Below are 70,830 nucleotides of genomic sequence, written 5' to 3'. Positions count from 1 at the left end.
ATTATCAATTACACATCACTTTAATTTCCTCTAAATTTTCAACAAGTCCCTAGGTTAACTAAAATTAATAGCGACACAACTAATTATCCATTATTTCATCAATTTAAACTTATTTGATCTAAATTAAAACCTTTAATTATTATTAGTTCCATACAAATTTATTTTTCCTTGATTTTTCAGCTTAACCATAAAATTAATGACAAATAATTGACACATATTAAATTGCTTATTATTTCTTCAATTCTAATACACCTAAATTATATACTCAATTTTATCAAGTGACAAATTAAATCCACTTCACCTAAATCTTAAACAAACCCTAAAATACAAATTCTACATTAAATACATTAAAGATTTTATACAACAAGTAAAACATTTAAATATATAAACAAATTACAAAACTACAAATAAATTGTGATACATTAACTTTAAACATAAATGAATTAAAAAATAAATGAATGAGCTTGTTTACTTGACAAAGCAAAGCTTGACACGAAATGAAACAGCAGGAGGGAAGCTTAAGGTGTTGCATCGGCACTAGTAAGTAGTGGTGGCCAGATTTGTGGAGGTGGGTGGAGGTTCCAAGTAGATAAAGAGAGGGGGGTGTTTTGGCCGGGAAATTAAAAGAAGAAGAGAAAAATTTATTGAGGTATGAAAGAGTTGGCAGGTTTAATTTTCTTTCAAAATCATTGATGGAATTTCCATAGGTGATTTGACATATTAAAAACATCAATGAATTTTTTTAATTTCATCATAATTTTTGTTGAAAATTATTAATGAAAATTTTTCATTATATTTTCCACCAGCATTTTTTTCTTTTTTTTTTCTAATTTTCTGGTGGTCACAGCAAAGCGTCACATATACAATCATGATGTGTGTTGTGTGTGGCTTTCATGTCTTTTGAAAGAACAAGGAGAAAAATGGCAGCCGCAATCCATTACAGGAGCCTAAAGAAAGAGATGGATAGGGCATGTTGGAAATCATTTGCTAGATGTCAAGATGACGAGATGCAAGTTAAAAGGTGCTCAATTCATGGTGCTTGAGCTTTTGTCGTCTAAAATGGCCACCATTTCCCACTTTGTAATTAGTTCCATGACTTTGTTTCAAATACCGAGAGGTAGGTGCATACGTTCCTCCATGTACCCTAACGTCCAGCTGACCAAGAAAAATATTACTTACATAATATAGGGCAAAGTACACGAGCCCTTTCTTTTAATTTAATTATGCCTTCGTCTTTGTGGGTCGATTTTTGGAAAATTAGTTTTAGATTATTATGGTTCTTCGCCAGCTAACTTGTATGTATTTTGATTAATTTTATCAATTTTAAAATTAATAATTATATAAATCTTTAGTGGACCTAAAATTTTTGTCATTTTTAGTTTTAAGGAATATAGTTCAATTGATTAGATTTTTTAATTTATTTTTTAAAAATTACCGGTTTAAATGTTATAAATTTAAGGTTATTAAAAAATAGTTATATAACTATTAATTTTAAAATTTTAAAAAATTAATCAAAATACAATTAAACTGATCAAACATCCATAGTTAATAAAAATAAAAAATTGCGACCCTTATTTTTAAGGGTTTTAACACCGTTTTCATCGAGTCCTTGACTGGTGAGGATTCACCGAGTGCTTCACGAGGTGCTCCACAGAGTCTTTCATTTAATTATGAGTAGATAAGCCTGCTCTGTTAGCTGTCACTAAACACTTGTTTTAATTTCATAATCATCATTACATTATATAATTTCCAGTGCTGCAAGTTTATGCTCCATAAAATATGCAAATCCCATGTGCTCCCATGTGTGAAGATGCCTTGCTTTGACCATAGTTCAGATGTTGAATTATTATTTTGTATGAGTTTGTTTGATAATTACATACTCCAAACTCCAAAAAACCCAACTTCCTATTATTTTGAATCATTCGTAAGTGTATAAATTCGCTCAGCCATGCACTTAGGAATGGTTAATGTATATTTAATTACTTGTAAGAGTTTTTACTAAATATAAACTATTTAAATATTTATACCCTATTCTTTGAGTTTTGGTATCCAAATGAGTATCAATTATCTTTAATATTATTTATTATGCAACATAAAATAAAATTATATATATAGATATAGTTTAGCTTAAATTAAAATCTTGCATTTTTCAAAAATCATAACAAGAAAGATGACTTACATTTCTAATAATATAATGTATAACCTTGATAAATTAATAAGATTAATTGAATAATATTTTTGTCTGATTCTACTTAAAATTTAAAATTTAAATAATATTTTGATTAATTAATAAATTTTTTAATTTATAAAGGTTAAATGTATACCTTCGGGGCCATAAGAGCCACCGATTTCGCAGGAGACGGCGTTCGAGAGGATAAGTGGATTTGGTGCGAAGAATCCATGTAATCTTTGACCAAACGAAAGAGTGTTCCTAATTCCGACAGAATAGTGTCACTATAATTTGTACAAATTAACCGATGACCACTCCTTTTTTTCTTTTTTTTTAAGTAGTGTTTGGTATTATAGTATAATTATGTTTTTTTGTTTAAAAATATAATAAAATAATATTTTTTTTTAATTTTTTTATTATTAGCCTATCAAAAAAGTTAAAAACAATTAATTTAAAGTTTTTTTAATTTAAAAATCTAAAAACATTCTGTGTGTAATCACAGTTAAATAGTTAAAAAGTTGAAACCGGGGTAACAAGACAATTACAACCCCCCTCCCTCCCGTCTGAAGTGCAGCAGTATATATAGTAATTACGACAACAAAATTCAATCATTGCAGTTCACCCACCACCGAAACCACAGCTAACAATGGAACCTACCAAGTTCAGAGGGAAGCAGCCGATGATAGTGGACATAGAGCAGATGCCTGAGACGCCTCACCGTGGAACCCACCACCGAAGGGCCCACTCCGACACTTCTTTCCGCTTCGACGACCTCCTCATCTTTGATGCTTCTGACTTCGACCTCCCCACTCTCGACGACCTCCCTACTCCCAACACCACCACTCACCCTCCACCTGCCGCTCCCGTGGCTGTTGACTCCATGTCCGATGACTCCACATCCAACGGTCAGAATCAGAAGCCCAAACCCGTCAATCACCTCCGGAGCTTGTCTATGGACTCCGAATTTTTTGATGGCTTGGGTCTCGGGGCTGCCGGCGGTGGAGATGAGAAGTTTGGTGGGAAAGCGGTTGCGGGAGAAAAGAGGGCAGCGGACCACCACAGGCATAGTTATTCCATGGACGGTTCGTTTGAGGCAGAGTCTCTCATGATTGATGGTGTGAAGAAAGCTATGGCTCCTGATAGACTTGCAGAGCTAGCTTTGATTGATCCCAAAAGAGCTAAAAGGTTTGGCCTCTTCTTTTTCTTTGTCTAATTAATCTCTAATGATTAATTTAAGCTGTTTTTAATTTTCTTCTTAAGCTATATCTTATATGTTTTAACCATTGCATTTTTACAGTAGAAACTTTCTAAAGGCTTATGTGATGTTATTAGTTTTGTAATCTCTAAAGGCTTTTCCTTTTGCTGTTCAAATTGTCATTTTGCTCAGTAAAATGAAGAGTGATAAGGATTTCTTAATGAAATGTCTCTGTTTTGTAGGATTCTTGCCAACAGGCAATCTGCAGCTCGGTCGAAAGAGAGGAAAATCAAATACACTGGTGAGCTAGAGAGGAAGGTGCAGACGCTTCAGACTGAAGCAACCACTCTCTCCGCACAGGTCACGATGCTGCAGGTATAAGTGGGTTTTGTTTTTGTTTAATGACTTTATCTAACTTATTTGATAAATGTAATTAGATTTGGTTTCTTTCGCTGAAATTGTGCTTCATTGCCCTATTACGTTATGATTTTTTGTATGGGAATGCATGGACCTGCAATGTTTTGTTTGTTTCGTCTTATACAGTTATTAATCTTCAGAACAATATTTGTGTTTTCAAATATAGATTGTGCATTCATCGGTACCTTAATGTATTTTGACAAATATGTACTATCCTTTGTATTAGACAGGTATATGACTTTTCCTAAAATGATGGGTTTCCTATTTTCAAATTGGCAAATACTTTCCATATCTGTGGATTTCCCGTAAGATGCAATGATATTTATTGAATAGTTCTAGTAAATGTCGCCATATTTCCTGTTCCATTTGCATATGCTTTTTTTAAATTAATTTTATATGATATGGATTTCTTGTTCAAAATTGTGCTAATTTATGCAGAATTGTCTATATCCTTCCAGTCACCTGGTGGCACACTATTTTACAATCTATAGATACCACATTAGTTAGTACTTGCTAAAAACCTAGTCAGGAAAAACACATACGGAAAAATATGGAGGTAAGCTAATGTTAGTGTATATCTTTGTATTTATTGATGCAGAGAGACACTAATGGGTTGACGGTTGAGAATAAGGAGCTGAAACTGCGATTACAGGCTATGGAGCAACAAGCACACCTTAGAGATGGTACGCATTTTGAACAAGAGTGCTTTCTTTTTTGGAGGCATACAGGGGCTATATAAATAAAATAATCACATTTTTCTATTTGTTTGACATTGAAATATACTTGGACATAGACTAAGCACTCCATGTGGTATGCAAACTTATTCCTCTTTCAGCAATCGATTGATGTCATATCCCATAATTGGCCAATCTTAAAGAGAGTGTCGGTGGGTTTGGGTGGTGGTGTGTTTGTAAAGTAGAAGTTGTAGTGTCTCGGCATCATATAACCAAAAGCATTATGTTGATACCACGCTTTGAGATTTTTCTTAAAATGGGAGAAATTTTAAATTTGTTTAGGAGAAATACCTTCTATTATTTCCATATGAACAAATTTATTTTGCTATTGTACGCTGCCAAAATGCTCGTGTTTATTTATTTTAAACACGTTCACTTTCTAATTTCTTATCGGTAGTTTTAGGGGATGAATCTAGGGTAGTGATGAATTGGTGTTTTATGCATTTCCATGGTGTGCAGCTCTGAATGAAGCATTAAGGGAAGAGGTGCAGCGGCTTAAGATAGCAACTGGTCAGATTACAGCTGTCAATGGAAACCCTTTCAATAGAGGTCTGGCTCCTCAATTTCCCTCTCACCAGATCTTACCACCCTTTGGCAACCAGCAAACTCAGCAGCAGCACCAACAGCAGCAGATGCACATGCCGCAGTCATCCACCGCTGGACAGACTCATAACGGGCAGCCCTGCCCTAGCTTCCCAAACTTTAGCCAGAGGGTCTAATGTCACTGGGGAACTTCATCTGCTGGAATTTAATGTTGCAAAATAGAAATTAACTCGACCGAAGTAGGCATCTTGTATATGTAAGCATGTATATTGTTTGCAGGCAAATGTTGTGAAAGAGTACGTGCTCATGGCTCCCGTCACAGCAGGCTATGTTATCCTTAGGACAGATTTTATTCACCACATGTTGCATAGAAATTAGGACACTTCATGAGACAATTGGGTGGATGACTATTGTAATCTTCCATGTGCAGAATAAGTAGCCTTTGGCATTGTAGGACTAAACACCACATATCTTCCTTTGAAATATATTTTTTCCTTGCCTGGTTTCAGCCAGCTACAAGTACACCTTGGTCAGAGATTATCCTCTAATCCATGCACAGTTAGAATGGCAAAAGAGCATGCAATTTTTTAGCCATCAATAAAACCCTTAGGGTTTCTATATTTTATTCCTCTTTAATGGCCTTCAGTTCTCTTTTAGTCTTTTCTTGCTGAAGAAGAAAAGTTTTGGTGGCGGTTGGTGGAAATATTTTGCAGGGTTCTTCGGTACAACTCATTGCAGTTCTTGATGGAGGGTTGTCTTTTTCCAGTTCTTTCTTTTCTCTCATCTCCTGATCACTTGACAGTTAACAATCAAAGAGTCGCGTTAGAGAATGCAAACAATTTAACGTGGGATCTTTATAATATTGTATTTGAGTGTTTATTCGTTTCTGGACACCAAATGAAGCAGTCATGTTGGAGACTAGTAGCTTCATTTTTTCTCCTTTTTTTTTTTTTGTTTTGTGATAGATGAAGACGGTGACAATGACAATGATGTTAAATTAATGCTTGTTTTCGCGGTTGAACATGGTCTGTAAAGTGATCTGCAGACTGTTTTTTGTATGAAAAAGAAATTGTTTTTTTAGTTGAATTTTTTTAAATTTATTTTTTAAAAAAAAGGCATGATTTTGATATGTTAATATAAAAAGAACAAATAGTTTTTTAATTTATTTTTATTTAAAAAAACTTTCAAAAAACCGCAGCTTTTTCAACCTGTAAAAGATAACAAACAAGCAGACTTTTCCAACTTTTCAAAAAACAAATTATTTGCTTGAAAAGTTTTTTAAAAGTCAATATCAAACTCCATTATATAAAAAAGCTTTTCCCAAATTTTAGAGGTTGAACTACATATTTCCTTGAGGAGTTCAAATAATTTATATCTGTTTATATACAATTTAAGGAAGATTTCTTTAAATCACAAATACTTTTCTTAAAGAGTTGTCATTTCTATTTACCCTTGTAACATCAAAAAATTTTTTTTATTTTATAATCTTGTTTTGTGTTAGAATAAAATATCTAGAACACTCTCAAATGTAAATTATATATTTTTGTTAGAGTATCCTGTCATTCGGTAAAAATAAGTACGTATCTTTAATAGTACAAGAGATTTGAAAATCAAAATAACTAGAGATGACTAGAGATTTTGCATATAGGTAGTTGCTGCAGAATTCTTAGTAGTATCTGTGGAATCCTCTCCTGATCTTTTGTGGTTGTTATGTTAGCTAATAATCTAACAGCGAATACTGAGTCAGAAACAAGCAGGCAGCAATTATGGTATAATTTGGAACAACAGAAGAATATCAGGGAGAAATGCATATCAAGACGCTTTCAAAGGATAAGAAATGTGTGACTGACCACCATCACATCTTGTATCCTTCGTTGTTCCACAGAAGGCAACAGCTAGGCAGATAAGCTTTACATTCTCCCATGATTCCTCTTCTTGCTCTAACATGAGCTTATGGTAGTTTTGAAACTCCCAGAGATTCCATAGCTAATGAGTGCCCAGTTTCCGCAGCCTGCTCTTATCACCATGAAGCTCCTGTGATCCTAACAAGTGTTCCATATGAATGGTGATTTTGACATGTGAACAATTTGAGATCAGTAGATAAGAAAACAAGGAAATAAAGAAACATAGTAAAACAGGGAGAACCCTCAAAAACATATCTGAATTCCAAAAAAACAATAACTGTGCTTCTTACATAATGAAACAACTACAATAGAGTGGATTAATTCTCACTCATGATAATACACTTAACTTGTGCAAAGCACAAGCACAATTCTCACACCCTACATCTGCTGCAATACAAGGAGGCTGAACTCCTCCATCCCGATACCAGGTTGAACGTTTTTCAACTAATTCATTCAAGAAATCATCCAGCTTCTCAATTGTGACACTAGGCATAACCACAACATGGGCAATATTTCCTTGGCAAGCGAGCTGCCACCTGCGAACAAATTCCTCATCTAGAGGCCGCTCAAATACAACTGTGCTGCTGAGCTCGTTCAACATAGCACTTATCCCAGCATCATGCAGTCGGTCCTTCAAGTAATGAGCATTTCTGAGACACTTCTGTACTTCTTTCTGGAACCCTTTATATCCTTTTCTGTTAAGCGTGTACCAAAGGAAGATAGGAGCATGGCCGTTGCGGCTTCCCATGATTGTTGCATCCCTTGAAGCAAGGTACTCAACATTGCTCGAGAGAACATCAATGTGCTCCATTCTTGTTATCTGAACACCACATGGCATTGGGCATCCCACAAACTTGTGGCCAGAAACACTAACGCTTCCAATGGGCTTTTTGAAAGTAACCTTTGGTGCCTGTTTACCACCAACAAAAATGAACAATGCAGAGAAAACCAGGACCCCAACATTAGCAACAAAAGTAATTCTACAAGACCCTAATGCAGAAAATTGGAACATGTGACAGCAACATACTTAAAAGCTACAGGGGAGACAACAGGGACACCATGACATCATGATGTCACACTAGCAAAATGAAATGTGGCCGTTTCTTGTTCCCTGCAAGTTGTGGCATAAACATAATGTTTTGCTTCTTCCATTTCCATCAATGATTTCCATAATGTTCAACAACTTTATTTATTAGCATATCAAATATACCGCCAGCAAAGAGAAAGGGCTACAGAATTAAAATGACCATAAATGTAATAAAAGATTTTAAATTGTTCCAAGTGCACTGGGGATGGTGACGCCCCAGAAACATATAAACTAGGTGATTCAGTCCTTTTGTCAAAGTTATTTAAGATGAACTACTAAATTCCTAATACTCTTAAGTGAAGCAGAACAACTGGAGTCATGATGTTCCGAGACTCTTAAGGAATACACAACAAATCACACCTTCCTATGCTCAATCAAATCATCTTCTACCTGGGGTCAATAAAATCACTTACACGTTTGACAAAAGGCATCATGAGTCCAAATAAAGCTCCATCACAGTGAATGTAGAATCGATCTTGCGAAAATCCACTTTCTTCAAGGGTTTGTATCACAAGATCAAGATCATCAACTGCTCCTTTGACAGTTGTGCCTGCAATAAGAATGGTTCGTTAAAACAAATTAATAATGCTCAAGCATGTAGACACAGGCATGTGTCTGCATAAGTGTGTGTGAGTATAGCTAGGCATGTGGGTATGTAAGTAAGAGATGGATACCTATGTTAACGTTAATAATGGCTGGTTTGTCCTTGTTAGCAAGTAGTTTAGCTTTAAAGTCAGCACAGTCAATCTCGCCAGAGATCAGACAATCAACCTTCTCACAATCCATTCTATACATACGAGCAGCTTTGAAAACAGAATAATGCGACTCTCGTGATGCATAAAGAACTCCATCGGGAAACACTTCCCTCCTGAACAATTGAGATGTGTTAGAAATTCACTCTTTTCCAGCACATAATTCAACTCCTTAAACATTCAGAAAGAAACACGACAAAACTACTTACCCAACTAGAATCCCATGAAGATTGCCTTCTGTACCACAATTAGTTATGTAACCCCAGTATTCATTTTTCTCAATCTCCCAAAGACGTGCAAACCAGTCTAGAACACCAACTTCAAACTGTCTTGAATGGACACCGTAGTTACTCTCAATGAATGGGTCGCCAAGATTGTTGATGGAGAAATGTTGCAGCTGCCCCAAAGCACCATAATCGAAGTCCAAATTATAAGGATAACCTATAACAGATTTTTTTAAAAAAATGAATGTTAGAACTCAAAATAATTACATTCCATAGTAGCCACAGAAACAAGCAGGCTCTCCCAGCAACCAGCACCATAGTTAAGGCAATAACAAAAAAAAAACATAATTTTTTTTTTTTTTAAAAAAAAGAATACACTAATATTTATGTCTACAAAGCATAAACATGAAACTAATGTTTTATTAGATCCAGTTTTCCCATACAAAAAAGGAAACAATAAATTAATAGCAAGCAAGATTCTGGAATTGAAACATTAACATAAGCTATTAAAAAGTAACATGGTCATAACAAGTAGTATCACTAATTATGTTACAAAATAAATAAATCAATTAATTACCTAAATGATATTTGGTCCTTTCCATTAAGTTCTTTCGGTAGCGAGCCAAAACGCTAGCCATATACGCTTCTTTGTCTCCGGTAAATTCATCGTTAGCCTCGGGTTCAGTAACTTCGAGGCACGTGGTGTGCACGTTCTTCCCTAACACAATCTCCCTGCCATTTCGCTTATCTCCATTTTCCGCCGCCGCAATCGGAGGCAAAGGCTCCGGTTGAACCACAGCCGAGATATCGAAATCCTCGACCTCAGCCTTCCCGTTAAAGTGAACAGACACTGCATCAACAACTTCCATGGTTTCTACTAGTGCAAAAATAGACGTTCAAAAAAATGAGAGAGGATGATTGAAGTATTAGTTGTTTGCGTTAATGAGGAATGATTCTTATGTAACTGTAGATCTGAGAGAGAGAGAGGTGGCTGTTTGCTTGCTTGGAAGAAGCGAGTTTAATTAAAGAGGAGGAATTAGACAGTGATTAGTCGGTTATTTATAGCGTAGACTTTTGTAGTAGTTTCGTTACTTTCTCCAGAAGAAATAGAAATAAAAATATAAAAAAATGTATTTACTATTTAGTTGTAAAAACAAATATAGTGATTTAAAATAATTATATCTTGAGTATAGTTTTAAAATAAATTTTTATATTTTTTAAAACAAAAGGCATGAAGAGACATGCAAATGTATCTTTAAAATTATTTTAAAATGATTTTTTATATTTTCAAAATATAAAATGCATAGAACATATTTATAATGTTTTTTTTTTTGTTTTTTCTATTATAATACAATAGTCCATCGGTGCTTTAGAATTTTTATTTATTTTTAATGAATAAATAGATGTAGCTCCCCCCCCCCAAAAAAAAAATATATAATATATATATATATATATATATATATAATTTGCTTCCTAGGTTGTCTTGATTTCTTAGTCTTATTTATTTGAAAATATATCTTCCAAATAACACTTTCTTAGTTGTGAGATTAATTTTAAAACATAAAGGCTAGAATTATCTATTCAATTTAATTAAAAACTAATTATGTGTGCCGATGCATCGAATTCAGAACATTTGTGTAGAATTTGAACTTTAGCCAGCAAGAAGAAAATACAATAATGAATTTAAAATAAGAATTTGACTGAGTTTTTTTCTTAAATGATTTTTTATGTTCACGAGGTGGCTATTTGTGTATCATACCACCCATAAAATATTTAAACGTGATGCAAAGTTGCAAACAACTACTCCCCGTATAATTAGGGTCTAAATTAAATTATCCTTGAAGATTTTTGTGTAAGCATTCCTATGAATTATGATAGATTTTTTTTTATGATTTGAAAGAGACTTCAAGCACAAATGGATAGTAATGAGTAAAAAAAATCAAAAAACCAATTAAACTAAGAAAGCCAGAAAAAAATAACCAGAAAAACCAAATTATAAAAAAAAACTGATTAAACCAATTAAAATTTTAAAAAAATTGACTAGTTCGGTTTCAGTTTTATAAGACTAAAACCAGAAAAAAAAAAAAACTGGACTGAACCCAAATTAAAAAAAATAGAAAAAAAACTAAGCCAAATCGAAAAAACCGAGCTAAACTGGAAAAAACCGAGCCTAAATCAATAAAATCAAATCAAATCAATTTAAACCGGTTTTTTTCTAAAAAATAAAATCAAACCGAAACCAGTTGGTTTGAATTGGTTTTGGTTTTTTTAAAAAAAAAAATTGATATGATTACTTTTTTTATATAAAAACCAAACTGAATAAAAAATAATCATCTCTAGATAGCATAACCTATTAAAATTATGTTTGATGTCTCTTATTTAAGTTATTTTTATTTTTTAGCTCAAAAGATTATAGGTATGTTTGGTTAAAATTAAATTTTGACTTAAATAAAAAAAAAATCAAATTTTAATTTAATCACAATTTTTAACTTGCTTATTACGACTTATACCATATTTCTTATTAAAAATAAGTTGTGTGAGTCATTTTTATTGAATATAGTCTTAAATAAAGTTATTATAACTTATTATTATTATTATAAATTATTGATAAAAGACAATTTGTTTAATTATAGTTTAAATTAGAAAGTAAAGAATGTTAGATATTACGTTAACTGTTTTTTTTTAAGTTTTTTTTTTAAATATTAAAATAATTATTTTTAAATTCAACGTATTAAAATAATTTTAAAAATATTAAAAAAATTAAAATTAAATTTTTAACGCAGACGCTGCTACAATCACATCTACAAGTTTTAAAATTACAGACGGTAGGTACCAGGAGCGCGCACATGTCAATGGAAAAACAAGAGCAGTGCTCATGAGTCATGACCTTTATTAACTTAAAAAAAAAAAAAAAATTGAAGAATCTTTTCAGCCATTTGGCCAAGCAGAGAATTGCTCTTGCAATCTTATACGTTAACAATGCATTCTTTTGCCGCTAACTATAACAATAATTAATTCATATATCTTATTTTAATATAAAGCGCAACACAATTAATTTATAAAATAAACAAAATGGAAAGCAATAACTTTAAGATCCTTCATTGCTTTGACTAAAATAAAAGGACACAACTCCAAGCTTAGTGTCGAAAAAATAGTAGTAATAAATAAATAACAAACAAAAACCAGCTAATGCAAGCCACTTTGGCAGATATATTTTTTCGAGGGCTAACGTCTATCTCGTCGTGGAAAGTGGACGCGATCATTGAGACAGCGGGCAGAAGGAGCGATCTCGTTTCGTACTGTGCGACGTCGTTTATTGGTGGATTAGATCGCATCATTGGATTGTTGAGATTCGAGATAGGCCCGCATTGTAGGTGCTGTAGATCGGGGTAGGAATGAGTGCTGATTGGTGAATTAATACGGGATCACGTTCATTGTCGTTTCATTCCAAAAATTCAAAAAAATATCCAATTTCTTAATATTAAGATTGTAATATTTTCAACCACATAATAAGTTTTCCGTATTAAAAGTTTGGGATTGAAAGATTTATTTTCATTAGTTTTAAATTTAAGTTCTGTAATTGCTAATATGATAAATACTGGAAGCTTATATGATCGTTAATTTTAAGACCTGTAAAATTAGTTGAGATACACTCAAACTGGTCCAGACACCCATATTAATTAAAAAAATATATATAATATTCTGGATACGGGCGAATTTAAATTAATATGTTGGATTTGTAACTTATATAATGAGATCATTATAATTTTTATATAAAATAAATTATAAAACTCAATTCTCAATTAATCTAGTTATAAAGTAGGAAATTTTTAAAAAATCAATTTGAAAAAAGCATAAAAACCAACCTAATTCAAATCAAGTTAACCTGTTAAATCTACAACATGAGTCATGAGACTAAAATAACCTCATGAAAATAAATTAAAATAAATTATAAAACCTAATTCTTAATTAATCCAATATTGACGGATGAAATTAAAAAAAAAATAAAGAAATAACACAAAAAAAAAATAATATGAGTCAACTTAGGTTAACATGTTAAACTCATCATTCTGAGTCATAAGATTATTATAACTTTATAGAAATAAAACAAAAAAAATGACTTGGGTCAATCATACACTGCCAAACTTGTGACTCAGCTCATAAGACTAAGATAATTTCATACAAAATAAATTGAAACAAATCATGATGTATAATTTTTAATCAACTCATTATTAAAAAATAAAATTAAAAAAATATATAATTAAAAAAAAAAACACAATAAAACAACCCGTTAACCTTTAAACTCGTCATCTAAGTCATGAAGATGTGATAACTTTATAGAAAATAAACTAAAACAAATCATGAAACCTAATTCCTAATCAATCTAGTGTTGAATGGTGAAATTGAAAAAAAATATTAATAGTAAAAAGAAAAAAAATCTCAAGTCAACCGAGTCAACCTCTCAAACTCGCAACACAGGTCATGAGTTTAGAATAACCATGTAAAAAAAAAAAAACAACAATAAATCATAAAGATAAATCTTTAATAAACCAAATGTTGAAAGATAAAAAAAAAAACATAAATTAAAAAAATACTATTGCAAAAAATAGTGTTTTGGAAGATGATATATGGTAAAACACCATCTCGTTTAGTTTTTTTGTCAATAATTGGTTTGTTCATAGAGGTCCATGGCAGCATGCCACGTTAGAACATTGTTGTTTCTCTCTTGTATCATACAATTAAATTTACTTAAATTATTTTTAACTTTTATATTATTTAAAAAAATATTATAAGTATGTTAGATTTAAAAATAATTATTTACAAATTAAAAATTTATTATAAAATTGAGTCAGATATTAATTTAATTAATAGATAATTTTTAATTTATTTTTTAAATTATAAATTATAAATTATACTTAAACTACATTATTTTTTAAAAAGGGTTATTTTGAATCGTTTTTATAAAATATATTTCTAATTATAAATATACTTAAACTATTTTTTTTTTCACATTTAAAAAAAATTAGGTCTGCAAAAAAAGTGCACGCAATAAAATAGTATCATCACTAAACCCAACTAACTTAACATTTGTGCAGATGCTCAGCCTTCCGTCTTTAACAAATCATTGCCAATCAAATCTCCCAACATTTTGAGCAGCAAGCCCAAAAGCTAGCAGAATATAGTTCTGGGCTTAAAACTGGACCCATCAAACTACCTGGCCCATCACCAACTTTAGTCTTGACTCTTTCAGCAGTCAACAAAAGCATTGCATGTGGCCCTGCCTCCAACTGTACTTTAACAACAAAACAAAACAAAAATCTCTACCATATCCCTTGCCTGTCATCTTTTCTTCTCCCCTCCCTCCCGATTCTCTGCGTCACCGGTTCACCTGAAACCATGGACGCCTCACCAATCAACCGTCTGCCACAAGACGCACTCAACCAGATCTTCTCCTCTCTCCCAATTCGTCAAATCATGATTTGCAGATCTGTCTGCAAGTTCTTCAATCAAATGTTGACCTCACCATCCTTCATGGACCTAATCTCCACTCAAACCCCTCTCCGCTTCCTCGCTCTCCGCCCTCCACACCACCACCACCACCATCAAAGACATAATAGTCACGTCTCTTCTCTACCTTACCTCCACGTGTTCGATCCAGACCAGAATCAATGGCTCAGATTTAGTCTCAGCTTTTTACCTTTCAGGTCACCTCAACCTGTCGCCTCAGCGAGTGGGCTCGTTTACCTCTGGGGTGAATCACCCAACTCGCTCGAGTCAAACAGGTCACTCGTTGTCTGCAACCCCCTGACTCGCCAATTTCAGGTGCTCCCCCAGCTTGGCTCGGCCTGGTCACGACACGGATCTGTCCTGGTTGACTCAGTGAACCACCGAGTCATGGTATTAACCGAACTCGCTGCTTTATATTTCTCAAACACAAATAAAACAAAGTCGTGGTTAACTTTCTCTGCGAATTTACCATCAAAACCCAGAAGCCCTATTTTAATATCGGACTCAGTTTTCGCTTTATGTGATGTTGGGTCTCGATGGAGATCTCAATGGAAGCTCTTTACATGTACGCTGACGAATCTTAACAATAGTTATAACAACTGGGTTTGTTTAGGAAGGCTTGAATGGGGAGATATCTTTGATATTATCAAACGACCACGTTTGGTTCGTGGAAAGGGGAATAAATTGTTGATGATTGGAGTGTTAAAGTCAAATTTTTCTTTGAATCCATCGTGTTCGACGATATTGATATTGAGGTTGGATTTGGCGAGGATGGAGTGGGAGGAGGCAGGACGGATGCCATCGGAGATGTATAAGAGTTTTCAGGAATCGAGTAAGTTTAAGATTTTTGGTGGTGGGGATAGGGTCTGTTTATCTGCGAAGAGAGTGGGGAAGTTGGCTTTGTGGGATGACTGTGATGGTGTGGTTTGGAGGTGGATTGAAGGAGTGCCCGGAGGTGGTGATGGGCTTTGTCGAGGGTTTGTGTTCGAGGCTAGTCTTACTGCATTGTCTTGAACTGTAATGTTTGGTTATTGAATTTGAGTTTAGGTGTATTCGAGTTGGATTTGTATCACTATTGCTGTGTTTGAGAAACTTGTTGGCTTGGTTCTGTTGTACTACTTTGTATTTGGTTTATCAATGAAATGTTAAGAAAATGTTCCAAATGGTTCAGTTGCATATGATATTCTCTGGTTGCCCCGCTTTTACTCTGTTTTTTCAACTGAACTTAGTTTGTGCCTTTAGGCTTGACTCTTGAAGCCCTGCATTAATTCAGATTTTGATATGGATACAGTTCTGAGTAAGAAAATGCTATTATGAGCATTATGCTGACGGGAATGTGCTATTGCATTTATTGGGAATGGGAAAGCAGTTCTTCTGATCTAACTAGTAGCTGTAGCAGTGCTTTCATTTCTTGTTCTTGCTTCCTTACTAATTTCTCCATTATTTTTTCCTGAAGGATGAATAGTGCTTATGGCAGAGCCTTTTGCTGTCTATTTCATTTATCGTGTTCACCTTGTATGTATATGGTTCATTTATTGCTGACAGGATATGATTTGTACTTTCTTTCTTAGGTGAGTGTTTGGGATTCCTGTAACTTCTGTCTTTCGATGTTTTTCACTTTAATTTTTTTTAATGGTTTTGATATGATGTTTTTAAATAAAAAATATTAAAAATATTTTGCACAAATATTTATTATTTATTCTTCAAATATTGGGATTTGCAAAATTGTCGTCGTCATTGTGAGTTACGTTCACTTCATCTTCTATAAGAGGACATCAATAGGCATGCAAATGCCCTATCAGGACTCACTCGTGTTGTGAATTAATAGCGGGTTGCAATTCAGAATCAAATCATCTAAAATCTTGAGTTTTAATGGGTGTAAAGATGGATCGATTAAATGTTTGTTGGAGAAGCTTTCAGCTCGCAAAACTCCCCTTGGTTGATTCATCTGTGTCTTGAGAACTGTACACGTGCTTGATTCAAGGGGAGATGAGGTCCTATTGGAATTGCAATTGCAGCTCTTTTCAACCTCAGATAACCTTAAGGTCCGTAATTTTTGAACGTTTAGCCAATCCCTCAACTACAACCCATAGTAATTGAACACCCATCTCTTGCTTGAGTGTAATTCACACTGATTCACATGTATTGTCGAGCCAAAAATAACCCTTTAAATTTATTTTCTATTTTGAAAGAAAGATTTTTTATATTGAACAAGTGCAACTCATCTGGTTACTTTTGGATTCTGATGGTGGTGGCTATACAAGTAGCCTTTTCTTTTCTTTCTTTGATTATTTACGAACTCAAAGCCTGTACCTACCATCTAATTCTTGACATTTTGTTTAATTGTTTGCATTTATCTCTTTTGCGTTTACTTGATACAAGGATGCACCAGTGGTTTGATTTCTTTCATGGTTTTCAATTATTTGTTTATTCGTACTTTGGTTTGTTCTTTTGCTGCTGAAATGTTACAGAACTATTTATGGAGCATTGAAGCCAGAACACAGTGACTGCTTATTCCAGAAACTGTTGCTTTGGAATATTGATCACCATGATGGAAACAAAGTTCATTCAATTGTTAAAGAAATTAAGTGCTAATCGAGACTTCTGGGATATTTTATACCCTGAGAACTTGCAACTTTCTGGAAACTTATCTTGGATCATTCATCTAGTCCCATCCTTTGTTTTCCAAAGGAGTAGATATTAGAATATACATTCCTCCACTCTTTTCCGAGGAAGAGGGTGATCAGGGGTTATGAAAACAACATATGTTAGAATTATGTAGGGAGATGAGGATGCACAGCTGTATGACCGGCTCGGTACGACACCCTTTATGAAATTTATTATCTATACCAACTGGAATGAGAAATCAATCTCAGAGTACAATACTGAGAAGAGTTGCTTGTTTGTGCAAGTTCCCCTTCGTTATGCTATTTTATTGCGTGCAAATTCAGAATCTCCATTGGTCTTTTTTTCAATGCCCACTTCCTAGAGCATGTCTAGGAATCCAAGAGGAAGCAGTTGTTAAAGGCCTTGATTTCCAACACAAAGACAACCTTGAATTTTCATTTTGCACCCAGTACCCTTTACCAAGGAGACCAGCCAATAGCTTGGCTTGAGAAACATTGGTGGCACTCATGGGGATTGGTTTAAAATTCTTCAGCAAAGAAAAGCTTTCCTCCCACGACATTTTCTCTCCTCTCCCAATCGGAAAACTCCTTACACTATCCATAATCCTAAGCCCCATGGTGTCCTTTTGAAACAGTTCAAACCCCACTCTTCCGTAGCTATATTGTAGAGAATCAGAAAGTGCAGTGTAATGTTGGATCGCCTCGTGAAAAAACTCTACAAAGGACACAGATGAGACTTTAGCAAAATTTAAGAGTTCTTCTTCAACCAAAACCACCAGTTTTGGGGATAGTCTACTCACGCCATTCAAGAAATTCTTCACAACCAAAAGGTTCCTGTCATTCAAGTGAAGCTGATGGATCATGCAGTTTGCTATCAGTGTATGGCCCCCTTCAATCTTGTCAAAGTCCTCTTCTTTCTCCATAGTCATTTGATCAAACCTGAACGTTTGACCTACTGATTCTGCAAACTCGACAAGTCTTCTGCCCGTTTGTTGTACAAGAGCTGCTTTCTCTGGGTCGCCAACAATTGCAGTTATTCTCAGAGAAACATTATTCCTCTGTGCAAGATCTGCCATTAGTGGTGGCCATTGAATTCCATCCATGATGTCAAGATCCAGGATATGAACCTCATTTTCCTCTCTGGTTGCCTCAAGGATCGCTTGGTTTGCAGTGAATTGTGCAAACCTCACATATGGGGAGAGCTCTTTGAGCATCTGGAAGTGAGACATGGTTTCATTCTGTGCATGAACAATCTCATGTAATGCTAATGCTGGAACATCTCTGCATTTGTAGGAGAGCCCTTGAGTGAAATAAAAAACCATATCACTGAACAGATTCTCTTCAGTTTGGCTTAGAAGTAATTCGCTGATTCCTGCGATTATATTTGAAGCAAGATGCCAGTTTGATACTTCAACAGCTGGGCTCCTGTCAACAGAAAATCAGTGAAGGTATTGCTACCATTGCTCTCCTGAAAGCCGACAAAATGCACAGTATCATCTACGGAAGTAACCAAGCTGTCACTTTCATGATTCACAGGACTAGTTGATGTGTGGCTGCCAGTACATCTGTTATCAATACCAGCTTCAACCATGCAATCAGCTTCCATTTGAAGTAAGCTTTCGATAAACTGATCGGTGTCCAGGTTGTCCTTTTCTGTTGGGAAAGCTGGAGCAATTTCGAGGTTGCATTGTAGTTCAGTATTGTAGTAGATAAGAGGAGCTTGCTCATAGTTCATGGCACTAATGGGGATGGCTAAAGACTGAAAACCAAGATCTTCAAAGAGCAGTGAAAAACTTGAGCCGCGAAGACTCCATGTATTTGGATAATGTAGCGTGCCAAGTAGAGATGTCCCGTTTGAAGAAAAGAAAATCAAAGAACATGAAAGCAATAGCTCACATGTCTGTATGTTAATTTTTTATGAGCTAATACCGGTTAGCCTACTAGAGTGGAGAACAGTGTTATTAAACCCGGCCCGGCCCGACGAGTCGACCCGGTGGCTGGACCGGTTCAGGTTTAATAAAAGACCGGCTGTGGCAACAGCCCGGCCAAACCCGGGTGACCTGGCTGGTCGACCCGAGACCCGGGCGACCCGGGCAAACTCGGACGAGACCCGGTTTTTTTTTTTTTTTTAAAAAAAATGTGGAATAAAAAAATTTTTGGTTTAAATATTTCAACTTAAAATGATAACATAAAATGTATATACTCTATGTTCACATGAAAAAAATTATATTTTTTTAATGTGGGATTTGAAATCCATTTGTATATATACTCTATGTTCCCAAGGAAAAAATCATGTTTTTTCAATATGAGATAAAAAACTTTTTGGTTTAAATACTTCAACTTAAAGGGATATCATAGTATCTTTTCAATGTGAGATTTGAAGCCCTTTCATATATATACTCTATGTTCCCATGAGAAAAGTTATGTTTTTTCAATGTGGGATTTGAAACCCATTAATATATATACTTTATGTTCTCGAGGAAAAAATCATGTTTTTTCAATGTGAGATAAAAAACCTTTTGATTTAAATACTTCAACTTAAAAGGATAACATAGTATCTTTTCAATGTGGGATTTGAAGCCCTTTCATATATATACTCTATGTTCCCATGCAAAAAGTTACGTTTTTTCAATGTGAGATTTGAAACCTATTAGTATATATACTCTATGTTCTCAAAGAAAAAGGTTATGTTTTTTCAATGTGGGATAAAAAAAAAATTTAGTTTAAATACTTCAACTTAAAAGCTTAATATAATATCTTTTTAATGTGGAATAAAAAACTTTTTAAAATATTATTTTAAACTTCATTATTTATAATATGTATAATCTATATTTACATAGATTTTTTTTATATGAAATATTAAAACTTTAATTTTTTTTTAATTTTCTCGGGTTAACTCGAGTTAATCTGGATTGATCCATGAAACCCAAAACCCGATTCCTTGACCTGATTAATCTTCAGACCGGGTTTAATAACTATGGTGGAGAACGCTTCCTCTTCATCTTCAACCATCACACACATGGTGTAGACTAGAGAGGGTGGATCCCTTGAAAGATTCCTGAACCCCTTCGTTTTCTTACATGTCGTTTTGCAGAATATTGAATAAAAATTGATCGACATCATCTCGTCTTCGGCGCCGCAAATCTTCCAGCGCTTGCTAACTCAGCCTGTCAGGTTGTGACAGTGTAGGGAGTAGATGCAGTCTGTAAATTACATGTTTTCTTTATAAAGGACAAATTGCGAGGTTGGTATTGATTATGAACAGATTGGTGGGCTCCGTAAATTTTAATTTCTTTTTATTTTTTTAAACTATTATAATATTCTATATTAAAAATAAAATTTAAAAAATAAAAAAATATTATTGCGAAAATACTTATTTTCAGCTTGTGATTCATGCCAGAACACTCAACGGCAAATCATAAGCTAGCGTTCGAAGGAAGGCTCACCGTCCAATGATGAATCACAAGTTTATCGCGAGAATTTATGCTCTTAATTCATCCGCCTTTGCTTCTTAATCACTGCTTATGCAAGTTTTGTCTTCTTATCATGATAATTATTTCGAACAAAGCACTCATCAATGTCCCCATGCCACTCATTGCTGAGTCACATGGGAATCCCCAGCACACGCTCCTAGTGAATTCTTCACGTGCATTGTAAGGGTATTTTTAATGGTAAAAGCTATATAAAATAATTAAATTTTTGATACATCATTTTGATTTAGATTGCTGTAATGTATCCTAAATAAGCATTATACTTAACTTAATCATTTATACTCAAAAAATAAAAATAAAAATAAAAATAGCATAAATACATAATAAATAAAAACCTGTTTGTTTTTACGTTTTAAAAATATTTTTTTAAAAAAATTATTTTTTTATTTATTTTGAATTAATTTTTTTGGGTATTTTTAAATATTTTGATATTTTAAAAGTAAACACAATAATCCAATGGATACGATACATAAACAATTTAAGGGTTATTTATTTATTTATTATGAAACTAGTCATTGTTTAACATGTATTGTAAAAACACATGCGTTATCGGATCGAGATGCGGTGGATCGCATTCTTTATTTGATTAAAGCATGCTATGCACATGCCTAAATATATAGTGATTACGAGAAGCTGCGAAAAGAAATTACAATAAGATGAGGAAACTAAGCACGTTTAGCACGATTAACAAGCAACGTAACCATTAATTTGCTCTTGATTATGCTCTAATTAATTATTTGTCGTTGCTTTCGAGTCTTCCCTGAGTTGTTTTTGTTTCCTCGGGACATTGGCACCGGGAGCTGAAAGAATTGAAGAAACAGAAACCCTAGCATTCTTGAAAAGGTAACAGTGAGAGAAAGCCTCAGGCCAGGCATTTCTCTTCGCTCGTTCATGTGCGGTGGCTGTCCGCGAGTTACACCGAAAGGCTACAGCTCCCCGATAAAAGGAAAGAAACGGATGCCTGTGAGGATTATGACAGCAGTTAAACCAGTAATACGTTAAAAAAACTATTTTAATATAATAATTTAAATTATTAGATAAAATTTAAAATATTTTTTAATAATTTTTTTTTAAATTTAAAATTTATACATACTCACATTTTTTTATATATAATTTTTTTTATTAAATAAATAAAAATAATAAGATTCAAACTTATGAATGCTACTAATATTATATTAAAAAATTATTTTAACATAATAACTTAAATTATTAAATAAAATTTTAAAATATAATTTATATTATTTATTCAAATCGCATTCTGGACTTGCCACTGTTGTGTTGCAAAGAAGTCACCACCTGTGACGTAAAGCTTCTTATCGCTATTCTTTAATGGACTCTTTTGGACACCCACTTTGAACATTCGCTTATTTTCCGAATTTGTGTTCTGGTCTAAAACCACATCTTTTGTGCAGGATTCCTCCAGTTAGATGTGTGTGTAAATTGTGATTGGTTGATGCCCATTTCATGATCAATTCGAATTTCAGGAAAGGGAAATTATTATGCACATATTTTTTTTTTAATTTAATGATGAATACAATTTTCATTTATCAAATTAAAACCAATTCAAGAGGCTGCTATATATATCCTGCTTACGCAAAGTATTTACTCAGACTTGCATTTTGGGGAATAAATGGTTTGGACTACTCCAGTTGGAAACTCAGATCATTCATATTTTTTTAAAAAATTTATTTATTTTTATTAAAAATTAATATTTTTTTATGTTTTAAATTGTTTTAATGCGTTGATTTCAAAAATTATCTTTTAAAAATAAAAAATATATTATTTTAGTGTATTTCAACATAAAAGGCACTTTGAAAAAAATCATGGAGTTTGGATTTTTGAAAATTGTTTCACAAACATGAAATTATCAAATATAAATAGAATTTTTATTATTAGTAAATTATAGTGATATTTATCAATGAAATATTTTCTCACAATGTCTCATAGTATCTACCAATACAAATTCTTTATTAGTGTATATGAGAAAATTATAGTTGGAAATGATTGAATGAAAAAAAAAAAAAAACTTGTTATTGACATTTGTTACATACAATATTACCAATGAAATGAACTTGTTAATATTGGTTCAATAATTTTTAAGTTATAACCTGGCAATCAACCTCCCTCTCCTCTCTTCTTCCATTTTTTATTTTTCTTCCATTATTTCCTATAAAAAAACATTAATCCCAACACATTCTGACAACATCACTAATTTACATTATTTTTTTATTCCTCATGTAAGCAAAACTATATATTTTTCATTGTAACTCATTTTTTAATGTTATTTTATTTATTTTTTTGCATTTTGATGTAGTATATGTAGTTTATTTGTATGTTTACTTATTTCATAGCTTTTTTATTTTTTTTCATAAAAAATTATTATATGAATATATAATTTGTACATGTTAGAGTTTGTTTTAAATTTTAAAAATTATATTAATTTATAATTTGATGAAATTGAGTTTTATTTTGTTACTTAAGTGTTTTATAATGAAATAAATAATATTTTATTAATTTTATTATTAAGTTAGAAAAATTTAAAAGAGTGCAAATACCCAATTTTATTCAAGAAAAAAAAATCAAGATTATACTCCTCCGACTAAGTTTCTGGCCTGAAACAACCCGTGATAAAATGCACAGGTGACATCTCCTAAAACTCTAAAAGTGTATGAACAAATTAAAAAAAAAATAATTAACTAATCTATGCAAACTGGTTCTGGTTTCACATAAGAACCAGTTTGTACCGCACAAATCAACAAATCAACCACTTAGGCGGCGCTTGCTATTTTTTTTTATTTAAAAAAACAGAGAAAATTTTCAAGCACAAAATAATCATGTGTGCCACCCAGCTCACCAATGACTGGACACCACACATGATGATAAAGAGGGAGGTTGGTAAGCAAGAAATAAATGTTTGTAATTGTGACTGTGATTATAATTTAAAATATATATTTTAAAAAAATATATTAAAATAATATTTTTTTTATTTTTAAGAATTATTTTTAATATTAGTATATCAAAATAATATAAAAATAATTTTAATAAAAATAAATTAAAAATTAAAAAATATATATATGATTTATACCGCATTACTAAATAAGTTAAAAAAAAAAAAGGTTAGCAAGGAAAAAAAAGAAGATGACGGATGGAGGGAGGCAAGAGTATTAAAAATAAAAAGAACCTGATGGATTAAAAAAAAAATGTAAACTAAATACTATATGCATGTTCTTGTTATTTGAACGGAGACCTGGACTCCAAATTATCATACAAATTACATAACTTGTCCCAAGTATAACTTCCAATCTAACATTCTATTTTTTGTATTATTCAATTTATTTCTTATTTATTTAATATGTGTTGTCATTATAGTTTTGAAACACGGCCCGACGGGTTGATCCAGGGTTGGAATTGAGCTGGATTTAAAAAAAATAGGAAAAAGGCAAAATCCGAGGTGACCCGGCAATCCGGTTGATTCTGCAAGACCCGGTAAAAAACGATGTTGATTTTTGTTTTTTGTTTTTTTTACCAAAGCGACGTCGTTTTGATTTTTTAAAAAATTAACCTGGGCAACCTGATAACTCGATCAAAAACCCGAAACCCGGGCCTTGGACCGAGCCAGATTTAAAAACTATGGTTGTCATAACTCATTTCTAGGTTAATTCCTAAATTCTCTTTTTTTTTTCTTCCAAAATAAAAATTAAAAAATAAAATAAAGATTGACAACGTGGAGAAAATATGTCGAGGAGAATTCCAAAATAAATAAATAAAAGTCAAGCTGTAATTTTGGAGAAAATTTAAGACCTAATTATACCCCATTATATCAAAAGATTGAAGAAATAATACAAATTTAAGATCAAATTAAATGATTATTGGATGAATCTACATAAGAAATTAAGTCCAATGACATAATTAAATTTTTAATTGGCCAATTTGATTTAATCATGAACCAAATTAAAAGTTTAATGTTTAATAATTAATTTGGGTCTAATTAAAGGATTTAATTAGATGCAAGGACTTAGTTATACTTTTAAAAGGGTCAAATTAATTTTATTAGGAGCTTAATTGGTGAAAAATTAAGTTTTGAAACCCAATTTGAGCTTAATTAAGAAGATTGAAATTTTAAGAGATCAAATTTAATTTTTACCAAGTTAATTGATTGAAATCATAAGCAAAATTGCAATAAAATTAGAGTTTTATGGTCAATTAGAGGTTAAATTAAAAAATTTTACAACCAAGGACCATTTTGCATAAGGCGCTGAACTATAGGGGCCCAATTGATTGAAACCGAGGGTAAAATTGAAGAAACTAAAAATTTAGTAGTCAATTAGGGGCTAAATTACAAAAATCCAATACCAAGAACCACATTGAAAAGGCAAGAAAATTGAGGGTTGGTATTGTAATTCTGCAGGAGCTTAATTTCATTAAATCACAAGTTTAGGGTCAATTAGGGTTGCGATTAACATAAATCAAAAGCTGAAGGACCAAATTAAACTTTGACCAAATCCTTCATTCAAGGGTGAAATGATGTCGTTTTGAAAAAAAGAACCAGACGACGTGTTATTTGGTTACTATTCATTATCTCCTTCATTTTTTACCTAAAAAGCTGCTCAAGTTACTTATTTTGTAGTTGCATTTAATGCCTTTAAACTTCATAACATTTGGTAAAATTTGCACGCAAATGATCACCTGACATTGCTCTTCAACCCGGTACGGTCTAGTTAGGCCAATTGACATCACAACGGCCATAGTGCTGGCCTAAAGGGACCAACTTAGGTAGCTTTTAACTGTTAAATTTGACAATTTATGGTGCCTCCTTTAAACCAACAGTTGGGATCCTTCCTCGCTACATCAAGGGCAAAGAGTTTTCCCCAATAAAGACAAGATTACCCTATTTGATCTTTTATAAATAGGGGTGAATTTCTTGGCCTAAGCATAAATAAAATTGGGTTAAAAAATCTCCAAAAATCAACCTTCTCCCTCGTTTTTACTGTCACCGTAAACTTTCTCTTTTTTCTCTCTCTATCGTGGCCTTTGCTGCCACCACTCTTACCACCGTCTTGTCCACCACCATATCCACCACTGTAGCCAGCATAACAACTAGCTGGCCATCAAGAGCCACCACTGGTCTCTCTCTCTCTTCTCTGCATACACTCATTTCCTTCTTCCTCTCTCTCTCCGCCACTAGCCTCTAACACTGCAACCAATGGCCTCACGTTGTCCTCCCACGCCAGACAACCATCGCTGCCACGCAAAATAGCCTATGCCCTTTCCCTTTCTTCTTCTTCTCCTTCTCTCCACCACTTCCACTATTCATACAGTGGACTTTGGGTTAGATCAGTTTTGACCCAATCCAAATGGTTAGGTCTGGTCCAACCCAAACCTTAAAAAAGATCTGTCGAGCCGAGACCGGCCCTATCCTTGTCATGCCAAGATTGATACGCCCCTTTTTGGTCCGAGTCGGGTCTAGTTAGCTGGGTTGGCCCAACCCATATATATATATGTATGTATGTATGTATGTATGTAGTTTAAAAAAACAAATTTTTTATTTATTTTTATGCATATAATCAAATCTTAAAATTTTCCAAGCATTAAAAGATAAAAAAAAAATTGCATCTTTCTCATGTTTTTAAAAATTCAAAAATAGATATCATAACTAGTTTATGATTATCTGTTAGGGTTTGCTAAAATATCAAAAATGCTTTACCAATTTTTTTTTATTAGGGTCTAGATGGAGATTTTAATATTTGTAAGGTGTAAAACTACACAATAAAGTACACATTCATGTATTATAAAATATAAAAATATAAAATAAATGTGATGCTAAAGTTTAGATTTTAGAATGATTAGTATTAAACCTGATCAAACAGAGACTATCTCACGAAGAGAGATCTATCTTGAACTTTAAACGATACCAACAAATAAAAACTCGACTTAGAAAAAAAATCAAACAACAATGATGCTTGCCTTATATAGGGTGCACTAGGGGTGATGCGTCTTTCCATTGCACAATTAATCCCTTACCTAGACTCTTGCAGACCATATGTTCCTATTAATCATAATATTAGATGATGACTCCTGAACCTTAATCATAATCTTATGATTAAGCCCAAATCCATTTCCTTTCCGAACAACAATACCTCTCAAGAGGCATCCAAAGCTCAACCTCGCACCTGCAACATGTGTTCTAATGATTTTATTAATCCATCAACATTTATTTTCTCATTCTATAACATTTTATTTGTTTTCATTGCCTTGTGTTTGTTTATTTAATTCCTGTAATTCTCTGGTCTATTTTTCCTCATATGACCTTTTAAAATTAATGCTTAACATGTTGTTAATTAGTACTTTTGACATTCACAAATAATTTTACAATAAAAGTTATCTGACACAAAATTTTAAGAGGTTTGCAAAATGATTTTCCCAAAATAATTCCTAGGTGGAACATAATTTTAAGATCCTACCAAACTAGCTGGAGGATTTTAATATGAGCTCGGTATCTAAAGATAATAAAATAATAATGAACGTTATTGATAAACAACTTGAACATTTACAAATGTTTTTGTTGTAAGGTTCATCTGACAATAGAATCTTAGGAAGTTTGCAAGATGATGATGAATATAATTTTAGGATTCGACCAATCTTGCTAGAGGGATCTCGATAAAGATTTGGCATCTTGATGATGAAATTTAAGGAAGTTTGCAAGATGATTTCCTGAAATAATTCCTAAGGTGAAAATGATTTTAAAATCTCACTAAATGCATTGAGAGGTATTAAAAAAATCTTTACTACTGAAGAAAAATAAAAAAATATAAAATATATAAATTTGATGGTAATAATTATTACTAAAGTAAGCTTAATCTTGGAATTATACCAAACATGCTGGGGAATTTCAAAAATCCAAGAAAAATTAATGTATATAACTAGCATAATTTTTTTGTTGAAAATTGACAATGATTTAAGAATACTATTAAAATAGATTGAATAAGTTTGAGTTAAACAAATAATAGCTAATTAATTAAGTATTGATAATTTTTTTTAGTTCACATTATTAATTAATACATGTTGTCATCAATATTTTATTTAAGTTTCATACAAGTAAAGGATGATCATTTTTGGATGTATCGAGTTTCACCCAAAGGGTTACATAAGATGAATTATTGTAATGTGGTTAGGATTTTATTAAATATGCACTATTTAATCCAAAAAAATATTAATGGAGGGGGTAATAGATGTTCATGTAAGATGTGTAAAAATAAAAAAGTTTCTCGGCCCAAATGTTACAATGCATCGTTTACAAAAAAAGGTTTGCATGAAAAAAATACTTGTGTTGAATTGCATATAAAGAACCATATGCTCCTTACAAAACCATGGTATAAAAGATGGTTGAGTCAACTTCTAGTTTTAGTACCGGGCATGAGGTTTTTTTTTTGCAAAGTTGATATCTTTGTTTTCATCAAGTAATGCTAACAAGTTTATTACAAATACACTCCTTCCTTTAAAAAGGTTGTCCGTAGTGAAATCAAACCTAGGGGTCATATTTAAGTTGTTCGTGATGGTAACGATGAAGTAAGTATAGGAGATAATGTTTTTCAGCTTGATGAATTAATTAATCTATATCAATTTGCTTTGTATATCGAGTTAGAAGAAAATTCAATTTTCAATTTCCGAGAATACTTTTTTAATGTTGATGTTAAGGAGTTAAATGATATATTGAGAACCAGTTGACATATAAAAGTTGATGAATATGATTATATCGACGAACAACAATTCAACGAAGAAGATTATTATGGACATGATGATGATGAGATTGAAGTATAAGAAGAAGACAATTCTAATTAATTTGTAAAACATTTATGTGTAATGAAGTTGACTTTAATGTAATATTTCTAGTTGTTCCTTTACAATGACGTTAATGAAACATTTATTTTTGTTATTTTAATAATATACACATAAAAGATGTTATTATGTTGTGGTTTTACTATATTTGCAGGTTGGACAAATATGACAAGGAAAATAAACTATTTTATATTAATGGAATTACCAATGGTTGTAAATTACATATAAAATCACCGATAGACTAATTCTATCGAAAAGTTCTAAAGAGTTGGAGAAAAATTAAACGACCATGTTACTAACTATTACAGTCAGAATCACCGATGGATTAACTCTATTTAAAAGTTCTATAGAGTTTCATATTTAAAAGTTCTATAGAGTTTCATAAATATGACATGATCATGCCATTGAATATTATAGACAGGATCACTAACATAATGAAAATGTAGGGAAAACTGATCAGGGATAAGATTTTAGAGACTTATAGGAAGAATTGGGGTGTCAACGTTCAATTTCATGGGCATGGGGTTATATAGAGGGTTTTCTTAGTTGAATGATGATGGTTGCAACCCTTGAGATGATCGGAGACATTACATTTATTTGCCTGAATATGCTTATTTGATCTTCCAAAATTCTCAAGGAAAAAGATGAATAATAAGTGCACAACATGTCGTCTAAGTTAAACCCTAGAAATTAGGGTTTTTTAATTTAGGATTTGGCTAATTTCAATTTGGTCCCTGTTTTTCCAATTCCTTTTAATTGCACTCTTAATTTTCTCCCAACTTTTAATTGCATGCAATTACACCCTTGTCAAATTCAAATATCAACCCCAAAGTTCAACATCTTTTATAAACGAGTCCATGGTTTTTAATTTGTTCATTCTCATCCTTAATTGACCATTAAAATTTCAATTCATTTCAATTTAGCCTCTAATTTCAGCAATTTATACCCCTGAAATTGTACGCCACTTACAATATGAATATGCAATTAAGTCCTAATTGATATCTAAACTTTATTTGTTTCACAATTAAGCCCATAATTTGACCAATTAAACCTTATAAAAATTGATTTTCCTTGCAATCATGTCTTCAATAAAATTAATTAAGCCTTTTAAAATTCTTATTGAATCCTTAACTATCCAAATTTGTATTTCTTTACCCCAAATAAAAATATTTTCACCAATAGGGCCTTTTGTCAGTTAGAATTTGATTGTTAATTTTGTCAATTTTATACATTTTGGTCATCTAAATTTTCCACTTATCATCTTGGTCCTCTACCACAAACTTGGACAATCTTCTAGATTTTCTTCTTGTATTTTTCCCTTGTATTATTTTTTTGGTTAAAAAGTGGTAAACAACATTGGCTATCAATTTTTCTTTTTAGCAATTTCATCGTTTTATGATGAAATTGAAAGCTAATTGCTTCAAATTTATTAATCAAGGGAAAAATTGAAAGAAAGGGGATTGAAGTGAAAAAAAAAAACAAATAAAATAGGTGGTAGTTTAAAAATTAGCACAAAACGTTCACTTTGATCCTCTAAGTTTTCAAATGATAAATTTCAGTCCATCAACATTTTGAAAGCTTAATTTTGGTCCAAAATTTTATTTTCTTTATTTTTTACTCTCTGGTTTGAGAGAAGGGAAAGAGAGTGGCTGAATTTCAGTTGAAGAGAGAGAATGTCTCAATTAACATTGATTCTAGTCATAAAAATATTAGTTTTAATGTTAATGAGTTTCATTCAATGAAAGAAGTTTCACCTAGATGTTTTTTGTCTGTGCTCTTATTTAAGATAGTAGATGTGAGCTCAATTTCTTTTTTTATTTTCAAGCTGATTTTAAGGTCATATCTACACCGGTACTTGTCGATGACAAGTTCTTTAGGGTGGCAAGTTGATGCAAATAAAGAGCAATCTAATGAGAATGCATGTGAAGAATCTATTGATGAATAACTTGATAAACCCGAAACCAATAGGGGCAGTGCAATGGAGTATGATGGAGGTATAACATGCTGAGGGAGGATAATCCAAGTAGTCAAACCATGAAAGTTCATCAGAGTAGGAAGTCTTTGGTCAATGGTTGAGTCATTAGATTTATATCAATTATTAGTTATATAATTCCATCTCAGTAGTTAATTATGAAGTTTCCTAGTGGCATTTAATGTCAATGTTTATCCTAAAATAACAATTAACAATAGTTAATGTTAACTGATGATGACTGTCTATAAAATGGAAAGAGATTTGTTTTATAAGATTATTAGTGGAGAGATTTCCACTTTTAGGCTGTTAGATGCTATGCTCTTGTTTAGTATTGCGTTTTAAATGATGATCGGGTAAAATTTAAATTTTTTATTTAAATTTTTTAATATTTTTAAATTATTTTGATATGTTGTAATTTTTTAAAAATAAAAATTAATATTATTTTGATATATTTCCGAGTAAAAAAACATTTTAAAAAAGTAATTGTTACCACACTTCCAAACACCATCGTAATCTTAACCTTAACTATGCTGGAGATTAATTGACATTATAATTCTTTTAATTACATAATTTTATTGTTGTTAGTTATATTCCAAGTTCAATGTTCTTCCGATCAATTCCTATTTTCTTTGCATCACACACTCCAAAATGACAAAAACGTTACACCAATTTAACATCTGGCCTTGGCTCGCATGTCTCACGTTTCAATGATGAAAGTTTCGCATCGGAGACGTCTAATCTTGGTTCTAACCAAAAAGCTCGAAAACTTTGTGGCTTATATTGCCTCCCCTCTTTCCTTTCGAAAAAAATAAAATAAAATCCACCTTCTCCCAACTATCCGGCGAGGCTCCGGTGGTGATCAGTTATATCGTGTCACATCACTACTATATCCTCCTTAGAGCGAAGGAGAATTTATTGAACAAGACACAGCAGAAAATGGCCCACTCGTATCTTGCAAAGGAAAGAAATCCATTCATGAGAATAAAATCTTAATCATGTCTTAGAGTAGATTTAAGACATCTTTAAGAATTTCAGTATTTTTTTATTTAATTTTTTTTATCCCTTAAGCATTCTCAAGAACTTACAAACATTTGATTATTTTTTTTAAAGAGTTAATTTGTGGAATAGATAAAAACACATGAGTCATTTTAATCGTTTTTTATAGGCTTATCTATGGTCATAAAACGTCTAATACTGCCCAGATTTTTACTGGTAAATCGGATCCTCATTATTTTTAGGATTATTGTCATAGTTTTTTTTTTTTTTTTTATTGTTAATATGGATATCCAGATTAACTTGCGAGTACCTCGACTAATTATACAAGTCCTAAAATTAATGACCATGTAAATTCTAGTGGTCCTGAGGTTTGTAAGATTTAAACTGGTAATTTCTAAATAACAAACTTAAAACTTGATCAATTGAATTACACCCCTTATAATTACTCTTATAGTCTTAATTCTTGTATTGATTTGATCAAAGACTCAGAAGGTATCATTTTGGAAACACAAGATCTATTAGAATTTTAATTTTCATAACTATACCTGAAAAAAAAAAAACAAGAATGCACTTTTTTTTTAAAATGAACACACCTTTTGAACAAGGTACAGGAAGCGTGGTCCGAACCATAATTTTTAGTTTTTTTTTTAAATTAAAGTTTTAATGTGTTTAGATCGTTTTGATATACTGATATTAAAAATAAATTTTAAAAAATAAAAAATATATTATTTTAATATATTTTCAAACAAAAAATATTTTAAAAAATAATTTTCACCATACCCAAAGACCCACCAAGTTAATTCCCTCAATTAATGATGGATGTGATCTACAGTTCTACACCATTTGCTCATTTAATCGATAAGAAGTGTTCTCTCTATCGTTGGTTAAACAACTCACTTGAAAAAAAAAAAAAAAACCAAATAATAAGGCAATATATAAAGGATAGAGATGCTCACCAACTATGGGATTGTTCCAAACGAAAAAGGGAATCGTCATAATAAAAAGATTAGGGAATAAGATTAAGGACCAAGGAGGAATTGTTTTTGTTATCTAGAACAGTTCCAAGCTAGTAGAGCTAACTTGCAGAAGTGTTATAATTTTTGTTTTTTTTTAATTGTGTTTTAAAAATACATTTTATTTATAAAGATTTTAAATTGATTTTTTTCAGTATTTTTTTAATAATTTGGATATATTGATAATAAAATTAAAAAATATAATAAATTAATATATTTTCAAATAAGAACATACTTTCAAAAAACATTTCCCACTACCATACTAAACATAGAGATGCTCGAATTATTCCCCAAGACGGCTTTAACCGGGAAGACTTTAGTGATGGACGACCGCATTCTTTTTCTACTATTTTTTTTTTTTTGTAGTATATTCCTTTTTAAAAAAGCTTGGATTCCATGGTCGGAATTACATCATTTGAATTATAAATTGTTGAGGGCAGGAGGGGAGACAATTCGGTGACAAAGAAACGAGGCACGTTATAAAATGAATGCAATTGGCATCATGGATGTGACATGTACTCTTTTTCAAAATGCATTTTAATATAAGTTTAGGATAAAAAAATAAAATAAAAAAAATCAACTGGGATTACATGTTAGCAATATTTAAATATCTAGATAGTTGACCAAATATTTTTTGTTTCTTTGAGTGTGATTATGATTTTTTTTTAAATGTTTCTTGTGTTGAAATATATTAAAATAATATATTTTTTAAATTATTTTTAAGATTAACGTATCAAAACAATCTAAAACACATTAAAAATTAACTTTTAACAAAAAAAAACAATTTAAATATTTTTAAAACATGATTTCCATGGTATGATTCAAATACCATCCCTTTCTTTTGTATCTTAATAATTCCATTTTCACCACAATTCTGCCTCCCAAATCGCAAGAGAAATCATCCATTTTTCTTTGTTTTAGAGCTTGTTTAGCAGTGTAATTGTAATTGTTTTTTAAATAATTTTTTGTATTAAAATATATGTTAATGATATTTTTTTATTTTTTAAAAATTATTTTTGATATCAGCACATCAAAATAATTTAAAAATATTAAAAATATATTAATTTGAAGTTAATAAAAAAATAAAAAATTTAAATTTTTTTTAAAATACTTTTAAAATACAAAAATAAATAAACCCTTCTTCCGTATTAAGAATTTAATTTAACCCACCCGTCACTTTACCATAACCTCTCCTGTTTAAAACGCGTATGGCGTGATCCAACCACCTGTTGCTGCCCAGCCCTGCCCCCTGCTCCCCTTTTGGTACGACAATGGCATTTTTGCGATTTACTCGAAAACAGGGACCAGCGCTAAGAACCCGTAAATTCTCCAGATCGTCAAGAGCATTCTAGTAATTCCAAGACTTTATCCGCTTCCCTTGAAGTTTATAAATAAAAAAGTAAATGGTACCCCCACTGAGAAGAAATGAATAAAGAAAAAATCCTGACCCGAAATTCTCCCCCCCCCCCCCTCTCTATCTGCTCAGTGCTCAGCAGTCAGTTCTTCTAGGCGTTGAATTTGAGTCTCATTTTCTGCTACAGCTTCTTTCTCGTAGGACGAAATTGCCCTTGGTTTACCTTCAAAACCCCAAACCTAACCCTATTTCGTGTGTCCTTTCAGATTCTACTATACGTCAAAGATCCTATCCTCTCTCCTCAAAAAATCTCCCCTCTCCATGGAACCAGTAGGAGCAGAGGAAGCTTGCTTATAGTGCAAAAACAGGATAAAAAAAAAAAAAGACAAGCCAAGGGAAGAAAATCGAATGGATTTAACGGAAGGAGTTGGAGAGAGCTCTTCACCGCCGAGAAGCTTTGGTAGTGTTAGCAACTACGATGTGCGGAGCGACGTGTATAATCGCTTCATAGAGAGTGGTCACGAAGAAGCTGTTTCTAATCCTGAGTTGTTTCGCGAACTCCTCGACTCTCACTTCAATCGCTTGCCTGCTAGGTCTTTTTTTTTTTTGAATTTTATTCGCATCATATTTTATCTTCTGTATTTTTATTTTAATTTGCGATAGAGTGTGAATCTTTAATTTATTTCTACAACTTAATTTTTGCTTGTTTGGTATTGTTATTTTCAGTTATGGACTGGATGTTAACATGGATAGAATAGAAGATGTTTTGCTACATCGAAAACTTCTTGCGATGGCGAAGGATCCAGCGAGACGTCCTGTTTACCATATCCGTTTCTTAGAGGTACTGCCCTGTTCTTCATCTTCTTTTGGTTAGTACCACTAGCTTTGGCTGTTGATGCTTTTTATTTGTTGAATCACTTTGTTAGCTAAGCCTTACAATTTCTACGGAACTTTGCTGAAGGAGAATTATCTGAAAATGAAGCGTGATATGAAACATTGGTAAGGTAGCCTATGATAACTGACATTGCTGAAAATATTAATGACATTGTACCAGTCATATGGTAAATTGAGTGCTAGAGTGATTAACTGAGTTTTACTAGGTTTACAGGGATTGAGATCAACCTTGCTTTGTGGGATACTTCGGGTTCTAGTTTCTATGGTCGATATTGTTAATGCGTATAGTTTCAAAACGATGAATTTGAATCTATATTTCTAGTATGGAGTTTCTATATTCCACAGCTCTGATGTTATATTTTTTTGTGATATCATATAAAATTTATTTTACGCCTCAATGCCTTTTGTCTAGTTACACTAATACATCAGCATCCTGGGACCTTTTTTTGTTAGCTATCATTTGGGTTCTTTGGGGTTTAGGGTTAAAAAACACATGAGTGTTTGGACTATAGATCACTTGCGCACAGTGCTCTACAGGTTAATCAGGCTGTTTGACTTTTAGTTTTAGAATTTTTTTGCTGGAATGCTTTATCTTGTAGCAAATATTAAAGGTCACCTTCTAGTACCAAATCCTAAAATTGATTCTGAACTACTAAAGAAACTTATGATATATTTAAAATGACGGTACACTTATGATTTTGTCCCGCTATTTTGTTTCAGTAACGCATCTTACATTCTATGCTCTGTCTGCTTATTTTCTCCTTTTGCTTCTGGGAAGAACCTTTGCACTAAAACAGAGGGCAATGGTGACCAACAGTTTATTGGTATGGCTCCTTTCCCAAGGCCAGCGTGTGACATAGATGATGGAGCTGTGCCATCACAAAAGAGGTATTGCATCCATATAGATCTTATTTTTATGTGCATAGCAATGAGCTTTTAACTTTATTTTTGTTCATTTAGTGAGCATGTAAATGTAATGATTGTACTTTATTGTTGGTTTGTCAATGCATTTTTTTTTATTTGTTATTTATGCCATTTTGGTAAGTAGAATCAGGGATTGTACGATTGAATTTGAACCTTGCTCTAAGCTTGAGGATCTGAATTTGGATGTTAGAAAGAGCTCCAAGGACATGGAGGAGAAGTATCATCCAGAGGATGTATCCAGAAGGTACTTCCTCAATGAAGAATTGTTTCTTTTGTGACTATTTTTTTTTATTTTTTATTTTTTTATCATGAAGAGTGAAACATTATTATTTTTTAACTTAGCTATGAATGGAATTTTTTTTGTAATTGGGGAATTTCAAGAGTTTGCTTTTAGTGCAGGGGGTTCACTCTGTATGTTTAGTGTAATTGCCAATATTTGTATCTGTTTTGGTTTCTATGTTCTTCTTTGGGGTTGGAATGAGAGTGTTTCCCTCATTATCAAGCGTATAATTTAAATGACAAGCCTAAATGGAGCAATGCTCTATGTTATTCCACATTGCATGTCAAATTCAAATAGCTGTTATTTTCTTTTTGATCTTATCCTTTACCGTAACATTCCTAGGTTTTTAAAAAGGAGTACAAGTTTTATACTTTTAATCATGACAAACTTAATTTTCTTTCTTTTTTCTTTGGATGCATTTTTTAAAATTAGTTAGAATAAGATGTCTGTTCTATTTGTAAATGGAAGACAGGATTGTTGTACAGTCATGGATCTGTTTGCTATATTTATGAAATTGAGATTAGCTTGAATTATACCTATATATGTATAAAAAAGATGAAGTGTGCTAGACCACTAATATATTCTTTATATTGCTTTTCTATATTGGAATTAAGTTGGTTGCTTGGAAACTTAATGCAGGCAAGAAGTTTCACATGTCCCAATTCATGAAGTAATATTTTCTACTGTAGATAAGCCCAAGCTTCTTAGTCAGGTTTGTTTGGGAAGCCTCATGCTTTTTTTTTTTTTTTGAATGTTTTATTAATCTTTTGAGTTTTACCAAGTCCGTTTCCATGTTCATAATCCTTTATTAACACGAATGACACAATTTTTTGGCATTCACATGTTTAGAAGTTGAGTTCAAATTTAATCCTATTAAATTGTATTGCATTCATTGTAATGTGTTTGAGTGGATGTAAGATTACCTCAGCATAAGGGGGAAAAGAAAAGAAACCAAGCTTGAAGTTTGCCTTTGGTATTTATTTCTCCATAAGAGTAAAACCAGGCTTGAAGTTAGTTGCATTGTTTTTCCTCTTCTGTATTAAAAAACTAACCATAATTGGACGTGGGTTGTTCAAATACAATGAAAAGAGCATTTCATTGTCATGGTTTTGTTTTCCATTGCAGCTTTTGAAAATGTTATGGGTCCCTTTACTTTATGTTCATCAGCTGTTGGATTCACTGTGTATGCTATGGATAGGACTTCCACTTGTGCAGCCTGTTGGTACATGCTATTAGATGCAGTTTGCCAAGCAAAATCTGCAGCCCGTTGGTATTTGCCATTATCCTTCACTGGGAAGGAAAGCATGACCATAACTCCTTAGATTTACCTGTAGAGCCTTAAGTTATGAAGCTCTCAACACATCTCTTCCGAGATTTTATTGAGCTTTGGTAATGCATCTTAAGGTCTTATTTTCCAATCTAAAGCATATTAATAGAATGGAATTTATAAATTTTGTAAGCTTATGATGTTCAGATATGTGCTTAACTACAAGGTAAAACCCCTGCTAAACTCAGTTGAACCAATAAAACAATAAGGCTTGGTTAAATCTGGTGGTTTGAAATGAGTAATGTGAATTTCTTCTGATGACATGTTTTCTTTTAGCTTTCTGCTTTGCTTTCAGATATAGAGCTTAACATCCGCGAAGCTCATGTGTTTTCAACTACTGATGGCTACTCTCTGGATGTATTTGTGGTGGATGGGTGGCCTACTGAGGTACTTGATACTCATTAAGATATGTGTTTGTATTCCCAATATATTTTGTTTTTGTACTTAGAGATTTAGTATAACTCATTCCTACTGTTGAAGGATCTTAATGATATGGGAGTTATTCTTTTACTCCTGTTGCTCATCTTTAAATTAATCTCTCATGCCTTGCATCATAATAATCACACTGATGAGTTCTGTACTTGTTACCTGAATTTCAAATGAAATGATTAATAAGCTTGAATTTTCTTTATAACTACTATGTTTCCCTTTTTGTTTGGAAAATTTGCAAATTTGTTTCTTAAACAAAACAAACTGTGCTTATCCCCGGACAGTGTGGCCTCATATTATATTAAGGAGCATTGCGATTATATCTCTTTATGACAGGGTTCTGTGCTGAGTCCAAATGTTGCTGACTTTGCAATGTTGTGGCCAGGATACAGATGATTTGTATAAGGCTATGGAAGAAGCAATTGCTAGAAGCGAGGTAATTTGTGTTTCAGTATAATCCTATTGTTTGTTTTTTGGTTCACTGTTTTGCTTTAATCATGCTAACGTCCAGCAGAAGTATTGGTCAATAATGAAAGAATCAGAGAATATATATTTTTATATTTATCAGATCATTTTTTCTAGATTTACTATACCTTTTTAAAGAGTACAAAAAAAAAAAAAAAGGGATCCTGAGAATTGTGTATTCTATTTTCACCTTTTTTGCTGCTTTTGAGTTTACCTGTCATACCTAGCAGAAGAAATCCATGCATACCATGGAAGAGAATTTAGCTGTCTCTGTTAATGGAGGACATATAAAAATGAAAAGCATATGAGAGTTGTGAAGGGTTATAGCCTGTGAACAGAATTTTAGAAAATTTTTCTCATCTAGCTGGGGTAGTTCCAATTCAAGCTGCTTAATTTATAGTTCTCTGCTGTATCTTCTGGAAGAAGAATGGATATTTTGGGTAAGAGTTTGTCTTTTGTGTGCACTTTTCTTTTTCATTCCCCAACTACAAATAATTTGGAGCAATTTGAGTACCCATTGCCCGCCATAGTGCATACATCAGCGAAGCCTCTGTATATTAATTCAGCATATATCTCATCTTTTAATTGCACAGAACTGTTCAGATCGCTTGAAGCATATTCGCTTTCTTGTGACTACTGTCAATTTCAGTGTCAGGTGTGGTTTGTGTGTGTCTCTGTTTAATTTTTGTTCAAGAGATAAAACATATGTTGTGATGAGCTTTGCGGTGCATGATCAATGCATTGTTCAAGCAGGCAATCCTTTATAAACAACTACATTTGGGCCTTGTTTGCTCAGCCTTGTGGTGTCCTATTAAGAAAATGTGGCACCTCTCAATTCTTGGATGCCGACTTCTGATACTTCTTACCACTGCTGATGCATGTAGTTTTAATTTATGACGGAACTAAATGTCTTAGTCTATAACCTGCAATCTGACAGTCGGATGAAGTTGCTGGCTGTCACTAATAATTCATAAATTAGAAGTTCTGTTGATTTACTATATTGAAGGTTAATGCATATTGAGGTTAGAGAAGCTTAGTTTAGTACTTCTCTTTTCATTGCTTGTAGACATTAAAACAACCTAAATTCGTGTCAATGAAGTTTTTAAAATTAAATTCCTTTCTGTCACTCCATGCCTGACTTATTGAGGAGATCTTGCCCCTGTTCTTGACTTTAAGCTTTTGATCGGGACATGTTTATCACTGTTGTCTTCTTTAGACTCTCCCAAGTCTTAAACTTGCTCGACCCTCTTCTAACATGGGCTCCTATTTTCAGCTTCTTTTTTTTTTTTTTTTTTTCTCGCTAAACAAAGAATAAAATGTTCTAACTATTCTCTCTGGAAATACAGGGGTCGTGGTCCAGTTCTTCACATTCTCATTCATCTGTAGGTGAAGCTGCAGCAGCTCAAGCAAAATCTGGAGATTGGGAAATAGATAGAAGGTTATTGAAGATAGGAGAAAGAATTGCATCTGGATCTTGTGGAGATCTGTGAGTTGGGATTTTCAATTTTTCTACTTTTCCTCAACTTCATTTTTGGCTGTCCTCCATTATCGTTCTCATCTGCCAACTTCTGTTAATCTAAAGGTATCGTGGTGTTTACTTTGGTGAAGATGTTGCCATTAAAATTCTTAGATCTGAGCAATTAAACGGCACTCAAGAAGAAGAGTTTGCTCAAGAAGTGACAATTCTAAGGTGAATAGTTTGAAATGAAGTTCACTTCGTACATCTTTAAATTGATTCATGCTAAACTAATCATGCAAAAATGTTTAAGCATTTAACTTCACATTTCAATCATGCCAATTTAATTATCTTCTTCAGAGATTCTTTTAACAAGTTTTATTAATAGAGGAAGTGAAGGTTATTGGAACTTTGTTGTATGAGCTGTCTGCTCTCACATGAACTCCCCATGTATATCTGTCATGTTGGCCTTGATATGCGCAAGGATCCCTGAGAGTATGATCTGAGACTGTAATGAATCTGGGTAATGATATTACTTTTGGTTTTATGTGATGTGCTTGACTGTATGATTTGACTTAAGTGACACTTGAAATATTTATTTCCTGGAAAAACCTGTACTTTCTACCTACTGGTTTGACTCTATAACATAAAAGGCATTTTTTTTTCCTTGGGAAAAGATTTTTGCCAGAATTGACTATCTGCTATAGCTAGCTTTTGGAACCTAAAAATTCTGTATCCTTTGTTAAGGGGTTTGAGATTGTGTTTGTCTACATTAGTCTCTTTTAAACTTTATTTTCATTGTATGCATTCTTTTTTCTCATACAAAGGGCTATTCATATCCTTCTCCTCAAAATGCTTTATTTATTTTTGAATTAAAACAAATTATACTATAAAGCATTGGTTGAATTCAGGGATTTTGAACCCCCTTACCTTTTTTGTCTAATATCTGTCATTTGATTAACCTGAATTAATCTGTCCTTCAAGCAGCCATGAAGTAGACTTTTATTTGATTAACCTGTGTTATGTTTTCTTTATTAATTCGTACCATTTTATATGATTTTAAAAGTGTTGCAGAAAACCATGAAAAAGAGTGATGGTATTCAATTCTCATTGGTGTCCAAAGACATGCCCTTATTTATACATCCATATGGAAGTAAAGAATTCCTCTTATCTTCAGAGTGGAAATCTCTTCCGTTTTTGGTTTAGTAATGATGTCATTTAGCACTGTAATCTGAAAGTCCAGGCATTTAATTGAGCATGGATTTCCTTTCCAATTCCATTTGAGCTGTTAATATTCTGGTTGCTCCACTTTACCATGATTCTAAGCATTTTTATTGTTAATTAGTTTTACATTTGTACCTGAATATGCCCATTTTTCTTGATACAGGGAAGTCCAACATAGAAATGTTGTTCGTTTTGTTGGTGCATGCACTAAATTTCCACATTTGTGCATAGTTACAGGTACTGAACTATACAGGAAGCAAAATCTTTCTTTTCATCGTTCTTTCTTTTCACACTGTTTTATTTTATCAGAATGATCAGACTGCACTTCCCTAAAGAGAACTTAAGGCTTTGCACTTCTATTTAATGTTGTGCTTTTTTGTGGGGCTCTCTCTTTTCAGTAACTGATAAGAATTTCGCTCTCCTCATTTTGTTTTTCAAATTAAAAACTGGAATGGAAACCTCTGGGGCTTATTGTGAGTATCAACGCAAATCAATTTATGACTATTTGTGGCTGATGATCATGAAGATTTATTGGATCATGGAGCATTTGCTTTTGTGGCTTGCTGTAGCATTATTTGTTCCCGTGAAATATTTTTAGATTTTATAGTAGGGTTTTAACTTCCCTAAGTTGTTTTGGCCAGGATTTATTTTTACCATCATTTTGATCAAGTTAATATTTAACACATTGCCTTCTGTACCCATCTCTCTTTGCATTAATCTACCAAAGTTGAAAATCATGCTTGTACATGTGTTAATGCTTTAATATGGCATACAAAATTTCCATTTTCATATTTATTTTGTTAATATGAATTCCAAGTAGGTATAATTGGTTCCTGGCTTCCTTTTTGTAATTTATTTAATTTCTAATGTATTTGATTCTGTACTTGTTTGCTTGCTTGTCTTCTGTTTCATTGAAATCCTCTATAAGGATATGGTGTTCTTGCTTGCAGAGTTTATGCATGGAGGAAGTCTCTATGATTACTTGCATAAGAACCATAATGTATTGAAGCTCCCTCAATTGCTGAAGTTTGCGATTGATGTTTGCAAAGGAATGGAGTATTTGCATCAAAACAACATCATCCATAGAGATTTGAAGACAGCAAATTTGCTCATGGATACTCAAAATGTAAGAGTTTTTATTTTGATTGATTGAAGTGACATTTGTATTTGCTGACCTCATAAGCTTGATAAGTTATTTAAAAATATTCCACATTTTCTGATGCTTCCTTGCTGTTTGGCTGCATGGTTGATGAGCTGGCTTTTCTATCATCATTATGTCTCCTTTCAATGATTTCGAGTTTTTAAGCAATTTTTCTAATCTGTATGTGGCTTCTGTTATAAGCTCTTTTTATGTAAGGATCCATGTCACAGGTCGCTCAATTAATGTATGGAGCATGAAGATCCAACATTGTTTTCTTTTGCTTAGTAGTGGCTTGTTTGGGTTATAAATCATCAATGTGGCTGACTATGAATGTGATAGGCTGTCCTTCCATTTTATACCTGTATTGAACTTGTATTGTTCAGAATAGATTGATGAAGTCTTATGCAAATTCATTAAAAAAAATCTTAATTAAGTTAATAGTCATTTTTGCCTCAAGGTTGTTAAGGTAGCAGATTTTGGGGTTGCTCGGTTCCAGAATCAAGGGGGAGTAATGACAGCAGAGACGGGAACCTACAGATGGATGGCACCTGAGGTTTGTATTTTTTTAGTTCCACTGTGTAGGTATGTGTTTCTTGCTTCTTTACTATAAAGAGGTACTAGCTTCTGTTATCCCAAGTTAAGGATCTTTGTGATGATTCAAATCAACTCCTTGATTGATCAGCTGCCTTCTAGGAAAAAACTCTCACAATCCGTGTTTCTTTGGTAGAGATCTTGTGTTTTAATCTCAACTTTGATGAATTGAGAGAATATACATCCAATAGTTTCATCCTCATTTAAGACAAAAAAGAAATGGACCTGGATTTTGTATGTGTTTGCCAAGTTCATGTTCGTTTTGAGCTTTCAACTTCTGGGCAACATCATGTGTTCTGGTCTCTTCGAACTTGCATCCAATTATCTTATATTATAATTTGTTTGATTCAAGGTCATCAACCATCAGCCATATGATCAGAAAGCAGATATATTCAGCTTTGCTATTGTATTGTGGGAGCTAGTAACTGCAAAGGTATTTCATAACAGCAAACCTTGCACTAGAGCTTTTATGAAATTAATCAATGTTACAAATATTAAAAAAAAGAAAAAGAAAAGAAAATCACTAGTGAAGTGATCGTGAAGTGACATTTTTATTGTTGTTTTAGATTCCATATGATAGCATGACTCCACTACAAGCTGCCCTGGGAGTGAGACAGGTTTGTATTTCTATGTAATGGTTTATATTGTGATTTATTAGTCTATTTTGGCTTTGAATTGGATTCAGAAAGGCACAAAAGTCTTCTTTGCCTCCTTGTTTTGTGATATGTCGCGTGCATTTTTACTTTGTAACTGCAACTGCAAGTGTTTGTGTTCTGGGAAGGAGTGGCATTAAAATCCTGTTGCATTGGATAACAGGTTCGCTGCATTCAATTGTAGTAGTAAGATGAAAGCTGCTTCTCAGTGTTTATGACATGTTATTTCGAAGTTTAGTTACAAACTAGAGACATTTTCATGATCGGTGTTTGTGCTAGATAGATGGTGCTTTCTCGATTGCATTTTGAAAGCATTCTAGGGTTGACATGAGACGAGCTAATTTAGTCAATAGTTTCACTTTTTTTACTTAAATATTTTCCAGGGGCTGCGTCCTGATCTCCCTCACAGTGCACATCCAAAACTATTAGACTTGATGCAAAGATGCTGGGAAACAGTTCCTGACAGGCGGCCATCCTTCTCTGAGATAACAGTTGAACTTCAAACACTTCTGCAAGAAAGTCAGGTGGGTTTCTTTACACTTCTTTTACCCGTTGATTGATACAGAAGACGCATGTCTAACTCAATGATTGACCTGTCAGGAAATTATGGACGCGGTCAATGGGAACTGACAATTTCTGTATGCAACAATCTAACGCCCGTTTTGATGAATTGCCTTTTGTTCTTTCAACATAGTTGTGTTAAAAAAGAAAAACATAGTTATATAGAGGTTTTATTGTACAACCTAGGGAAAAGGATTTTAGGCTTGTCCGTGACAACACTAAAGAAACAAAGAGTAAGGGCTTTTTTTTTCCTTTTCGTGGATCCAGTTTGCATATAAGAATTACTAATGAGATTTCAAAGCTTTTTAGTATCAAGACGTGTATACTTTCCTACAAAGATCAGTCCCGCGTGAATTTTGTTGTAATTATGATGGCGCTGTATTTGTATTTGAAGGTTTTTATTTATTTTCCAACATATGAATTGCGAACACTGTAGCCATCTGTTTTTGAAGGATTCTTAGTCCTTGATTACAAACCTGGGAGCTTCTGGCAGATGTAACTGGAAGAGAGAGAATCCTCTTCCTGCAACGACAAGTCGTGCATCTATTTATGAAAGACTCAAACATTTCAAATGCATAATGACGAGTAATGTCAAAATAATTCAAGTCTCCGCATTTCATTATGTATCAATTTATAAAGATTCAAACGCATATATCCTGCAATACTTTGGGCCACATGGTCTGAAGATGGCTAGTGTGCGAAACGAGGATGGTATGAAAGATTCTAATTCGGAGCAAGGCTAGATCCATTTTGTTGTCTGTTGAGTGTTGACGTACCTCCCTTTTCTTCCCAATTTGTAGGTGCTCTGCTTGATGCCGAGGCCATCCAGCCCATTGTTAAACACGAGTGAGAGCTATATGATCGTCAGGCCCACTCTTGGGCTTTTCTCATGGAACTGAGGTGCATGAGTAAGAGTAATAAATTTATTTTGTTTGCTTAAATCCGGATATAGTATATCCTTCGTTGGCTATGCTAATCTATTAATTTTTTCCCCATTTGAATTAATAATGATTTAATTATACATACGTTAAGTCTTGAGAATCAAATTATATTTATTTAATTATTTGAAGATTGCATGGGCAAAAATAACAAGATGGTAACATTTTTTTTTATTTTTTTAAGCATGATTGTAGAAGTTCAGGATCAAAATATACTCATTTGCTGCGTAGAAGGAATCTGTATTAGAAGTGTGTGTGTGTGACTTATCACTTTCCTAAACAAAAATGCTTTACATGCATCTTCTTCTTCTTCTTTTATGAAATGGTGAAGGAACTCATTACTTGAGATTAGAATAATAATCACGCAGATTTTGAGACTAAATTCACCATTTTCACGGGTTTAAAGTATGCTGTCGTAATATAGAACATCTACACTGAAGCAGGAAATCTTCCTAGTGGTAACTAAGAGGGAATAAATATGTTAGTTTGGTGTTTTGAACTGGTTATTCATATGATTAGGACACAGCATGTTTTTGTACATGCTATTATTCATGATGCTTCATTTCCATCTTCCGGATAAGAGAAAAAGTTAATTGACTAATCTAATCTAATATATTATATATTGGGTTTTTGGATCCTCTCGTGTTGTTTTAAGAATATGATCAGTCATGTTACAAATCCCATCATTGATTTTAAATTAACTCAATAATCTAGATTAAGTTAAAGAAATAAAATAATGAGGAGTTAGGTTATCTATCCATTCAATTTGAATTAAATTAAATTAAATTTAATGAATATAAGAGAATTCCAGTCAATGTCTTTCTTGAAAAATACACTTAATCTAGATAAAAAAAAATTGATAACTAATTAACTCCTCATTATTGTATTTCTTTTACTTAATCTAGATTATTGAATTTAAAATCAATGATGGGATTTGTAACATGACTGATCATATTCTTAAAACAACTTTATCCATTCTTTTAAAAAATAATTTTTGATAGTTTAATGACCATTTTTATCCGAAAAATAGATAAACAGTATATGAAAGAAACATAAATATATAAAAGTGCATGAGAGTGAAACAACACATAAAAAAAAAATATACTATATATAAAATAGATAGATTTGTTAAAAAAAAACAAAAAAAATGGCGGAATGTTGAAAAACTCTTGAGGGGCCATTGAAAACCCATCCTAAACCGAGGGTCTGTCTCGCTCTATCTGTCGGTTTTCCTGTTTGTAATTTATATTTTATGTTTTGATTGTATAATTAATTAAATGTGTGGTACTTTATATTGTAGATACAAGTGTCATTTCAACGGAGACTATGGACAGCAGTAAGACACTTGTATATGGGAGCCAATTCACTGATAGGAATGTATTTAGATTATTTATTTTATATAGATTAATATTAATGTTAATATAGCTTGTGGTTATCTTAATTAATTATATAAGCTCTAAAATTAATGACTATATAAATTTTTAATAATTCTAAGATAATTTAAACTAATAACCATTGAAAAGCAAACTCAAAACGTGATCAATTTAGCTACCTTGAGAATTGTATTTTGATTAGCTTGAGATGTTAATTGTGGGTTAATTATATCTGTTGTTTTATTTAAAAAAAATTTAAAATTAACTTAATTAATTTTTAATTAGATTCTACTAAATCAACCAAATCATTAAAAACTCATTGAATTAATCTAAGTTTTACAATATTAATTTTCTTTTCAGTTTGATTTGAAACCAAGTTAAAGTCAGGCTCCGAATTCCTACGTCAATGTATGTGCCTTATGTGCCAATATAGCACGAATTTCATGCAAGATAATTGACAGTAATTTAATCAAAAACTACTATCTTGTGAGGTATTGACCTTGAGCTGGAGGACCAAGAGAATAGTCTCGACCCTAAACCACGTTACAATCTAATCGAATAATAGATCTTGTAAGGAATTAATTAAACAATAGATTGTTGAATGTGCTGCCAAGAGAATAATTGTATCGTCTGGCATATTTTGTCGCCAAGGAGAGAATCCCAGGCCTTCATTACGCCGGGCAAACTAATCTTACATTGGATTAAAAGATTTCAATTGAGTTTTTCGTTCGAATTCCTTACAAAATTAAATGAAATCATTAACTAAATTATATATGTGGCTTGGACTTAATAGCTTCATAAATTAATTTCCATGCAGGTGCATTTTATTGCCTTCCTCTTGCTAATGTAGCATCATAGGGGGAAAAAATTAATAAAATTACGAGCACATTCATAGGGAAAAAAAGGAGTAAATATAAATTTGGGCGAGAGGGCAATTATATAATAATTTCTCGATTGACATGAGAATAAGATTTATGTGAATACTTGAGGGAGGGGTTAGCTGGTGAGATTAATTTGTCGCTATTTATGTGCAATAATAAGATGACAATATAAAGTAAAGATAAAGCAAAAGAGAGCATAAAATTGGGGGACCTCTACAAAGAGTTTTCGTCAAATATGACAAACCGGCACTGAATTAAAATCGTCCATGCGGAGATGGAGAGACACTGACATTCATTCAATTAGTTTTCTGTAATCTAAGTATTTATTTATTTCTAGATCCATCGTTTTTTCTTCATATTTCAAGGATTTTGCTTTTAGGTGGGGAAACCACAAATAAAACCCTTTCCTTCTTCGGTGGAAATTCTAGCCATAATGTCGTTTCTCGTGTACACATGCTTTTTTTTTTTTTTTTATTACTATTATTATTATTGCAAGTTGGTGAAGAAAGCAACTTGCAATAATAATAATTAGTTTGTTATATATATATATATATATATATATTTGCATACATGCCATTGGATTTTCTTGATAATGAAAGCAACAAGCTCATTGAATTTCTTTTTTACGTAGAATTGTCAAACTTAAAAGAGTATTCTGTCACTAAAATATTGAAAGCAACAAGCTCATTGAATTTCTTGCAATAATAATAATTAGTTTGTTCTTATATGCAAATATATATATCTTTGCATACATGCCATTGGATTTTTCTTGATAACGAAAGCAACAAGCTCATTGAATTTCTTTTTTACGTAGAATTGTCAAACTTAAAAGAGTATTCTGTCACTAAAATGTTGGAAAATAATATAAATATATATATATATATATATATATATATATATAATTAAGTTATTTTTATTCTTATAAAATGCCTTGTGTTCTAATATATTTTCTAAATCTTTTTTAAACGTAAATAAAATTGTTTAGTCATTGTTAATGTTTTTTCTATAAAAAAATTTGTGTAAAAGTTGATTTGATATAATCAGGTTAACTTGACAAGTACAAAGACTACTTAGACGATCGACACAAACATTGCTTGACTAAAAATTAAAAATGATATCTAAAAAAAATAAAATAAAATTAGACTTAAACATATTGGATCAACCCTGGTTAACTTGTCATATCTGCAATCATATTCATAAGATCATAATAACCCTATAAAAAGTAAATTGAAACAAATTATAAAGTATACTTCCCAATTAATCCAATGTTATAGAATGCAATTGAAAAAAATCAATTAAAAAATTACTAAAAAAGCAGTTCGAGTTAACCTGTCAAACTTAGAATTTAAATTATAAGACCGGGATAAACCTATAAAAAGTAATTAAAACAAATTATAAAACTTAATTCTCAATCAATTCAATGTTGAAGAATGAGATTTTAAAAAAATTAATTAAAAAAAGGATACAAATAACAACCGCTGTCAACCTAGTTTAATACGTCATGCTCTTGACTTTGTTCATAAAACCAGGATAACCTCATAAAAAGTAAATTGAAAAATATCTTTAGTTAACTTGAGTTAATCTATAAAATCCACAACCTGGGTAATAAAGCTGAGATAATCTCATAGAAAATAAATCAAAATCAATCATGAAGCATAATTCACAATCAATCTAATATTAAATGATAAAATTAAAAATAAATTAATTTAAAAAATAAGATTAAAAATAATAATTTAATTCAATCCAAATTAACATGTGAATAGTATGAAATGTGGTGATGATCACAAGTCATTCTTTTTAGTAATTGATAGGCAAACTACTGATCCCTATGATTGTGATCCATTTCTCTTTAGTGCTTTCCATATATAATTCCATTTCTTGCTAACAAGTTGCAAAGTAAGGAAGCTTACCTACTAAATGTTTTACTGGCTAGCTAGCACTGGCCATTCCCCTTTTCAGATAGTCTTGATTAAATAAAAAAATAAAAAAAAAAGAAGATGAGTATAATTTATACTTGTTTTATTAGTAGCGCCACACCGTGGATATAATTCTAAGTTAATTTTTTTTTTAAAAAAATTGATAATGTTGTGGACGCGTCTTCAAATAGTTTATGGCTGGTAGAAAAAAATTAAAAATTATATAAATCGAGAAAGAGTTATTAAAACTAATTAAATAGTAAAAAAAAAAATCTATTTTTCCTCCTATTTAGATTGTCTTTTTGCACTTGTCTGTTTTCACGTAACCTTCTATTCCTTCATTTCGGAGTTCTTAGAATGAAAGGACTGGTGGCGTTAATTTCCCAGCTGCTTATTCCGTTAACATCTTGGTAATCTCTGCATTATTTATAGTTTTTGATTGATAATATTTTTTATTTAGAAATAAATTAAAAAATGATATAAGTTTTTAAAAAATTATTTTTAAAATTAACATATCAAAACAATCCAAAAACATAAAAAAATATATTTTTTTTAAAATAAAATTTAAATTTTTTTAAACACAAGTTGGACCGTGTTTCTAAACAGTCCCTTAAATAACATAAAAGAAAAGAAAATCAAGTTAATTTAAACTTGTCAGTAGTGAATTAAAATTTTGGGATTTCATCAATTAATTAATGCTGTTGATTATAGTAGTGGGAAAACCGCTTGGAAAAAAAGAATTAGCAGTATGGTGCAAAGAAATATATTTAATTAGCTGTATATATTCATAACTGAATGATATTAAAATTAAAAACTTAATGAACGCAACTTATATCTAGAACATGCTTCTCAGATCTCAAGTGAACCAAAAATAACTCCACTGTTTATCCAATGGGGACTGAGCAAAGTAATAGTCTTTTCATTCCTTTTGCCATGGCCAGCTCCAATGACCTTGAACACCCACGTATTTATTTATTTCTCTTTTAAATATATTTATTATTCTCCTCATTCTCTGCTACTCAAGCCTGCCGATTTTACGAGATAGACGATGATTGCTGCACTTAATCCAAACCACAGTACATAATATTTGTAACCAAAATAAAATAAAATAATTAATTACTTACAATAAGAAAAAAGAAATATTATTTTATTACTCCTCATATGAAAACAGCCATGCATGCATAGCACAACAGGTTGAAAAATACAAACGCATAAGCTACTTTTCAACAGAGCAGATTAACCGGTGACTACAACTTTCTAAGAATAGACTAAACGAGGAAGCTGATCTTTTCTTCTACATGTCTCTCTTTATTCATCATATAAATAAAAACACAGAGCTCCACCAATGCAGTAGCTTGATCCCTTAATTTCCTAATTCCTCGCAAAAGCTCCTGCACCCATCCTTTTCCTTATTACATGCATGTCACTCTTCCCTTTAATTACCTGTCAAAACACACATAAATTGGATCTCTGTCAATATATACACTGGTGCATATTATTGGCAATATTTACTAATATTTATTTTATTTGGGAAGAAAGTAAATAATTTAATGCAGTGCTGCACCAACATATTTACGCCTGATGACATTATATTTTCAGGTTTTTGTTAATTAAGATACATATATACTTAGCATTGTCAGGATCATATATAATTGGGTTTACCTTGAAACAATAAATGATAGCTGTATTCTAGTAATGGTGAGGTGGAGGGGGTGATGCGTAAATGTAATGGGGTGGTGGTGGTGACTTGTATACTGGTGGTGGTGGTGGAGGAGACTTGTATTTATAAACTGGAGTAGGAGGTGGGGGAGGAGACTTGTATTTGTATGGCTTCTTGGGAGGAGGTGGTGGAGGAGACTTGTGTACTGGTGGTGGTGGAGGAGGAGACTTGTATTTATAAACTGGAGTAGGAGGTGGTGGGGGGGACTTGTATTTGTAAGGCTTCTTGGGAGGAGGTGGAGGAGGAGACTTGTAAACTGGAGGAGGTGGTGGGGGAGACTTGTACTTGTATGGCTTCTCGGGTGGTGGGGGTGGTGACTTGTAAACTGGTGGTGGAGGAGGAGGAGACTTGTAAATTGGAGGTGGTGGGGGAGATTTATACTTGTACGGCTTCTTGGGTGGTGGGGGAGGTGACTTGTAAACTGGTGGAGGGGGAGGAGGAGACTTGTATTTGTAAACTGGTGGAGGAGGGGGTGGAGACTTGTACTTGTAAGGATGTGATGGTGGTGGTGGAGAATGAACCGGAGGAGGCGGTGGTGACTTGTACTTGTAGGGCTTTTTGGGTGGTGGTGGAGACTTATGCACTGGTGGAGGAGGCGGGGGGGACTTGTACTTGTAAGGGTGTGGTGGTGGTGGAGGAGAATGCACTGGAGGTGGCGGTGGCGGGGATTTGTAATGGTAAGGAGGAGGAGGTGGTGGAGGCGATTTCTTAGGAGGTGGAGGAGAGGAGTATTCGTAGTTTGCTGTGGTTTGTGATGGCAAGCAGAGAGAGATTGCTACCAGTAGAAGAGTAGCAGTAAGAGAGGCCATTGAAGACCTCATTTTTGCCAACTTTGCTTTGGTTCTGATTCTTAGGCAATCCGCACATCCCTTTATATAGATTCGATACCTTACCCTTGAACACGTAAACCAATCATGGTAAAATAGACCTCGGATAAGTTTTTAAACTTGGTGAAAAGACATGGAAATAAAATAATTAATTTGAAACAATTTGACTTTTAAATAGTTGATTTGCCTTGATCGGAGTCTGCAAACTCAGCAGGAATCGAGTACTAATTAAGACTATCCATGCATGTCCTTTGTTCTTTAGCTTTTGTAATTTCCAAACCAGTTGCTCAAGCGGGAAGTCATCCTTATTTATTTATTTATTTCTTCTTTTTTAAAATAAAAAACCATTTATTTCTGCATACAGAGCTAGTTTTGAAAACGTTAAAAGGACCTAACTTCTCATGACTCCCCCCCCCCCCCCCGAGGGACCGGCGGCTACGACTTCGACGTCTTAACCACTGCCTGGCTTCCCTCGAGTACCCAGTTGCGTTCACTTTCAATTCGCCTTCACACTCCTAAATTCCAATTTATCTAGAAGTCAGCTTCGAATTAATATCCTTAAAGGGTAAATTCAAAAGTAAGATCTGGTTTGGATTAATTAAAAAAAAACATAGTAAAACACTATTATAGATATATTTTCCTGTTCATTGGAAAAGTTCGCTTTTACCATTAAAAAAAAACTACAGAAACTTTCAATTGTTGATAAAATCATCCTTTTTCTTTTGATTCATTAGTTATTGTAAAATTAATTAAAAATAAATTAACTAGGATATCTTTTCTATCATGTAAAATAACTATATTACCTTTAAAATAAAAAAAATAAATTAAGCTTTGGTTAAGGGCTCTTTTGTTCTTTTTTTTAAAAGTTCACGATAAAATTACGGTCATACTCTTAGAAAAAAAATGAACATGGACAAATAAATTTTTATATATTTTTTAATAGTTAAATTACATAATTACTTTTGAAATCTAAAAAAAATAAAGTTAATTTCAAGAGCATTTTAGTCTTTCTCCATTTTTCTATGTTCTTCTTAATGGGTAAATTCAAAAAAAAAAAAAAAGTATTAATGAAACAATTGCAATCAAATTACGGATGCATGCAAAACTTCTAGCTATGAACCATGCTCAAGAATGATATAAGAAGAAAAAACAAAGGCAATATTGAATATTTTAGTCACCGACTCTTAATTAAATACCACACCAAATACTTCTGCAACACTACAAAATACAGCTATTGGATTAGAATAATTACCAATTTTAAGAGAACGAATTCAATGACAAAGACCCTCCTCTAGTTAAACTCATCTACGAGATGCAATTTTTGAGCTCCTCCCTTTTCAACTTCTTTTTTTTCCTGGCAATATAGGTAGTACAGCTTGATGAAACTTAGAATATTATGCATGCATTAAATCAAGGCGGCCATGTATCTGTATGATGGTCCTCCATGGAGAAATTAAGTCATTAATCTTCAGTACGGCACAGGAGTAGGTGAAGACTCAACCAACTTAATCTCTTTTAGCTTGGAGAAAGACGACGTAAAAGAAGCATAAAACTTCGTCTTTGAATGTTTCTCTACCTTTAATTACTATATTTGTGTAGAAAGAGATATCTAGACAAATACATCTACCCATCTAGTTATCTCAAATTTTCCAACAGCTGAAATTTCAAAGTTGGCTTGTCTTTCGAAACTTTCTATCCTTTTTTATTTTATTTTATTTTGTTCAGTATTATTATAGGAAATTACATAATATAAGATATATATAGTTAGAAAAAATTAATAGGCTTAATCTTGTGTTGTAATCTCTACATTAACTATTCTATACCATCCTACATATATAAATATAAAAATTTGACTAATTAATTGGTCAAGCCTCTTGTTCTTATCAACTTTGTATTTTTTTTTTTTGAAAGATGTGTATATTATATAAGCGTCAAAGTCTGACGGGAATAGAACAAAAGCTACGCAATATCTTAATATGGCATAAAGTCATATGAAGGATAAAGCGCAACTTAAGATAAACCAAAGCAAAGAAAACCATACAAAATCCATCCAAATGAGCTGAAACCAAACATTCCTCAACAAAACAAAACAGAAAATACTCAAAGACATAATGGGAGAAGAAACAATAGCAAGCCCATAGAAAAATGGTGGATTCAAAGCCAGGCAACAAATTCACTTGATCTCCGCACTCCTTGCTTAGCCAAACCATCTGCCATGCAATTACTTTCACGAAAGATATGAGAGAAGGTGATTGAAACAAAATATGCTTTCAGTCTATTAACATAGGAGAACAAATTATGATGCTTCCAGTGACGACTGAGAGGATTAGTCATCCAGCGAATAGCATTGACAGAGTCAGATTCGATGATGAGGTGTTGATGGTGTAAATGACAATTAGATGCTGATAGATCAATGGCTTTCACAATAGCCCTTAAACTCAGCAATATTAGAGTCTAAAATACCAACTGGAACAGAGAACATACCGAGCACATGGCCATGATGATTTCGCAGCACACCACCTATTCCAGAGGGGCCTGGCTTACCAAGAGAAGAGCCGTCCACATTCCATTTGAGCCTATTAATCATAGGAGGAGACCATATATTTTTAATTCCTGAAAGAGTGAGCATTGGACCACCGAAGCAAGCCATCTGCCGATCTGATCAGATCTGAAGGGGAGTATGGAAAATCTGAATGGATAGCTTTTAGCCAAAGACATAGACGGGTGATAATAAGAAAAAAAATTGAGTCATAATCAGGTGTCTTCTGTTGGAAAATGAGATCATTTCGAAGGAGCCAAAGAGACCATGCCACTGAGAAGAACAACATCAACCATGCCTTCCTTTGAAAATTACCATGCACCATGGAAGACCATTGAGACCACATATCTGAGAAGCTCTTTGGGCAACACCAAACTAAACCCCACCATTTAATGATTTTGGACCAAATGAGCCAATGCTTATGGCAGTGAAGCAGAATATGGTCCACCGATTCTGCTTCAACAAGGCAAATAGGGCAATTTGATTCCGAGCTACTCAAGATACCTCTTCGAACCAACATACATCGGGTGTTGAGTCTGTTAATGATAGCCATCCAGCAAAAGATCTCTACCTTAGGAGGGACAATACCTTTCCAAAATCCAGCAAATGAGAAGGCATTGTTTGTGGAAGGCTTTGGACTCAACAATCCGCAGAGAGATTTCACTGAAAATCTTCCTGAATTATTGTCCTTCCAAATTAGTCTATCCTCTCCATCTTTGTCCATGAGTACTATTGATAGGATTGCATATAGTTGATCAAGCAAGCCAATGTTTGCGCCCCCGTAGTGGACGTATCCATGAAAAAAACCAAATCCACTCATACCCTTCCCACATTCCCATCTTAGCAATGGTGGCATCTTTGTCATTGGATAATTGGAAAAGAGTAGGGAAGTGATCTGCTAAACAGTGATTATTAAGCCAGCAATCAAGCCAAAACAAAGTTTTCTTGCCATTTCCGATAAGGACCAAAGATTGCTCATTCACAATATCCTGCAACTTATTATTTCTCACACAATGATTGACAATCCGAGACCATGTAGTTGCAGTTCCTGGAATAGGAGCTTTGCAGCAGCAGATTAGAGCAATTGGTGTTGTAGATGCTTTTGATCACACCCTTCCACATACTTGATTCCTCCAACCTAAACCTCCATAACCATTTAAAGAGCAGAGCTGTATTTTTGTCCCTTAAAGAACCAATCCCAAGACCACCCGCATGTTTTGGAAGAGTAACAGTTGCCCAGCTAACATTGCATATTTTGTGCCTTTCCGCATTTCCAGACCAGAGGAAGGATCGAAGTTTCTGATCAATTTTGGAGGCTACCGTAGTAGGCATGGGGAACATAGATAGGTAGTAGATGGGGAGATTGTTGAGCACAGATTTAATCAAGCACAAACGACCCCCAATAGATAAGAATCTGCCTTTCCACGAAGCCAACCGATAACTGATATTGCGCAAAATAGGGTTCCACATTGTAGCTCTGCCCAAGTTTCCACCGATGGGGAGCCCAAGATACATGAGGGGCAACTGATCCTGCTTGCATCTGAGAAGCTGAGCTGTGAAGGTACATGTATGAGCTGCTACACCCACACCCACAATACTGCTTTTATGAAAATTGACCTTCAGCCCTGAGACAAGTTCAAAGCAACTTTGTATTAGAGCCGTAACATATTAAAACTTTCTTTCCCTTTCCCCAATGGACTCTGCCATGGCTGCTGTTTCTTCCCTACAACATAGAGTGTTACAACTCCTACATCTCAATTTGTAGGTGTTCTGCTTGAAGCCGAGGCCATCCAACCCATTGTTAAACACGAGTGAGAGCTATATGATCGTCAGGCCCACTCTTGGGCTTTTCTCATGGAACTGAGGTGCATGAGTATAAGTAATAAATTTATTTTGTTTGCTTAAATCCGGATATAGTATATCCTTCGTTGGCTATGCTAATCTATTAATTTTTTCCCATTTGAATTAATAATGATTTACTTATACATACGTTAAGTCTTGAGAATCAAATTATATTTATTTAATTATTTGAAGATTGCATGGGTAAAAATAACAAGATGGTAACATTTTTTTTATTTTTTTAAGCATGATTGTAGAAGTTCAGGATCAAAATATACTCATTTGCTGCGTAGAAGGAATCTGTATTAGAAGTGTATGTGTGTGACTATCACTTTCCTAACCAAAAATGCTTTACATGCATCTTCTTCTTCTTCTTTTATGAAATGGTGAAGCAACTCATTACTTGAGATTAGAATAATAATCACCCAGATTTTGAGACTAAATTCACCATTTTCACGGGTTTAAAGTATGCTGTCGGAATATAGAACATCTACACTGAAGCAGGAAATCTTCCTAGTGGTAACTAAGAGGGAATAAATATGTTAGTTTGGTGTTTTGAACTGGTTATTCATATGATTAGGACACAGCATGTTTTTGTACATGCTATTATTCATGATGCTTCATTTCCATCTTCCAGATAAGAGAAAAAGTTAATTGACTAATCTAATATATTATATATTGGGTTTTTGGATCCTCTCGTGTTGTTTTAAGAATATGATCAGTCATGTTACAAATCCCATCATTGATTTTAAATTAACTCAATAATCTAGATTAAGTAAAAGAAATAAAATAATGAGGAGTTAGGTTATCTATCCATTCAACTTGAATAAAATGAATTAAATTTAATGAATATAAGAGAATTCCAGTCAATGTCTTTCTTGAAAAATATTCACTTAATCTAGATAAAAAAAAATGATAACTAATTAACTCCTCACCATTGTATTTCTTTTACTTAATCTAGATTATTGAATTTAAAATCAATGATGGGATTTGTAACATGACTGATCATATTCTTAAAAACAACTTTATCCATTCTTTTAAAAAAATAAATTTTGATAGTTTAATGACCATTTTTATCCGAAAAATAGATAAACAGTATATGAAAGAAACATAAATATATAAAAGTGCATGAGAGTGAAACAACACACAAAAATAATACTATATATAAAATAGATAGATTCATTAACAAAAAAAACAAAAAATATTAATAAGTGATGCGGAATGTTGAAAAACTTTTGAGGGGCCATTGAAAACCCATCCCAAACCGAGGGTCTGTCTCACTCTATCTATCGGTTTTCCTGTTTGTAATTTATATTTTATGTTTTGATTGTATAATTAATTAAATGTGGCTGTTACTTTATATTATAGATACAAGTGCCATTTCAACGGAGACTATGGACAGCAGTAAGACACTTGTATATGAGAGCCAATTCACTGATCGTAATTTATATTTTATGTTGTTCGACTATTATTATCTTGAGATGTTAATTGTTGGTTAATTATTTATGTAGTTTTATTAAAAAAATTATTTAAAATTAACTTAATTAATTTTTAATTGAATCTACTAAATCAACCGAATCATTAGAAACTCATTAAAATTAATCAAGTTTTACTTTTTTTTTTTTTTTTTTAGTTTGATTTGAAACCGAGTTCAAGTCGGGTTCCGAATGTCTACGTCGATGTATGTGCTTTATGGTCTATATAGCACGAATTTCATGCAAGATAATTGACAGTAATTTAATCAAAAACTACTATTTTGTGAGGTATTGACCTTGTGCTGGAGGACCAAGAGAAGAATCTCGAACTACCCAGTCCACGTTACAATCTAATCGAATAATAGATCTTGTAAGAAATTAATTAAACAATAGATTGTTGAATAAGCTGCCAAGAGAATAATTGTATCGTCTGGCACATTTTGTCACCAAGGAGAGAATCCCAGGCCTTCATTATGCCGGGCAAATTAACCTTACATTGGATTAAAAGATTTTAATTGAGTTTTTCGTTCGAACTCCTTACAAAATTAAATGAAATCATTAACTAAATTATGTGGCTTGGACTTAATAGCTTCATAAATTAATTTCCATGCAGGTGCATATTCTTGCCTTCCTCTGGGTAATGTAGCATCATAGGGGAAAAAAATTAATAAAATTACGAGCACATTCTTTCTATTTTTTTATTTGACAAAGGGATCAAATGCTTGAGAAGTGTAACCTACTCGCAAAATGTCCCAACTAAACACCTCGCCTCCATCCCCCCCAAAGCACCACCTGCACGGCTCTTCCAAAATCCTCCTCACACACCTTTCTCAAAACAACACATCAACATCAGCTTCTAAAAAATGTCTTGATACAAACCTTCCCATACCTGGCCCATCCTCGGCTTCTACCTGCAAAACCCCTGTCCCTGCACCCTGTACCTTCATCAACAATGATGCAGAACATGTTAAGCTGTTTTTCGAGAGATTTCCTTCATGGGTGGACTATCAAGATTTGAAAAGGGCTTTTTGCAAACTTGGCCGAGTTTCCAAACTCTTTGTATCCAAGCGCAAAACTGTTCTTGGAAGACGTTTTGGATTTGTGGACATTTCATCCTCCTTATCTATCTCATCTCTTTGTGATCAAGCCAGCCGGATTTGGTTTGATACATACAAATTAATAGTGAACCCTGCTAAATGGCACCCCCTTAAAACTTCCCCTTCACCACCACCAAAACATGTACTCAAGCATGTAACACCATAACACCCCCAGCTTTCATTGATAGATCATAGGTCTTTTGCTGAGGTACTCACAAACACAAAACCTCAAATAGCCACTACGAGTAGAAGAATGGTGTAGTACGACTCAACAGAGGAAGATAAAGAATGGTTATATAGAAGCTTGATAGGAAATATTTTGCCAAATGTTGACGTTGCAACACTGGAAGCAATGATATTGAAATCAAATGTCAATACTATGAGCTTCAGATTCCTAGGAGCTAGTAAGGTGATCATCACCTTTGGGGACCAGTTGGCTTCAAAGAAAGAACAAGACAATGAGGGGTCCATCTTGAAATCACTACTCAGTAACCTTAGACAGTGGGAAGGAAGGACTAAAACTTATGATAGATTTACTTGGATAGCCATCTTTGGCTTACCAATGGAAGGTTGGAACAGAAACTGCTTTGACATTATTTTGCAGGGCTGGGGAACTATTGTTGGTTACGATACAACGTGTGTTAGTCAGGGGGCCATATCAGGTATCAGGGTTCTTATTAGAACCATAAAAATGGAACCTTTGCATGATAAAGTGAGTCTTAAGCTTGATAAAATACAAGTTGAGGTCCTGTTAAATGAAATAAAGGGTGATTTCATTCCTTCCCTCACAACAGTCAAACACTCTATGGACGTCTCACTTTACACAGAATCTGTGCTATTCGATGATGGAGAAGAGCAAACGAAAACTATATCTGCAGCAGTAATCCCCAAGGCTACAAGACAAAATACTGAGTTTGAATTCATTTGTACGTTGGGCAATCAAGATCAGAACGACAACATATTTCTTAACACTGGCATATCACCACTGTACCTGCATCCAGAAATTACAGAATTTTGCAGCCACGTAACTTTATATGAAGAGTTGGTGTACGAAGACGGTAACCATTTAGCATTGGTACTATATGATTATGCTAGGGTGGCTACAGCTGATTCGAGAGAGGTAGATGAGCAACAAGTAATGTGTATGCTTGGAAGAGATGGGTTGGATCAGCATAAGGTCTACAATAGTGGAGTTATAAAGAAGATAGGCCGGGGGAAAAAGCAGAAGCCCTCTAGAATGGACCAACAAAAGGGTCATAATAGTGGTAGCTCAAGCATTGGGCCATCTTTTGCTAATTTTATTATCCCCATTGCTGACCAAACTGAACTCGCTGATCTAGAATTAAACAATAGGAGATCTTAAAGGAACAAAGCAAAGAAGCTGTCACGTAAAGCACCGACTGTTAAGAGAAGAAAACCACGAACAATGGGACATCAAAGTTCCAAGAAAGCTGAGTTAGGTATAATTGATTACTCTGTCTCTGATAATGGAATCCAGAATAGAAATGTTATTATTCGATCTAGGAAGGAAATAGTTGGTGAAGATGAAGTGAGCAGTTCGCACTCTCATATCTCTCCATCATTTGGTGATCTGGCACGTGAACCATTGCAACCTGACCCTAAGGAAGAAGCAATTGCTTGCTGGGAAGTGGGAAAAGTAGTATTGCAAGTCCATGATGAAAGCCACCTCATGACACAGACGTTGCAGAGCTTTATATAAAAAGAGCAGGAGGAATGGATGAGAAGGAAGAAGCAGTAAGGATGGTGTCTTTGTCTCGGTGAAGGTATGGTTGTTAATTCTTGATATGGGTAGTATTATTATTTGGAATGCGCATGGTATAGGAGCTAGAGATAAAAAAAGATGTGTGAGGAATCTTGTGCACAAATTTAGTCTAGATGTTCTGGGTATTTTGGAAACGAAATTGGAAAATATTACTGATTGCATTGTTAATTCGATTTGGGGTAGATGTTCTAGGAACTAGTATGCAGTTCCTATGCATATGGAACCCAGTTTCTTTTTGTGTTTCCAAATGCTTTGTTGCTATGAATGGTTTGTTTTCTCGGTTCAATATGGAATGTTTGGTGTCTTTTGTGTATGCTCCAAATGATGGCTCATTGAAGAAGGAACTGTGGGAATACCTTGCTAATTTCAAAACCAGCATTAGCAAGCCATGGTGTCTTGCAGGTGACTTCAACGAAACTCTTTTCCCATCAGACAGAAAAAGACGCTCTAGAATCTCTTCTGCGATGATAAGCTTTAAGAATTGTATTGATTGTTGTGAACTCATTGAACTTCCTTTAAATGGGAAGAAGTTCACTTGGTCAAGGGGAAATGCTGCGAGTTGTATTGATAGACTGTTTGTATCGGGTGATTGGCTTCAGTCTCTCCCATCTTCTACTCTGTATGGGCTGTCGAAGAACTTCTCTGACCATAGACCTCTACATATGCTGATAGACTCTATGAACTGGGGACCAAAGCCATTTCAGCTTATGAACTGTTGGTGGCTCATATCTGGCTTTAGAAAGATGATCCAGGACTATTGGAATTCAACCTTGACAATCTGTGTTAAAAAACGTATGGCCCCAGCATTATAGTTATTAAAAGACAGATGCAAGGAATGGAGCAAAGAAGCTGTAGGCAACACCTGCAGGAAAATCAAAGCTTTAGAAATGGAAGCAGAATTTCTAGACTCTAAAAAAAAAGTAGAGACTTATCATATGCTGAGTTAACCAGAAGTGACGTCATTTCCTCTAACCTTAGAATCTTATACAGAATTCAAGAATCTGTTTGGCACCAAAAATCGAGAGCCCAATGGTGTAAGCTTGGAGACAGAAACACTTTTTTCTTTCATCTATCAGCCACAACAAGATGCAAAAAGAATAAGATTATCTCCTTGGATGTTGATGGAACGACTTTAACTAAACCGTCTGATGTGAAGATAGCTGTCTTTGATTTTTTCAGTAAGTTATACTCTCGGCATGACAGACCGAGAGCCTCCTGCCGTAATCTAGACTTCCTAAAGCTTAAGCCCACATCGTTGGCTGCTTTAGAACTTCCATTCTCTGCTAAGGAGATAAAAGCTGCAGTTTGGGAGTGTGAAGGAAACAAAGCTCCAGGTCCTAATAGTATTAATTTTTTCTTTATTAGGAAAGCATGGAACATTATAGGAGGGGATATTGTTCGAATGGTATGAATTTTACAAGACAAACCTTCTTCCTTCTGGCATTAATAGCTCATTTGTTACTCTTATCCCGAAGATACAAAATGCCAATAAGTTGAAAGATTTTAGGCCTATCAGTCTAGTAAGAAGCCTTTACAAGATCATTTCAAAGCTACTAGCAACCAGGATGAAGCAAGTTCTGACAGAAGTCATTAGTGATCACCAAACTTCTTTTATAAAAGGAAGGCAAATCATAGACAATGTTTTGATAGCAAATGAGGCGATTCATTTCTTAAAGAAGAGAAAGGGCAAAGGATATCTCTTCAAACTAGACTTTCACAAAACTTTTGATTCTGTGTTATGGGAATACGATAATGAAGTAATGGTTGCTATGGGTTTCGGGAGCAGGTGGCGCGGTTGGATCATGCAATGCATTTCAACAGCAAAGATGTTTATGCTTGTCAATGGATCTCTAACGGCATAATTTAACTTGGAAAAAGGTTTAAGGCAAGGAGACCCCCTCTCACCTTTTCTTTTTAATATTGCAGTTCAGGGATTGAGTTGTATGTTGCAGCGAGGCTGTGATTTGGGTTTGATCGAGGGTATTAAGATTGTCCAGGATGGATTTTCTTTATCTCACCTTCAATTTGCAAATGACACTCTTATCTTCAGCTCAGACTCCTTGCTTAGTATGCAAAATATCAAGCACATCCTTTTATGCTTTAAATTAATGTCAGGTTTGAAGGTTAACTTTTGCAAAAGCAGCATCTTTAGTGTGGGTATAGATGAACATATATGTAATTACACTGCATAAATTCTTGGATGTAAGCAGGAGCGCCTCCCATTCAAATATCTTGGCCTTCCCATTGGTGCAAGCTCTTGTAGAACTTTGATATGGAAGCCTATTCTCCATAATATCAGTGCTAGGTTGGCTTCGTGGAAAGGCAGACTATTATATATTGGGGGTAGGTTGTGCTTAATCAAATCTGTCTTAGGTAATTTGCCCATTTACTTTCTCTCTTTGTTTCCTATGACTGCGACAATTGCAGCCTCTATTGAAAAGAAATTCAGAGCCTTTTTGTGGTCAGGAAAAGAGGAAGGCAAGAAAATATGCAATGTTAGATGGTCAATTATTTCTCAGCCAAAAAATGCTAGTGGTCTTGGGATCGGATCTCTAAGGGACAAAAACAAAGCACTGATGTTCAAATGGCTATGGAGGTTTGGTTCGGAGGAGTCGAGCATGTGGAAGGATGTGATTACCAGCATATACAACACTAACTACCCCACAATTATTCTGAAACATCCTATTGCAGGTACTGGAACTACTTGGTCTCGTATTGTTAATCATTGTGTTACAGATTCCAGACTGCAAGACATTGTGAAACATCAATCTATTATACTTGTTGGAAATGGTAAGAGGATTAAATTCTGGCTTGATGACTGGACAACTACTGGTTGCCTGGCGGATCAGTTTCCTTCCCTATTCTGGTTATCCAATAATAAAGAAGCAAGCCTTGATAAGATGGGGATATGGGATAGTCATGCTTGGTTCTGGTTATTCAACTGGACTAGACCCTTGCGAGGTAGAAACTATGGTTTTCTAGACCAAATAAACGCCATTCTTTCGACAGTACATCCGGATAAAGATGTAGAGGATAGATTAGTTTGGAAAGCCAACTCCACTGGTAGATTCTCGGTCAAATCTCTTTGTAGGCTGTTAAGTCCCAATCCCTCGATGCTTTTCCTTTACTGGGATTTGGAGAGGAATTTTCCCTCCTAAAGTTGAAATATTCTGCTGGATGGCTATCATTCAAAAAATCAACACTCGTAGTATGTTTGTCAGAAAAGGAATATTGGACATCTCAGCTGCTGCTTGTCCCATTTGCTTTGTTGAGGAAGAATCGGTTGATCATATATTGCTACATTGTCAAAAACATTGGATAGTTTGATCTAAAATTATCAATTGGTGGGGCTTAGTGTGGTGTAGCCCAAAGAACTTGGCAGCACTTTTCTCTCAGTGAGATTCTTTAGTTTATGGAAAATTTCAAAAAAAGGCTTGGTTGATGTTGTTCTTTTTAGCGACATGGTCTATTTGGCTCCTTCGTAATGATGTGATATTCAAGCAAATGACCCCAAATTATGATACTCTATTTATTCTTATTATTACTCGTCTCTGCTTTTGGATGAAGGCTATAGAACCTGATTTCTCTTATTCCGCTTCAAACTAGTAAGGTCAGCGGAAGGGCTGTTACGATGGACTAATTCTACAAAACAAAGGGCAGTTGTTGTGTGGTCTCCCCCTATGACTAATTGCTTCAAATGGAATGTGGATGGTTCCTCTCTTGGGAAGCCGGGCCCCTCAGGTATAGGCGGAGTCTTACAAAATCATAATGGGATTCTTCTTGGTATATTCTCCTCGCCAGTTGGAATTTTAGACTTTAATGTAGTTGAGCTAAAAGCGGTTGTCAAAGCCATTGAATTATCAGCTTCTAACTGTCACCTGCATCATAAACACATTATTGTTGAATCTGACTCGACTAATGTCATTAGCTGTTAGCTGGATGAATAACCCCCATAATAGGCCTTGGCTGCATCATAATCTTTTCTCCTCTATTCAGAGAGTAGCTTCATATTTTGGTTCACTCACATTCACTCATTCTCGTCGTGAGAGTAATCATATGGCAGATCACATGGCCAAACAGGGAGTGTTTAGAAACACTGAATTGGTCGCTTGGCTCTAATATGCTTGATATATGGGCTTTCCTGTTTCCTTTAAAGTTTGGTTGCGGCTCCTAAGGAAAATGGATTGTTTCCTAGATTACTCTGTCTCTAGAAAGGAGTAGAATCATCAAGCTATTCAGAGGCAATTCCAGCTTGTCAGATCTTTGTCTTGTGTGAAACTTCTTGGTAGCAGAATCTGATGTTGCAAGTCTAAGGGCTTCTTTTGATGAGCATGCTCTTGTCTGCTCTGGTTTTCTCTGTGTTAGTGTGGCGAGTGTTCTTAGTACTCTTGTTGTTAAGGTGACAAAGGCTGAATGTGGAGAGGCCATGGCTGGTCTTTTTGTTTCGGATAAGAAGAGGAAAGACGGAAAGATTCTTGTTTTACTTCAAATCTGGATCGAGGTAGAAGTCTGCTTGGCATCTCATCCTGGTGTGGCTCCTCATATGCATCTTTAAGCTGCTAGTTTGCTATTTTTGGCATCGAATCTGCATCTTGTAGCTGTTATTTGTATTGTTGGTTCTTGGTCTGTTGATCATTTTATTTCATAGATCTGTTATAGGTGAGCTGTAAACAGAATTTCTATGTTTCCCGCCAGCCATTGGCGTTTTCTAATGCAATATTACACTTCTCAAAAAAAAATTACGAGCACATTCATAGGGGGGGAAAAGAGTAAATATAATTAAATTTGGGCGAGAGGGAAATTATATAATAATTTCTCGATTGACATGAGAATAAGATTTATGTGAATACTTGAGGGAGGGGTTAGCTGGTGAGATTAATTTGTCGCTATTTATGTGCAATAATAAGATGACAATATAAAGTAAAGATAAAGCAAAAGAGAGCATAAAATTGGGGACCTCTACAAAGAGTTTTCGTCAAATATGACAAACCGGCACTGAATTAAAATCATCCATCCAGAGATGGAGAGACACTGACATTCATTCAATTAGTTTTCTATAATCTAAGTATTTATTTATTTCTAGATCCATCGTTTTTTCTTCATATTTCCAGGATTTTGCTTTTAGGTGGGGAAACCAGAAATACAACCCTTTCCTTCTTCGGTGGAAATTCTAGCCATAATGTGTTTTCTCGTGTACACATGCTTTTTTTTTTTATTATTATTATTACTATTATTATTATTATTATTGCAAGTTGGTGACGAAAGCAACTTGCAATAATAATAATTAGTTTGTTTCTTATATATATATATATATATATATATATATATATATATATATATATATCTTTGCATACATGCCATTGGATTTTCTTGATAATGAAAGCAACAAGCTCATTGAATTTCTTGTAATAACAATAATTGTTCTTATATATATATATATATATATATATATATATCTTTGCATACATGCCATAGGATTTTTCTTGATAATGAAAGCAACAAGCTCATTGAATTTCTTTTTTACGTAGAATTGTCAAACTCTTAAAGAGTATTCTGTCACTAAAATGTTGGAAAATAATTAGTTTATTCTTATAATAAGGTGAGTTTATATATATATATATATATATATATATATATATTAATTAATTAAGTTATTTTTATTCTTATAAAATGCCTTATGTTCTAATTTATTTTCTAAATCTTTTTAAACGTAAATAAAATTGTTTAGTCATTGTTAACATTTTTTCTATAAAAAAAATTGTGTAGGAGTTGATTGTGATATAACCGAGTTAACTTGGCAGGTACAATGACTACTTAGATGATCGATACAAACATTACTTGACTAAAAAATTAAAGATGATATTAAAAAAAAAATTAGATTGAAACATATTGGATCAACCTTGATTAACTTGTCATATCTACAGTCATATTCATAAGACCATAATAATCTTATAAAAAATAAATTAAAAAAAATTATAAAATATAATTTCCAATTAATTCAATGTTATTGAATACAATTGAAAAAAAATCAATCAAAAAATAACTAAAAAAGCAGTCCGAGTTAACTTGTCAAACTTAAGACTTGAATTATAAGACCGGTATAAACCTATAAAAAGTAATTAAAAAAAATTATAAAACTTAATTCTCAATCAACCCAATATTAAAGAATGAGATTTAAAAAAAAAATCAATTAAAAAAAAAAGAATACAAATAACAACCGTTGTCAACCCAGTTTAATACGTCATGTTCTTGACTTTGTTTATAAAACCAGGATAACCTCATAAAAAAATTTTAAAAATATCTTAAATCAACTCGAGTTAACCTATAAAATCTACAACCTAGATAATAAAGCTGAGGTAATTTCATAGAAAATAAATCAAAACCAGTCATAAAGCATAATTTACAATCAATTTAATATTAAATGATAAAATTAAAAATAAATTAATTTAAAAAATAGGATTTAAAATAATAATTTAATTCAATCTAGTTAAAATGTGAATAATATGAAATGTGGTAATGATCATAAGTCATTTTTTTAAAGTAATTGATAGGCAAACTACTGATCCCTATGATTGTGATCCATTTCTCTTTAGTGCTTTCCATATATAATTCCATTTCTTGCTAACAAGTTGCAAACTAAGGAAGCTTACCTACTAATTGTTTTACTGGCTAGCTAGCACTGGCCATTCCCCTTTTCAGATAGTCTTGATTAAATAAAAAAATAAAAATAAAAAGAAGATGAGTATAATTTATACTTGTTTTATTAGTAGCGCCACACTGTGGATATAATTCTAAGTTAATTTTTTTAAAAAAAATTGATAATGTTGTGGACGCGTCTTCAAATAGTTTATGGCTGGTAGAAAAAAATTAAAAATTATATAAATCGAGAAAGAGTTATTAAAACTAATTAAATAGTAAAATAAAAATCTAATTTTCCTCCTATTTAGATTGTCTTTTGCACTTGTCTGTTTTCACGTAACCTTCTATTCCTTCATTTCGGAGTTCTTAGAATGAAAGGACTGGTGGCGTTAATTTCCCAGCTGCTTATTCCGTTAACATCTTGGTAATCTCTGCATTATTTATAGTTTGGACTATGATTGTGATTCATAATATTTTTTATTTAAAAATAAATTAAAATGGTATAATTTTTTAAAAAATTATTTTTAAAATTAACATATCAAAACAATCCAAAAATATAAAAAATATATTTTTTAACAAAAATAAAATTTAAATTTTTTTAAACACAAGTTGGACCGCGTTTCTAAACAGTCCCTTAAAAAACATAAAAGAAAAGAAAATCAAGTTAATTTAAACTTGTCAGTAGTGAATTAAAATTTGGGATTTCATCAATTAATTAATGCTGTTGATTATAGCAGTGGGAAAACCGCTTGGAAAAAAAGAATTAGCAGTATGGTGCAAAGAAATATATTTAATTAGCTGTATATATTCATAACTGAATGATATTAAAACGAAAAACTAAATGAACGCAACTTATATCTAGAACATGCTTCTCAGATCTCAAGTGAACCAAAAATAACTCCACTGTTTATCCAATGGGGACTGAGCAAAGTAATAGTCTTTTCTTTCCTTTTGCCATGGCCAGCTCCAATGACCTTTCAACACCCACATATTTATTTATTTCTCTTTTAAATATATTTATTATTCTCCTCATTCTCTGCTACTCAAGCCTGCCGATTTTACGAGATAGACGATGATTGCTGCACTTAATCCAAACCACAGTACATAATATTTGTAACCAAAATAAAATAAAATAATTAATTACTTACAATAAGAAAAAAGAAATATTATTTTATTACTCCTCATATGAAAACAGCCATGCATGCATAGCACAACAGGTTGAAAAATACATACGCATAAGCTACTTTTCAACAGAGCAGATTAACCGGTGACTACAACTTTGTAAGAATAGACTAAACGATGAAGCTGATCTTTTCTTCTAATGTCTCTCTTTATTCATCATATAAATAAAACACAGAGCTCCACTAATGCAGTAGCTTGATCCCTTAATTTCCTAATTCCTCGCAAAAGCTCCTGCACCCATCCTTTTCCTTATTACATGCATGACACTCTTCCCTTTAATTACCTGTCAAAACACACATAAATTGGATCTCTGTCAATATATACACTGGTGCATATTATTGGCAATATTTACTAATATTTATTTTATTTGGGAAGAAAGTAAATAATTTAATGCAGTGCTGCACCAACATATTTACGCCTGATGACATTATATTTTCAGGTTTTTGTTAATTAAGATACATATATACTTAGCATTGTCAGGATCATATATAATTAGGTTTACCTTGAAACAATAAATGATAGCTGTATTCTAGTAATGGTGAGGTGGAGGGGGTGATGCGTAAATGTAATGGGGTGGTGGTGGTGACTTGTATACTGGTGGTGGTGGTGGAGGAGACTTATATTTATAAACTGGAGTAGGAGGTGGGGGAGGAGACTTGTATTTGTATGACTTCTTGGGAGGAGGTGGTGGAGGAGACTTGTGTACTGGTGGTGGTGGAGGAGGAGACTTGTATTTATAAACTGGAGTAGGAGGTGGTGGGGGAGACTTGTATTTGTAAGGCTTCTTGGGAGGAGGTGGAGGAGGAGACTTGTAAACTGGAGGAGGTGGTGGGGGAGACTTGTACTTGTATGGCTTCTCGGGTGGTGGGGGTGGTGACTTGTAAACTGGTGGAGGAGGAGGAGACTTGTAAATTGGAGGTGGTGGGGGAGATTTATACTTGTACGGCTTCTTGGGTGGTGGGGGAGGTGACTTGTAAACTGGTGGTAGAGGAGGAGGAGACTTGTATTTGTAAACTGGTGGAGGAGGGGGTGGAGACTTGTACTTGTAAGGATGTGCTAGTGGTGGTGGAGAATGAACTGGAGGAGGCGGTGGTGACTTGTACTTGTAGGGCTTTTTGGGTGGTGGTGGAGACTTATGCACCGGTGGAGGAGGTGGAGGGGACTTGTACTTGTAAGGGTGTGGTGGTGGTGGAGGAGAATGCACTGGAGGAGGGGGCGGTGGGGATTTGTAATGGTAAGGAGGAGGTGGTGGTGGAGGCGATTTCTTAGGAGGTGGAGGAGAGGAGTATTCGTAGTTTGCTGCGGTTTGTGATGGCAAGCTGAGAGAGATTGCTACCAGTAGAAGAGTAGCGGTAAGAGAGGCCATTGAAGACCTCATTTTTGCCAACTTTGCTTTGGTTCTGCTTCTTAGGCAATCCGCACTTCCCTTTATATAGATTCGATACCTTACCCTTTAACACGTAAACCAATCATGGTAAAATGGACCTCGGATAAGTTTTTAAACTTGGTGAAAAGACATGGAAATAAAATAATTAATTTGAAACAATTTGACTTTTAAATAGTTGATTTGCCTTGATCGGAGTCTGCAAACTCAGCAGGAATCGAGTACTAATTAAGACTATCCATGCATGTCCTTTGTTCTTTAGCTTTTCTTCTTTAGCTTTTGTAATTTCCATATCAGATGCTCAAGCGGGAAGTCATCCTTATTTATTTATTTATTTATTTCTTCTTTTTTTAAAATAAAAAACCATTTATTTCTGCATACAGAGCTAGTTTTGAAAACGTTAAAAATATATAGAAAGCAGGGGCCTAACTTCTTATGACTTTTTTCCCCCGAGGGACCGGCGGCTACGACTTCGACTTCGACGTCGCAACCACTGCCTGGCTTCCCTCGAGTACCCAGTTGCGTTCACTTTCAATTCGCCTTCACACTGTGCTAAATTCCAATTTATCTAGAAGTCAGCTTCTAATAACCTTAAAGGGTAAATTCAAAAGTAAGATCTGGTTTGGATTAATTTAAAAAAACATAGTAAAACACTATTATAGATATATTTTCCTGTTCATTGGAAAAGTTCGCTTTTACCATTAAAAAAAAAACTACAGAAACTTTCCATTGTTGATAAAATCATCCTTTTCTTTTGATTCATTAGCTATTGTAAAATTAATTAAAAATAAATTAACTAGGATATCTTTTTTATCGTAGTAAACCTTTAACACAAAAAAAAAAAAATATTAAGCTTTGGCTTAGGACTCTTTTGTTCTTTTTTTTTTATATAAAAATCACGATGTTCATACTCTTAGAAAAAAAAAATATACGTGAAGAAACTTTTTTATTTTTTAATAGTTAAATCACATAATTACTTTTGAAATCTAAAAAAAAAAATTAAAGTTAATTTCAAGAGCATTTTAGTCTTTCATTCTTCTATGTTCTTAGAGGGTAAATTCACAAAAAAAAAAGTATTAATGAAACCATTGCAATCAATTACTGATGCATGCAAAAAACTTCTAGCTATGAACTCAAGAATGATATAAGAAGAAAAAACAAAGGCATTGTTGAATATTTTAGTCACCGACTCTTAATTAAATACCACACCAAATACTTCTGCAACGCTACAAAATACAACTTGGATTAGAATAATTACCAATTTTAACAATTTTAAGAGAACGAATTCAATGCCAAAGACTCCTCTAGTTAAACTTATCTTTTAAATAACAACGAGATGCAATTTTTGAGCTCCTCCCTTTTCAACTTTTTTTTTCCTGGCAATATAGGTAGTACACCTTGATGAGACTTAGAATATTATGCATGCATTAAAGTCCGCCATGTATATATCTGTATGATGGTCCTCCATG

General features: G+C 33.2%; 7 protein-coding genes across 15 annotated transcripts; 4 read left to right on the top strand and 3 right to left on the bottom strand.

Annotated features, from left to right (window-relative positions):
- The first annotated feature begins 2,716 nt into the window (after positions 1 to 2,716).
- LOC118029276 (transcription factor VIP1) lies at positions 2,717 to 5,578 on the top strand. Its single transcript, XM_035033124.2, has 4 exons — positions 2,717 to 3,355; positions 3,608 to 3,740; positions 4,381 to 4,465; positions 4,976 to 5,578. Exons 1-4 carry the CDS (start codon positions 2,817 to 2,819, stop codon positions 5,233 to 5,235), a joined length of 1,017 nt encoding a protein of 338 aa, XP_034889015.1. The 5' UTR covers positions 2,717 to 2,816; the 3' UTR covers positions 5,236 to 5,578.
- A 1,582-nt stretch (positions 5,579 to 7,160) lies between these two features.
- LOC118029275 (serine decarboxylase) lies at positions 7,161 to 10,063 on the bottom strand. Its single transcript, XM_035033123.2, has 5 exons — positions 9,604 to 10,063; positions 9,012 to 9,243; positions 8,725 to 8,918; positions 8,464 to 8,600; positions 7,161 to 7,873 (listed from the first exon to the last, which is right to left on the bottom strand). The coding sequence occupies exons 1-5, from the start codon at positions 9,893 to 9,895 to the stop codon at positions 7,292 to 7,294; spliced, it is 1,437 nt and encodes a 478-aa protein (XP_034889014.1). The 5' UTR covers positions 9,896 to 10,063; the 3' UTR covers positions 7,161 to 7,291.
- Positions 10,064 to 14,318: 4,255 nt separating this feature from the next.
- LOC118029274 (SKP1-interacting partner 15) lies at positions 14,319 to 15,697 on the top strand. The gene has a single exon (XM_035033122.2). It carries the CDS (start codon positions 14,424 to 14,426, stop codon positions 15,546 to 15,548), a length of 1,125 nt encoding a protein of 374 aa, XP_034889013.1. The 5' UTR covers positions 14,319 to 14,423; the 3' UTR covers positions 15,549 to 15,697.
- Positions 15,698 to 33,935: 18,238 nt separating this feature from the next.
- LOC118029273 (serine/threonine-protein kinase STY46) lies at positions 33,936 to 44,183 on the top strand. 5 transcript variants are annotated; one of them, XM_035033119.2, is made up of 16 exons: positions 33,936 to 34,416; positions 34,550 to 34,664; positions 35,496 to 35,605; positions 35,832 to 35,885; positions 36,561 to 36,633; positions 37,525 to 37,635; positions 38,063 to 38,113; positions 39,489 to 39,628; positions 39,725 to 39,832; positions 40,986 to 41,059; positions 41,773 to 41,948; positions 42,421 to 42,516; positions 42,907 to 42,987; positions 43,121 to 43,171; positions 43,591 to 43,731; positions 43,808 to 44,183. In XM_035033119.2, exons 1-16 carry the CDS (start codon positions 34,232 to 34,234, stop codon positions 43,835 to 43,837), a joined length of 1,596 nt encoding a protein of 531 aa, XP_034889010.1. In that variant the 5' UTR covers positions 33,936 to 34,231; the 3' UTR covers positions 43,838 to 44,183. The 5 variants fall into 5 exon arrangements, with proteins under 5 accessions (XP_034889010.1, XP_034889009.1, XP_034889012.1 ...); XM_035033118.2 differs by having other exon boundaries at positions 35,766 to 35,885; XM_073409351.1 differs by lacking the exon at positions 33,936 to 34,416 and adding an exon at positions 34,750 to 34,822 and having other exon boundaries at positions 34,551 to 34,664; positions 35,438 to 35,605; positions 35,766 to 35,885.
- A 5,823-nt stretch (positions 44,184 to 50,006) lies between these two features.
- On the bottom strand, positions 50,007 to 51,454 carry LOC118029271 (uncharacterized). Of its 2 annotated transcripts, XM_073409588.1 has the most exons (3): positions 50,908 to 51,454; positions 50,539 to 50,871; positions 50,007 to 50,319 (listed from the first exon to the last, which is right to left on the bottom strand). In XM_073409588.1, the coding sequence occupies exons 1-2, from the start codon at positions 51,415 to 51,417 to the stop codon at positions 50,566 to 50,568; spliced, it is 816 nt and encodes a 271-aa protein (XP_073265689.1). In that variant the 5' UTR covers positions 51,418 to 51,454; the 3' UTR covers positions 50,007 to 50,319; positions 50,539 to 50,565. The 2 variants fall into 2 exon arrangements, with proteins under 2 accessions (XP_073265689.1, XP_034889007.1); XM_035033116.2 differs by having other exon boundaries at positions 50,539 to 51,453.
- Positions 51,455 to 59,799: 8,345 nt separating this feature from the next.
- On the top strand, positions 59,800 to 64,711 carry LOC140955640 (uncharacterized). Its single transcript, XM_073409415.1, has 7 exons — positions 59,800 to 60,082; positions 60,349 to 60,948; positions 61,233 to 61,561; positions 61,632 to 62,012; positions 62,109 to 62,223; positions 62,584 to 63,219; positions 64,449 to 64,711. Exons 1-7 carry the CDS (start codon positions 59,800 to 59,802, stop codon positions 64,709 to 64,711), a joined length of 2,607 nt encoding a protein of 868 aa, XP_073265516.1.
- Positions 64,712 to 67,945: 3,234 nt separating this feature from the next.
- On the bottom strand, positions 67,946 to 69,397 carry LOC118029272 (uncharacterized). 4 transcript variants are annotated; one of them, XM_073409034.1, is made up of 4 exons: positions 68,849 to 69,397; positions 68,620 to 68,812; positions 68,480 to 68,577; positions 67,946 to 68,260 (listed from the first exon to the last, which is right to left on the bottom strand). In XM_073409034.1, exons 1-3 carry the CDS (start codon positions 69,353 to 69,355, stop codon positions 68,507 to 68,509), a joined length of 771 nt encoding a protein of 256 aa, XP_073265135.1. In that variant the 5' UTR covers positions 69,356 to 69,397; the 3' UTR covers positions 67,946 to 68,260; positions 68,480 to 68,506. The 4 variants fall into 4 exon arrangements, with proteins under 4 accessions (XP_073265135.1, XP_073265134.1, XP_073265136.1 ...); XM_073409033.1 differs by having other exon boundaries at positions 68,620 to 69,397; XM_073409035.1 differs by having other exon boundaries at positions 68,662 to 69,397.
- Positions 69,398 to 70,830: the final 1,433 nt, after the last annotated feature.

This window comes from Populus alba, chromosome 5 (genome assembly GCF_005239225.2).
Source record: "Populus alba chromosome 5, ASM523922v2, whole genome shotgun sequence".
Classification (NCBI taxonomy): domain Eukaryota; kingdom Viridiplantae; phylum Streptophyta; class Magnoliopsida; order Malpighiales; family Salicaceae; genus Populus; species Populus alba.
This window is presented reverse-complemented; position numbering and strand designations above follow the sequence as displayed.

Coding starts and splice junctions, on each gene's coding strand:
- LOC118029276 (XM_035033124.2), top strand. CDS start 2,817: ATGGAACCTACCAAGTTCAGAGGGAAGCAGCCGATGATAGTGGACATA. Junction 3,741..4,380: donor CACAGGTCACGATGCTGCAG/GTATAAGTGGGT, acceptor TTATTGATGCAG/AGAGACACTAATGGGTTGAC. Junction 4,466..4,975: donor ACAAGCACACCTTAGAGATG/GTACGCATTTTG, acceptor CATGGTGTGCAG/CTCTGAATGAAGCATTAAGG.
- LOC118029275 (XM_035033123.2), bottom strand. CDS start 9,895: ATGGAAGTTGTTGATGCAGTGTCTGTTCACTTTAACGGGAAGGCTGAG. Junction 8,919..9,011: donor CTTCATGGGATTCTAGTTGG/GTAAGTAGTTTT, acceptor TCAATTGTTCAG/GAGGGAAGTGTTTCCCGATG. Junction 7,874..8,463: donor TGATGCCTTTTGTCAAACGT/GTAAGTGATTTT, acceptor GGTGGTAAACAG/GCACCAAAGGTTACTTTCAA.
- LOC118029274 (XM_035033122.2), top strand. CDS start 14,424: ATGGACGCCTCACCAATCAACCGTCTGCCACAAGACGCACTCAACCAG.
- LOC118029273 (XM_035033118.2), top strand. CDS start 34,232: ATGGATTTAACGGAAGGAGTTGGAGAGAGCTCTTCACCGCCGAGAAGC. Junction 34,417..34,549: donor TTCAATCGCTTGCCTGCTAG/GTCTTTTTTTTT, acceptor TGTTATTTTCAG/TTATGGACTGGATGTTAACA. Junction 43,732..43,807: donor CACTTCTGCAAGAAAGTCAG/GTGGGTTTCTTT, acceptor TTGACCTGTCAG/GAAATTATGGACGCGGTCAA.
- LOC118029271 (XM_035033116.2), bottom strand. CDS start 51,417: ATGAGGTCTTCAATGGCCTCTCTTACTGCTACTCTTCTACTGGTAGCA.
- LOC140955640 (XM_073409415.1), top strand. CDS start 59,800: ATGGGACATCAAAGTTCCAAGAAAGCTGAGTTAGGTATAATTGATTAC. Junction 62,224..62,583: donor CAGCTCAGACTCCTTGCTTA/GTATGCAAAATA, acceptor CGACAATTGCAG/CCTCTATTGAAAAGAAATTC. Junction 63,220..64,448: donor TTGGAAAGCCAACTCCACTG/GTAGATTCTCGG, acceptor TCTTGGTAGCAG/AATCTGATGTTGCAAGTCTA.
- LOC118029272 (XM_073409033.1), bottom strand. CDS start 69,355: ATGAGGTCTTCAATGGCCTCTCTTACCGCTACTCTTCTACTGGTAGCA. Junction 68,578..68,619: donor ATACAAGTCTCCTCCCCCAC/CTCCTACTCCAG, acceptor CTCCACCACCAC/CACCAGTATACAAGTCACCA.